Here is a 69,315-nt window from a genome sequence, read left to right on the forward strand (position 1 = left end):
TATTTTAGCCTCCAGTCCACTAATCATATAGTCAAGGAAAGGCAAGCCAGAGATAGAGAAGGCATTTCCATGGAGCTCCAACTTTGTGAATATTCCTTTTGATCATTACTAATAACTGAATTAATAGTTCCGGCCAAACAGGTAGTGATGGCGGCCAGTGATTCGGAGAATCGGTAGCAGTGGCGGCCTGTGGTTCGGAGAACCGGTAGCAATGGTGGTGCGAGGCACCACCTATCCGCCCGGTCGTCGTTACTTCCTGGTTTTAACCAGGAAGTAACCTGTTTTTTACCTTCTACGCATAGGCAGACGGTCTGCGTGCGCGCGGCACAGGCGCTTCCGAACCGGTTGGGAAAGTAAGTAGATTTCACCCCTGATCCATACTATAGGAAGAACGAAGCCAGGAGAATTTGCCTTTCCTCCTAATGGTGGCTGAAGGGTTGACGTTTGACTTCTTGCTACCACTAGAAGTGGAAACTTAACAATTTTACCCCCTTTAAATAGTTTAGTAGGGAAAAGGATGCGGCCATCTTTGCATTACAAAAAGTTCAGTTAAGGATTTGTCTTAGTCTGGTAAGAATTAGGAAATTCAAATTGCTCTTCTCCCAAAAAATTTAAAAACTGGGCTATGTATCTGGTTTGCATGTAGCGATCAGAGGTGATATTCAACCGGTTCATATTGGTTCTGGCGAACTGGTAGCGGAGATCGCAGGTGAGCTCATCCACCGCCCCCGCTCTATGCCGTCCTATTTAGGCACGTTTTCGAGGCCGGGCGCACACATGGAAGGCGCACAAGTGAGCAAAGCACATGCGCGGAAGGCTAGGCGCATGAGTGGAAGGCACGCATGCGCACGGCGAACCAATGGCAAGAATATTGAAACCCACTGCTGGTAGTGATTCCAACAGAGGAGAAGATTTGAAGCTCAGGGTTGAAATGAAGAGTCCATGGTCGTTTCTTGAGTTTGGTTGTTTTTTTGCAGATGTTTCCATCGAGGAGCTGCCAAGCAAGTCAACAGTAAACAGCCCAACCAGAGAACTTCCAAGACCACCCCAGGGCAACCCACTAGAATATCAACTGAGAGCAGACCCCCAGCTCCTTACTAGCACTGATTATCTTACCTAGTCTGGGTAATGAAACATCTGCCAGGAATCAGCCAAGCTCAGTGAGCTCCAAAGACTCCTCGTATAGTGATTTGTTTAACCAGCAGACCCAGTTGAAATCCTAGCCAGCATCTCTAGTAGCAGGGGGTGATGGGAACTGTAGTCCACTTGTAGGCTTCCCCTCCCAGTCATAGTCACTCCAGCTAGCAGGATAGGGAATTGCCAAGGAGTACAATACGCACCAGCATCTATTCCCTAGTTTATTTTGTTATCTAGGCATTCGATCTGGCTTCTTAAAGTTGCCCCATTGACCAATGGCAGCTCTCTTGTGCTTCCATGTCTTTTGCAAACCTAGGTGGAGGTTAGACCATAGGGCCTTTGCAAACAAAAGGCAGAGATATGGCCCTTCCCCCTCCAAGAGACTTTAAGGAGGACCCATATCTTCAAGGAGAATTAATACAAGGTAGTCCCTTCTCTCCCTGCCGTAGGGTTGATTGTTGGAGACCCATATCTCTGTGTCTGTTCTGCCCCAGCTAACTAGCTGCATAGGCCACTGACGGGCGACAACAGTGTCGGATTCACAACCACGACTCACAATCATAAGATCCCAGCTGGATGAGGCCAACGGGCATTCCAGCATTCGCCCCCCTCCCCCACCTACTGCCCCAATTGGATGCTTCTGAGAAACTCACAAGCCACATCTAACATCTTTCTAGACTTCCTCACCCCTCTCCCCTCACACCCCACTCCCCATCCCCTTTGACCTAGTATTCAAAAGATCAACCCTGAAAACCGGAGACTTCTCAGGAAATAACAACTGAATGAAAAATTGCTGGTGACCTTTTACCGCTGCACCATAAGAGAGTATTTTAACTTACTGCATCTGTGTGCGGTTTGCCAATTGCACAGTGGCAGATAGGACAGAGCTACAGAGGGTTAACATCATTACCCGGAGGATCAATGGTTGCCCCCTCCCCTCTTTGGAAGAGCTTTATAGCTCCCACTGCCTTAAGAAAGTTCAGAACATTCTTAAAGATCCATCTCATCCTGGACACCCTTTTTTTTTTTTTTTGAACTATTACCCACTGGCAGACGGTACAGGACACTAAAAACCAGGACACATAGGCTGAGAAACAGATTCTATTCTATTCTATTCTATTCTATTCTATTCTATTCTATTCTATTCTATTCTATTCTATTCTATTCTATTCTATTCTATTCTACTCTACTCTACTCTACTCTACTCTACTCTACTCTACTCTACTCTACTCTACTCTAGCAGTAACTATATTGAACTCTACTGTATAGTGCAATATTAATGCAGTATCAGGGATTTTCAATTCAATTGCATAGAATGTGAAGGATGTGTGTTTTTGTTTTATAGATTTCTTACATATGACGTACACTGAAGATGGCATTTAATTTCGTTGTACGAGGTGCAATGACAATAAAGTAAACTAAACTAAAACTCAATTTAGCTGTCCCAGCAGGGCAGAACAATATGAAGCCGTATTCATTCAAAAGGTCTAGGATTTTTTTTTTAATCTAATGCATTTAGAGTTTTCAAAGTGGAGTTTTTAACTTGAAAGGGGAGTTTAGACTTTTACAGGGGCCAACCAGATGGGCTTGGGAAGACCCCTGCCAAGCCAACCCCAGAGAGACCACTATGCCTTCTCAGGAGGTAAGTGTTGCCCAGGTAAGCATTGCCCGGAATGCTCTTGAAGGCATTCCGTGCTCCGTGCCAGTAAATGATGGGTTAAAAGCAGCTTCTCTCTCACACACACACATAGCTGGACAAGCCACAGGGTGGTAGCTACTGAACTGCTCTATTTGTATCAGGGGTGGAAACTCAGAGGACAGCATTACCTGAGGTTGCTCGCAGACCGTTGACTATTCACACTTCAGCCCGAGAGCAACCAGAATGAGCAAAGGTAGGGTAGAACTTTTTTTTTCCCCCCTCTTAAAAAAAAATGTGATTCTGTATTTTGGTTTTCCTTTGGCCTGGCCAGTCCCACCAACTCTGCCACAGAAGAAGGGCTGTTGTGGGAAAAAGAGGAAATTTTGCTGTTTTTTTTGCAGGATCCGTCTGTTCGTTCCTGCAGTTTTCCTTTTTTCCCCTCCCTTACGGGTATCTAAGGTAAAGCATTCCACGGTTCTCGGGCTGCAGCATAACATGCGTGCAGCTTTTTTGGGAGTGGGATTCGTTTCGCAAAGGGTCCTAGCTTTAACCTGCGGCCGTGCGTTGCCAGTTACAAAGCTCAGCGTTGTAGGGTAGAAAAGGCAAACCCTGGGGGGGTGGGAGGGCAGATCTTGCAAATATTGCCCCCTTTAACCTGGGGCTGTTCTAGAAAAATATTGCAAAACTGCTTCAAGTTTTGTAGCAATGGGCCAGAGCAGCAGGTAGGGGAAGGAGAAATGGAAGAGGAATATGATACGAGAGCAAAACTGAACGGGTATATATGATACGGACGGATTGTTCGATTTTGCTCAACTTCACGAGGGGTGATTTGACCAAAAGAAAAATGGGAAGGCAAGCAAGCAACACAACTCAAACAAAACCATATACTTCTTATATGTCATCATGCCAGATTGACCTGCATGGAATTAAAGTACTAGTTATATTCTCAGAAGGTATAGACCCGTGACGGCGAACCTATGGCACGCATGTCAGAGGTGGCACGCAGCGCCCTCTCTGATGGCACGCGAGCCGTCGCCCCAGTTCAGTTCTGCTGTGCATGCACACATGCCTCCTGCCGGCCAGCTGGTCTTCGGGTCTGCCGTGCATGCGCAGGGAGGGGGCGCATGTGGGGGGCATGCATGCATGCACGGTGGGCAGGGCGCATGCACAGGGGGCGCACGCGCATTGCATTTTGGGAGTTCGGGGGCACTTTGGGCACTCGGTCTGGAAAAGTTTATCCATCACTGGTGTAGACATTCTCTTGCCTAAAGGGATGTTAAAATCATTTTCATAGGAAACCTTCAAAACCGCCACAATGATTTCCTTCATTCTTTGGGTATTACGGGGCGCATGGTTTGCTTAACCTGGCTCTTGTAATAATGTATGGAAAATAATCGCTACGAGCTCCGCAGCACTTCTGTTCCTTATGCACATAGGAGGGAAAAAAAAAACCTATAAAACAGGAGCTTCCACTACGATGATTATTTCTCAAAAGGTACATTTCCTAGCGTTGGCCAACTTTGGAGGATGTGTTGCAGGGTGCCCGAGTTAAATAGGCGATATTTTGTTAAGTCTGGAAAAACTCCTCTTTAAAAACTTTTAAATGCATTCGTTTGCATCCATTACTTCTTTCTTTTTGGTCTAGCAGAGGCTTTTTTTGACGGGAAGGCAAGGGTAGGTAATTTTATCGATTTCCCCCATTCTCTTTCAAGCAGTTTCAGTCTTCCTAGCCTTCTGAATGTTTCTGCCAATTGCCATTACATCATAAGCATGTTAAATATGCATCTTGCCACCTTACATGCACTTTCATAGCTTGGACATGAATGGATGCCGATGTTCATGTCTATAATGTTCACGTCCACAGAAGTTTCTATTCTGGGCTTATAGACACTGGAATCTATAGCTATGGTTTTTAAATTTATTTTCCAAATGAAGGTCTTTTCAGATTTGGATGATGTTGCCAGCGATATAGCCCTATGACAGCAACACGCTCGGTCCAAATGATTGGCTTAAGCGTGTTATATGGCACGCATTAAACATTTAATTTTTTTAAAAGAAAAAAAAATATTGTATATTTGTTACTTTGTTTTTTTAATCTTATAAATCAACCCAGAGTTTATTTGGGTTCAGGCAGCATCTAAGTCAAATAAAACTTAAACTAGCTTCTTTACCCACTGGTAAAAAAATGTAACTTCTATTAACTACTGTCTGAAAACAACATTTCTTTGTGATTTTAACTCAGTTTTAAATGCATTTGATTGCATCCATTATTTCATTCCTGAGGAGTTTTTTTTTTTTTTTTTAATTTGATTTATATGCCGCCCTTCTCCGAAGACTCAGGGCGGCTTACAGTGCGTTAAGCAATAGCCTTCATACTTTTGTATATTTATACAAAGTCAGCTTATTGCCCCCACAAACTGGGTCCTCATTTAACCTACCTTAGAAAGGATGGAAGGCTGAGTCAACCTTGAGCCTTGGAGAGATTCGAACCAGCAGTAAATTGCAGGCAGCTGTGTTAATAACAGGGTGCTTTAAACCACTGTAGTACCAAGGCTCTTCCCGTTTTCTTGGCATTTTTTTCCCCCAGAAGTGGTTTTGCCCTTGCAGCCTTCTTCCCAGGGCAAAGAAAGAAGGTCGCCCAGGGTTAACAAGCTGACTTTGGGCCTAAGAAAGGACGAGGACTCATGGTTTCCCACCTTAAGTGCCTTAACCCCTACACCAAAAAAGAAATATTGAGGTGGTAGTGTTTTATAAGTACATTCAGTGATATAGGAGGACCATCAAATCACTGCAACCTTCTGGGCCAAATCTTTTGTTGTTTAGTTGCGAAATCATGTCCGACCCATCGCGACCCCATGGACAACGTTCCTCCAGGCCTTCCTGTCCTCTACCATCCTCTGGAGTCCATTTAAGCTCACGCCGACTGCTTCAGTGACTCCATCCAGCCACCTCCTTCTCTGCCGTCCCCTTCTTCTTTTGCCCTCCATCGTTCCCAGCATTAGGCTGCTCTTCCTTCTCATTAGTTGGTCAAAGTATTTGAGTTTCCTCTTCAGGATCTGGCCTTCTAAAGAGCAGTCAGGGTTGATCTCCTCTAGGACTGACCGGTTGGATCGCCTTGCAGTCCAAGGGACTCGCAGGAGTCTTCTCCAGCACCAGAGTTCAAAGGCCTCCATTCTTTGGTGCTCAGCCTTCCTTTGTTGCTGTTGTTAGTTGCGAAGGCATGTCCGACCCATCGCGACCCCATGGACAACGTTCCTCCAGGCCTTCCTGTCCTCTACCATCCTCTGGAGTCCATTTAAGCTCACGCCGACGGCTTCAGTCACTCCATCCAGCCACATCTACCTTGACCTTAAACTATCCTTAAACTATCCTTATGCATTCGGGTTAAAAGTCTCTTTTTCGCCCTGTCGCACTGATAACTTTCAGACAAATCACATGGGTGTAGTAACATATTTATGTGCGAGTCCTTGCGTGTGCGAAGGAGCGAGAAGAGATGGGATTTCATTCCAGCGCTTTCATAAAGATGCCTCGTAAGAGAAGTCGCTGGCGTTCTTTCTCTCAATTATTACTCGGTCTTTCTTTTCGTTCAAAATTTAGAACTTCCGTTTAGTTCACCGTTTCTCAAATTGTGTCCCGTTTTTTTAAAAAAAAGAGGTTCGGTGCTTATGTTGAGTTTCCAGCTTTTAGTCAGTTTTTTTTTTTTTTTGGTGGTATGTTTTTATTTTATTTTATAGTATATAAAAATTCCAACTTCAATTGAACAGTGTGTTGACTGGGTACAAATCATTTTAGGAAGTGATATTCAAAATGTTTACAGAAATATTCATCGCATTGATATCAATATATATATTAATACCAATAATAGTCATGCTATTTGTTTAACCAATTTAACACGTCTTCCTTGTATTGCGGACCCTTTCATATATTTCCCTGTTTCTAGCTCCTGTTTTTGTCAACTAGCCATTGATAAAATAAGTCCCAAGTCAAAAAATATTCCGTTTCTTTCTTTTCCTTAATTGTAGTTTTTTTTTTAACGTAACAGATTTTTTTTTTTAATATAACACGCAGGGATTCATTTTAAAAAGTAGTAATAGCAGGAAACAGGAATAGAAGGGATGCGGTGGCTTAGTGGCTAAGACGCTGAGCTTGTCGATCGAAAGGTCGGCAGTTCAGCGGTTCGAATCCCTAGCGCCGCGTAACGGGGTGAGCTCCCGTGACTTGTCCCAGCTTCTGCCAACCTAGCAGTTTGAAAGCACGTAAAAAAAATGCAAGTAGAAAAATAAGAACCACCTTTGGTGGGAAGGGAACAGCATTCCGTGTGCCTTTGGCATTGAGTCATGCCAGCCACATGACACAGAGACGTCTTCGGACAGCACTGGCTCTTCAGCTTTGAAACAGAGATGAGCACTGCCCCCCCTAGAGTCAGGAACGACTAGCACGTATGTGCGAGGGGAACCGTTACCTTTTTAATGCCAAGTAAGGTTTTATTTATGATTCTTTCCCTAGATCACTTTGGAAGAATGAGTGGGGTAACCCTCAATATTTCTTATTGGCTGTACATTTTAAACAATTGTATGCATGCGCCAAATCTCACTGCTCCCTTCTAGAAGGGCAGCTTCCTTCCCTGCAAACAATAGTATTTGGAAAAAAAGTGTTACTGTTGTGAGTCCTGTTGTTGTTTCCTGTTACACTGAATACCAGGAGACACCATGCCATTAATTTTATCCTCTTTGGGGATTCATCAGACGTGGGTAGCCAGATGTAATTCCATGGGGCTCAAGTGCTCTACTGAGAATAGAACATAGGATACACACTGTGTGTGTGTATCCTATATATAAAGAAGGTGACGGTCAGGGTTGAAATTCAAATTTTTTTTACTACCGGTTCTGTGGGTGTGGCTTGGTAGGCATGGAAGGGGAAGGATACTGCAAAATCTCCATTCCCATCCCACTCCAGGGGAAGGATATTGCAAAATCCCCATTCCTACCCCACTCCTGGAAGAAGGACATTGCAAAATCCCCATTCCCTCCCCACTCTGGAGCCAGCCAGAGGTGGTATTTGCCGGTTCTCCGAACTACTCAAAATTTCCGCTACCGGTTCTCCAGAACCTGTCAGAACCTGCTCGATTTCACCCCTGGTGAGGGTATGAACATCATGCAAGACCTTCTTCATGAGGCTATCACATAAAGGAACTTCTGTTTCTCTGTCCTGAGATCTGAAGGGAAGAAGGACTATATAGACCATTGTGCTAGATCAGGAGTGTCAAACGCAAGGCCCACGGGCCGGATGTGGACCACAGGGTGCTTAGATCTGGCCTACGGGATCACCCTGGAAACAGCAAAGGACTGGCCCGCGATGTCTCTGCCAGGGCTTGGAGGGGGAGCTTGGAGCCAGGGGTGGGCTTCCAAAATTTTAGCAAGAGGTTCTCTGCCTGGTTGCTGGGTGGGCGTGGCCATGGCGGGCATGGCCTAGTCAGCCTCCTGCACCACAGCAGGGGGATTGCCCTCCCCGGGCTCCGGAGGCTTTCCTCGAGCTTCCGGGAGGGCAAAAACAGCCTCCCTAGGCTCCAGAGGCCGCAAACAGGCCCATTTCTGGCCTTCCCAAACTTCCGGTAGGCCTGTTTTTCACCCTCCACAAGCCTTCACTGACCTTCATCCAAAATGGGCCGCGTGGGGACTCCTGGGAGGGGAGGGGTGGGCAGGGCCAGCCAGAAGTGGGATTTGGGGGTTCTCCAAACTGCGCAGAATCTTAGCTAGAGGTTCTCCTGTACTCCTAGCAGCCCACCCTCGATGTGGCCCTCACGCTACTGATCTGATAGTTGCCTCCCAACAACAACCGCCCTGTTCTTGAGATGTGCTAAAAATTCTTCGCGTCCTTCTACATCCGCTGCTCATTTTGTTCCAGTTTTATTAGCTTATTATTTTTTTTCCTTTTAATTATCCAACAGGAGCAGCGTCCATGCTGACCCTTCTATGGGCATTGGGGACAATGTCTTTGCATCCTGAAGCAAGAATGCTCAAAGAATGCGCAAGTCCTGAAGGTCAGAAATGCCCCAACCTATGCGCTTGTAGTTTTGACGACTGCAACGATGATCTGAGCGTCTACTGTAGCGCACGCAACCTCACCACCTTGCCGGAAGACGTGCCACGCAGTACGAGGATGTTGTGGCTGGATGGGAACAATTTCACAACCTTGCTAGCTCTTGCTTTTAGGAACCTCTCCAACCTGGAGTTTCTTAACCTTCAGGGCAATCAATTATCGGGGATTGAACAACACGCCTTTCATGGTTTGGAAGGACTCTACTCTTTGCTCCTGGAACGTAATCGGCTGAAGTCGCTGGCACCCAATATCTTCCTCCACCTTCAGAACCTGGCTTCCTTACGTCTCAACAACAACCAGTTCAACAAGATCGAAGAAGGGGTGTTTGCTGGGCTTTCCAACCTCTGGTACTTGAATCTAGGGTGGAATTCCCTGGTGGTCCTACCAGACAAAGTCTTTCATGACCTACCCAATTTAAGGGAGATGGTCCTGTCCGGAAACAAGCTGCACTACCTCCAACACCAGCTGTTCTACAGCCTCAGCGAGTTGCGAGAGCTGGATCTGAGTTGGAATTCTCTCAAGGGCATCAAAGGTAACATCTTCACGAAGCTTCAGAAGCTGCTGAAACTTTACCTGAACCAGAATCAAATCAACGCCATTGCTCCGCGGGCTTTTGCGGGCATGAAATCTCTGAGATGGTTGGATCTCTCCCACAACCGTCTCGCCACGCTTTTCGAAGACACGTTCCTGGGCCTTTCAAGCCTTCACGTCTTGCGTCTCTCCAGCAACTCCATCGCTAGTTTGAGCCCCAGGACTTTTAAAGACCTGCAGTTCCTGGAAGAATTGCAGCTGGGCAACAATAAGATCCGCACCTTGCTCGAAAAGAGCTTTGATAAATTGGGTCAGCTGGAAGTTCTTACTCTAAACGACAACCAGATTCAGGAGATCAGGCCCGGGGCGTTCCTCGGGCTTTCAAACGTGGCGGTGATGAACCTATCTGGGAATTGCCTTACCACCTTTCCCGATTTCACTTTCAGGGGTCTCAGCCAACTGCACAGCCTCCATCTGGAAAACTGCTGCCTCACAAGGATCAGGCCGCAGATGTTTTCTGACCTCTCCAGACTGCGAAGGCTCTTCCTGCGATTCAATGCCATCTCCGTCATCGAAGATCACAGCTTGAACGATTTGCACGAGCTCCTTGATCTGGATCTCAAGCACAACCGGCTGAGCAGCCTCTCCCCAAATCAGTTTGCAGGCCTCAGGAGCCTGGAGTATCTCCTCCTTTCTTTCAATCAGCTGGTAGAGATCTCTCCCGGAGCCTTCGCCCCGTTGTTGCGTCTCTCTTGGCTCGATCTCTCCAACAACGTCTTGGAGACGTTGGACAGTGGCGTCTTTGCATCTTTCTCAAAACTGACCTACCTGAACATCAGGAACAACTCTCTGAGAACCTTCTCGGTGGATTGGCTCGGCCCCTCGCCTACGTTGGTCCAGCTGTGGCTAGAAGGGAACAAATGGGCGTGCAATTGCTCGCTCAAGGAACTTCGAGACTTTGCTCTGCAGCAACCCGGCGTAGTTCTGCGGTACACGCAGTCCATCACAGAAGGAGAAGCCCCTGAATACACCTACAACAATATCACTTGCCTTAGCCCAGCAGAAGTGGTAGGACTTGATCTACGAGATATTCAAGGAGACCATTTTGTGGACTGTTAAAGTGTTTGGTCATCTTGCTTTCCAAGAAACTTTTTTCTCCAAGAAACATTTTCTCCTTTGTAGGGGAACAGTTCAAACTCAAATCTTCAATGTGTTTGGACTTAAGAAGCTATTGGGAATCAAGCACAACTTAAGTCATCACAACGCATTGTAAGCCGCCCTGAGTCTCCGGAGAAGGGCGGCATATAAATCAAATTAAAAAAAAAAAAAAAGGTCTATTACAAGTAGCAGGCCTCAAACACAGTATCGGACCAGACCTTTTTTTTAGTGCTTGCTTGGGAAGTCCAGCAGGCATTTCTAGAGTTGTAGATCAGACTGAGAAGTTACAATTCAGAAGGTGAAAAACTTTGTATATTGCTCCCCCAAAATCTGCATAGACTTCCTTCCTTCATTCAATCACCCAGTCGAGTTTGATTTAATGGAGAAATTACCCTAAGATTTAGGAAAATTAATTAAGGAAAATAGTGAATATCAAATAATGTCCTGAATCACAGAGCGGCATCAGTGTTAACTTCCTTAGATATATTTAAGCCTTTAGGACTCAAATATTCCAGTAAGCGGGTTAATCTTGCCTTTTCCTCCTTCTCCCCACTTTATAAAGTATGTATTTTTTTTTTCTACTGGCTCTGGAGTTGGGTGGGGAATATCGATGTTGCCCTGCTGTTTTCTCATAATGCCGACTTATCACTTGGAAACATTTTTTTTCTCAAATGTATTTGTTAATTGACCTGATTAAGTTTTATTATGCGAACACTGCCATCGAGTAGTTTCACTCTGTCATGTTCACATGATTTACAAGGAAATAATCTTTCCAAAGTGCTGTAGCTGTGCTTGACGGTAGCAATCCCTACATGCCTAGCCATAAAGACTGTGGATAGAAATACTTTGAACATGTAGAGGTATATATAGCAATAGCACTTAACACTTATATACCACTTCACTGTGCTTTCCAGCCCTCTCTAAGCAGTTTACAGAATCAACCTATTGCCCCCAACAATCTGGGTCCTCATTTTACCCACCTTAGAAGGATGGAAGGCTGAGTCAACCTCGAGCCTGGTGAGATTTGAACTGCCAAATTGCAGGCAGCCGGCAGTCAGCAGAAGTAGCCTGCAGTACTGCACTCTAACCACTGCACCACCATGGCTCATATCTGGTTAGGAAAAGCAGATGATCATATACTGTTAAATTCTGGATCCCAATTCTCCCTTCTAGTATGTTCTTGTCTTTCCTGAAATATCCTAACCTTAATTTACCAGCATTTCCATTTTTTCTAGAGTTTCTCTTGTGTCCTCGCCACTCACGGGTCATTTTTCCTTGCCCTCTTGGAGCCTCTGCCTCAGTTCTGTCATAAGAATTTCTAGCCATTGCTTTCATACAGATGGAAATTAGGAGGAAATAATAGGGATTTCCCCTTTCGCTATCATAGAAGCTAGAAAATGAAAACATTTCAGGATTCTTTTGTAAAAATGAAAGGTTATATGTTATGGGATAAGTAACAGCAGTATGTCTGCCTGGACACTTTTATTTCTGTTTTGTAAGAGACAAACAACAGTACAACATACTGTATTTTTCGGAGTATAAGATGCATCTTACTTTTTGGGGAGGAAAATAGGGGGGAGGGGAAGTCTTGCCTACCAGGTATTCATCTGGCTAGTCTCAGCACATTAGTTCATTCGCTGGTTTTGAGGTTGGGGCTGAAAAACGGCTTCTAAAGCACAGCTGATTGTCAGAGGGAACAGCAATTAGAAAAGCAGGCAAAGCACGGAAGATCGCTTCGCTAGCATTGGGGCTGAAAAACAGCTTAAAAAGCACAGCTGATCCTCGGAGATCATCCTCCAGTGATTAAAGCAGGCCAAGCATGGAAGGGGTAAGAGAAGGCAGCAGCTGTTCCGGGTAGCCATTTTGGGCACCGTGCGGGGTTACATTCGGAGTATAAGACGCACCTAAATTTTCAGCCTCTTTTAGGAGGGAAAAAAGTGTGTCTTATACTCCAAAAAAATACGGTAAACATGCAGAATGTGGAAGTGAGACGCTTAAAATAGAGACGAAAGGTTAAGTAATCTTTTCAAAGAATCCACAAACTGCGTTTCTCGATAATTCCTATACAGTGAAATCAGGCTGTTGTGGTTTTCTAAATGAGTACCTAAGGGAAGTCCTCCTGTCGTACAATCTGAACTTGGCACTGTGTGTATATATATATAAAACCTTAGCACACATACAGGTTGTTACTTGTATATGAAAAAATAAAGCGGAATACACATGCACAAGCTTTGATTGCAGTTGAAAACAATTTAATCGATAATTCAGTTATTAAAGAAAAAAAATCCTGAGTCATGATCAATTCTGCACAGCAAAAGAGAATGCCAGCTTTTGAGTTTCACTGATCATTCATTGGCATGCGCCAACTGAAAAGGGTTCAATGGATGGTAGCAGAGGATGAGATGCAGAATGCTAAGCACCCAGTTTTGTCGGTCTCTGTGTCTCTCTGTTTCTCTCTCTCAGAAACATGTATGCAAACAATGCTATTTTCTCATGTGTAAAACAGTACCACGTTGAACCAGGATTCTTCATGGGTGAAATTAAACAAATTTCAAGGGCTGACAAAATTAACTGCAGGATAGATCACTCCAAAGCACCCAGTGGGTCCCTCGTTTGCCAGGGGAAGAATGCACCAACACCCATTTCAGGGATCATGATTTGCTCCACTGAAGTCTGGTGCTGCAGAATGTTGCTCTCCAAAGATGTCTTCCCACTTCCTGGTCAGATTCATTCACTTCTGCTTGAGCAACAAGGAGACGTTGGCCATTAGGAGCACCACTCTTGGTTGCTGCCTCAGGAGCTACAGGTGGAGGCCTCAGCCAGAAGATGCTTGGCAATATCAGTCAATGCCGAGAAGGCTAAACTCTTGGGAAATTCCTGGAGAAAGTCTCTGCCTTCTTCCAAACTTTGGGTAAGCTGTGGATCCAGAGGGACGCAGCCTGTTGAAATGAAAAATACCAAAGTGAACAATGCTTTTCTTCCTTCAATCCTCCAAAGCTAAGTTTTTTTTATAAAGTTTTTAGTTTTTTACAAACACATCAAATCAATGTGTGAACAGTGTGGCACCTGGGTGTCCAACACTCTAATAGAAATAAAACTAGTAAAATTAATCACAATTATTAGATTCAATCAACTTATATATTTCTAATAATGATACATAATTGTGATAAGCTGCAATCTGCCATTATTCAATTATTCCGTGTTTCCCTTATTGTTACTTTTGTTTTATTATACAAGTGTATACACTAACATTCCTCCTCTTATTTCTATCACTTATTCTAACTTTTAATCGTATCACCTTTTACTAAAAAATTTTTTTCTTTCTATCCTAACTTCTAATCATGTCTCTTACCTAAAAAAAAATAAAGAAAGAAAAGGGAAAGCAATTCAAAACAACAGAGAAGAAAAATCATCTATCCATCATCCCTTGCCCGCTTCAATACTTTAGTTGCTATGCTTTTTTTTTTTTTTTTAACTTGCCTCCCAAATTCCTCTCCTGGATCTCTATCTCTATCAGAATCTGCTTCTTGGCTGTTCAATCTGGGTATTTCCAAAGGAAAGTTAATATTTCACTTTTTTCATTTCTAATGCCCTGGTTGTTGGTCTACATCTCCTGTTTTCTCGTTAACCTGGTTTAGATATTATGCTAAGCTAGGGCTGGCTTTAAGCATGGTGTCTAGAAGTCACAACTGGCAGGGTTTGCAAATTATGCTAAGCAATAAACCACAATGGTTACGTCCATCCAACTTGCTAAGATAAAACCAAACACACCACAATATTATATTGGCGTGCTGTGTGAACATAAAAATACACAAATGATCCCTTGAAATCTGTATTCCCCCAGCTGTAATTCTAGGGAGAAATTGCAAGGTAACCGATTGGCGGTCGGACAATATGATGTTGAAACTATGACTGTTCTCCACAGAGACAACCTTGGAGAGAGGAGTTTGCAGTTAACGTCTGCTAGTTACTAGTTAATATTCAGTGAGAAAATACTCACCTAGGAATGGGACACCTGCGTGTTTGGCCAGTTCTTCTCCACCTCCTTTGGAAAAAATATTTGTGCATTCCTGGAAATGTAGAAAACTGTTATAAAAGCAGGTGACAGCAAAGGCTCTATTTGTTAAGAAGGAAGATGGACGGAAATAAAGTTCACAGCTGCTGGAAAAACAGAATATCATTTTGCACACTTTCATAAAGTGATGGCCTTCTTTTCCTAAATGCAAGAAGAGGGCAGCTGCAAAGGACAGTTGGATCCATCCCGTATGCCACGAAAAGACCCAGCAGATACCTTCTCAGAGTTTTCCAGCAACTGCAACTGAGAAGTTATTCTGCACTAGTCCAGTTTAAGTTCAAGCCAAGGATACCCATCATTTACAGAATTCTTGCTGTCAAAATACAACTTGCAAGTCTTTAAAAGCGAGGATTTTTCAGCTCATGCTGCCTTTGGAGCCACTGGATGGCGGGGAATGGAAGGACACAGATCAACCCCCACATGGCATCAATGAAAAAGGATGCAAATAACCAGCTGTCTGCAAGGAATATAAATCCTTCCACTCTATCCAATCCTTCCCCACCATCCAGTCAGAGCTGAAGAAGCTTCTTGGATGAGAAGCGAAACCTCCTCAAAGAAAAACCAGAAAGTCCAGTTGCCTCCTGAAAAAACACCGTTGGGACAACCATGACCTTGGATGACTGAGAATCTCCATAGACATGTAGCTGTCACTAATTTCAGCAATTACCATATTTTTCGGAGTATAAGATGCACCTTAGTTTTTGGGGAGGAAAAAAAGAAAAAAGCTGATTGGCAGGTGGATCCTGGAATGCCCCCAATCGGCTGTTCCCAGAGGTGAATTTTAGCAACAGGTTCCTTGGTTGTGAGCTCTGTGCCTTGCTTTTTTTTCTGCCTCTGAAACTTCTGAAACTCTTTTTCAGAAAAAACTTTTTCCTGCCTCTGAAAGCCTCCGAAACAACTTCAGAAAAAAAGCCTCTGAAGCTCTGTTTGGGGGCTTTTTTTTTCTGAAGCTCTGTTTGGAGGCTTTTTTTCTAAAGCTTCTTTTCTGATGCTTTTTTCAGCCTCTGAAACCTCTGTTTGAGAAGCTGGGCGGGGCTACATTCGGAGTAAAAGACGCACCCAGATTTTCACCCTCTTTTTTGGGGGGGAAAGGTGCATCTTATACTCCGAAAAATATGGTAGATATACGGTCCAATCTAGGCTTGGCATTAGGGGTAGTCTTCACTTACTTTCCCTACTGGTTCGCAAATGTGAGTGCGCATCCACGCATGCGTGCATCCACGCATGTGCCTAGCCTTCCGCACATATACTTTGCTGGCGTGCACGTGCCTTCAACGCATGCACCCAGCCTCAAAAATGTGCCTAAATAGAATGGTATAGATCCAGGGCGGGTGGGCAGGCCCATTTGCAATTTCCACTACTGGTTTGGACGAACCGGTCCAAACGGTTCAATACCACCTCTGCTTGGCACTCAACTCTCACCGAGCAATGGGGACAAACAAATCCGCTCATGTTCTCCACAATCCCGAGGACGCGCAGACCGGTTTTCTTGCAGAATGTCAGTTCTCGCCTTACGTCTCCCACTGCCACTGCCTACAGGAAGGAAAAGGAAGTCAGTTAAAGGGGAAAAGCTCCGAAGCATGAACTGCTTTCGTTAGAAATGATCACTCGCCAGCCACCCTTGGCAGCTACCCTGGAACGTGTATCTTCGAAAGGATCATCTTGCAAGGGAAGTTATCCAGACAGTGAGCTTTGGAGCACAAAATGGCAGGGCAGAAAGATGAGATTCCGCCGTTCCAAAAGCACGGTATAGCATGGAGAGTTGGGGAGACGTGGCATTCACTAACGTGTTTGTCAAAATCACCCAGATAACGGCTGGCTTCCCACATTTCATGGAAGTCTAATTTGTTTGGGTTTGAATCAGGCCAACTGACTGAACTCGGCCAACCTGGGTTCATTGCATCATTCAGAGTTTAGCATGATGGGTTAGTTAGCAGGCAGTGCATCTGCCGATTTCAGAGACTCTCATCCCCTGCCTTGAAATCTGTATGCTGCTCCAGCAGCTCATCCTCTTTTAATGATCCCATAATCCCTTGCGGGGTGGAGTCTGGGCAACTGAATGACTGGCTGGATGCTCTTCCTCTCGCCAGTGCGGAGTTCTGTTCAGCAGATATATTCTCATCCTGCCCAGAGAGAGAAATATCTGCCTCAACCTAGGATCGAACTGACAGCCCCCCGATTGTGAGGCAAGAGCACCACCTCTAGGCTACCACACCACTTCGTATGCTTCTCCAGTAGATGCACTGGAAAAAAAACTGGAGGGGTATTGCCTTCAATTCTTAGTCTTGAGAAACAAAATGCAGGATGTCGACATCCGGGGAATCCACTTTTGGGTATACAGGTAAAATGTTCCATTTTCTCTGGATGCAGGATACTGGTGACATCCAAAGAACATCCAAAGCAGGGGTGAAATGCTCCTGGTTCGGACCGGATCGCCCGATCTGGCAGCGATGGTGGCGGGTGGTTCGGAGAACCGGTAGCAAAAATCTCTGTGCCCCTCTCACCATGCCCAGCTGAGCCGCACGATCATCAGAGGCTTTTTAAAAAATTTTTACTTTTAAAAGCATTTTTTCTACAACCTCTTCCGACGAAAAAATGCTTTTAAAAGTAAATTTTTTAAAAAAAGCCTCTGATGATCGTGCGGCTCAGCTGGGATCGTCAGAGGCTTTTCAAAGCATTTTTTCCTGCAACCTCTTGGCCGAAGAGGTGGTAAAAAAAATGCTTTGAAAAGTCTCTGACCATCCCAGCTGAGTTGCCTGATCGGCAGGGAGGCTTTTCAAAGCATTAGAAAAAATGCTTTGAAAACGTAAAAAAAAAAAAAAAAAAAAAAAGTTGGCCACGCCCACCGTCACATTACCCCACCCCCACCACCAAGCCACACCCACAGAACTGATAGTAACAAATTTTACATTTCACCCCTGATCCAAAGCCAGTGGCGGTGAGTGCCTGTTACCTGAGGTGTGGTCACCAAAACTGCCCCAAGAGGCTTAAAAGGCCGCAGGGATTCTACTGTGGAGATGTGCTCATCGGAAGTCCCAGGGGGCGTGTCCACAATCAAGAAGTCGAGTTCTCCCCAGGTAACGTCGGCGATGAATTGCCTTATTAAAGCTATAAAGACACAATATGCAAAACAGGATCACTGATAAAGAGCATGAGAGATGCCTTTCCATATTTCTTCACCCAAGTGATACAGGTGGACCTCAATTTGCAACAGGTTCATTTAATGACCAAAGTTACAATATCATTGAAAAAAGTGACTTATTCTTTTTCACACTTAGGACTGTTGCAGCATCACGTGACCAAAACTCAGGTGCTTGGCAACTGACTCATATTTATAACGGTTCCAGTGCCCCCGGGGTCATGTGATCTCCTCTTGTGACCTTCTGACAAGCAAAGTCCATGGGGAATCTTACTTACTTACTTAACAACCGTGTTACTAATTTAACAGCCGCGGGTATTCGCTGAACGACTGTTGTCAAGAAAGATCGTAAAACGGTGCAAAACTTACTTAACAAATGACTCATTTAGCATTAGAAAATTTGGGCTCAGTTGTGGTCACAGGTCAAGGACTACCTGTACTCGCTTTGGAAGGGTGGCAGCTGAAACATGCCGTACCGTTTTTCTTTGGTCCTCTCCACACCACGGCGTCATCTGGTTTCTCTAGGAGGAAGCCGATGGACATGACAGCAATGCTTTTGTCCTGGTCCACGAAGACTGGCACCCAGCCACTGTCGCACTGGTGAACATCTCGGTCCTGCAAGCTGAGCATGCGAGGGATGCTGGGGCCGCACAGGTCCACATCGAGGATCCCGACCTAGAAAAACAAACAGCCCTGTTCCGAAAGGAAGATCTCACAAGGCTTTTGCCTGGAATAATGGTGGCACAGTGGTTAGAGTGCAGTACTGCAGGCGACGTCTGCTGACTGTCGGCTGCCTGCAACTTGGCAGTTTGAATCTCACTAGGCTCAAGGTTGACTCAGCCTTCCGTCCTTCTGAGGTGGGTAAAATGAGGACCCAGATTGTTGGGGGCAAGAGGCTGACTCTGTAAAACTGCTTGGAGAGGGCTGTAAAAGCACTGTGAAGTGTTATATAAGTCTAAGTGCTTTTGCTATTGCTCCTTCCTTCCTTCCTTATTCCTTCCTTCCTTCCTTCCTTCCTTCCTTCCATCCATCCATCCATCCATCTATCCATGGTGCACAGTAGTCAGAATGCAGTACTGCAGGCTATCTCTGCCGACTGCCAGCAGTTCGATCCTGACTGGCTCAAGGTTGACTCAGCCTTCCATCCTTCCGAGGTGGGTAAAATGAGGACCCAGATGGTTGGGGGCAATAGGCTGACCCTGTAAAACTGCTTGGAGAGGGCTGTAAAAGCTCTGTGAAGCGGTATATAAGTCTAAGTGCTATTGCTAGTGATTCCAACCCACAGTGCAGATACTTAATGGTGTGCAAGGAGAGCACAGGTTTCAAAATAGGTGACTAATGAATGTCTCGAAATGTTGGCATTCTCACTTGAAATCTGGCAAGACTTTGGCCACGTCATTTAAATTAAGCCTGGCAATTCCACAGAGTTGAGATCATGCAAACTGTAGTTCCCTGCGAACACTACATGATCTCAACCTCCATTTATTTTCCTATGAAACGAGTAGAAAATAAGGAACAGCCTTTTAAAACTCCAGAAACCAAATCAATCAACCAAACCGACTAAATCTAGGCATCTAGAGTTGTCTTTGGTTGGAAAATGTGTGCTGGAGGAGGAAAGGCAGAAGACCAAACCATGAAATAACCATTCTGAGACAGCTTGAGTGGGAGCTATGAAACAGTTGGGTCAAAAGGTACACCCTGTCTATGCAAAGCTCAAAAGGTAGATCAAATAAGCTCTTGCGTTTCACAGATCTCCTGACACAATGTTTTTTTTCCTCCTCTATACAACATCTGGCAAACCTAAAGTCCTCCCAATATTAGACCAGTTGACATCAATCCCAACAATAGCAACAATAGCCAATAGCAAAAAAACCCTACATCCCGCTGCTCCCTGCTTTGACTTGCGTTGGGTGTGGATAATCTACCGTATTTTTCAGAGTATAAGATGCACCTTTCCCCTCCCCAAAAGGGGATGAAAATTTGGGTCTGTCTTATACACCGAATGTAGCCCCGCCCACCCACTGGCCCCCATCCTTCGGCCTCTGCCTCCCAGCAATCTACCTCCTTGCAGCAAGCAGCAAGAAGAAACAGTTCCTTTCTGCTTCAGCACAGCCTAATTAGCACAGGTTGATTGGATCGGCCTCCCGACTCTCAGCTGTTTTGCAGGGGCCTCTGCTGCTTGCTGCAAGGAGGTAAATTGCTAGGAGCAGATTTTTTTTGTCTTGTGCTAATCAAGCTATGCTGAAAACGAAAATGAAAGTAAAGCAGGCTGTTTGCTGTTATGAGGCAAAACTGCTGGGAGGCAGAGGCAGATTTCTTTTTCTTGTTTTCCTCACCAAAAAAGGTAGGTGCGTTTTATAGTCCAGTGCATCTTATACTCCGAAAAATACAGTATCTCTCAGAGGCTGTACTTCGTAGGATGTGTCAAATTTTTCAGCTTTCAATTTCCAACATTACGGGCGTTCAAAATTTGTGACATGCCTTGGGGATTGTAAAGATATTTTGGTTCACTTTAATATAATTTAGATGTGCTTGGTAAGTAGCTACGTACATATAGTAACTTTTGAACATTTTTGTTTGTTTCATTTCCTTAGTAGCTAAGGCCTGGAGTAGGCAGGGCAGAGATTTTCCTTTTACTGGGGATCTGGAGAGTTCAATTCGTTTTTCTACATGATGCCAGGCTTATTTTAAGACCTATCGCAGAGGCTTTGTATGTTTTCCACTTCAAAACAGCAGGAAACCATGCCACTTAATTTGGCCGACTGAATCAGCACAATCTCTATAGGGGAGGAAAAAAAAAACCCAGGACTCAAAGTGCAGTTTTAATGCCTCACGGTATCCACCATGCCTTAGAGGGAGGTGACTCTGCAAGAGCTAAATGACTCATGCCATCCGCTTCCTTAAGCCGCCTTCAGTCCGACAGGAAAGAAAGCTTCCTATGTTTGGATGTTGGAAACCTTCCGTTTCCCAATCCAACCAGCTGTGGTAGTCATAGCAGAATACAGGGAAATAAGTGGGCATCAAATCACAGCCTTGGTCTAATATGTAGAGCACAATCAAAGAGGTCTGTAGATCTCCAGGTTTCAGCCAGAAATAATTTGCAATACAGCCTACATCAGGGGGTCTCCAAACTTACTTCAACTCAGGGGTGGGCTTCAGATCCTTTAGCAACGGGTTTGCTGCCCCGTTGCTGGGTGGGCCTGGCCATGGCCTAGTCGGCCGCCTCCACCATGGGGGGGAGGCATTTTTCACCCTCCCCAGGCTCTGGAGGCTTTCTTCGAGCCCCCGGGAGGGCAAAAACTGCTTCCCACAGAGTCCAGAGGCCCTCCAGAAGCTGGAAACAAGCCTGTTCCTGTTTTTCGCCCTTCCTAGGCTCCGGAAGCCCTCCGGAGGCCGGAAACAGGCCCATTTCTGGACGTCCAAAACATCCGTTAGGATGGGCGTGGCCAGCCAGGGGTGGCATTTGGGGGTTCTCTGAACCCCCGTGATCCTTGGCTAGAGGATCGCCCGAACCCTGCCAAACCCACAGGAGCCCACCCCTGCTCCAATTCCCAGAATTCCTCAGCCAGCCATGCTGGGGAATTCTGGGAGTTGAAGTCCACAAGTCTTCAAAGCTGCCATGTTTGGAGAGCCCTGGCCTACATCATAGGGCTTGGGTGGGCAACCTGCAGTTCTCATTTCTCTTTTTCTCACCCTCCACCCCCCCCCCCCGGAAAGCTTCCTTCAAATCACTAGAAATTCAGAGCAAAACACTGCATGTCAGTGGAATTATGAGCCTGGTTGTAATAAAGACATAATTCTAAGTAGGAAACCTTAATGGCTGAACTCTTCAGGTTGCATGGCTAAATCTGGAAGCCCCAAGGTTTGTGTGTGGTGGTGATGGGTTAGGCTTAGAGTTGGAGGGGGAAGGGGAGGGGAGGGGAGGGGAGGGGAGGGGAGGAGCTGCTTTAACTTTGGCACTGAAAAGTCTTGAAATGGCACCTACCTTTTTCCCAGCGTGCTTGAAAGCCAAAGCCAGTTCAGTGGAGATGGTGCTCTTTCCAACACCCCCTTTCCCTGACAGCACCAGGATTATGTGCTGGACCCCAGCCAAGTTGCCTCGTTCTGCCAGGAACAAGAGAAAATAAGCAGAGACAATTGAAGCGACGTCTGACGGAAATAGAAAAAAAAAGGAAAAATAAGAGACGAGGAGCGATGCAGAATCAAAAGACAACCCGAGCCTTCCTTCCAATTCTGACAGTGACTGGAATGGCATTCTGCAAATTCTGATTAATTGTTTCAGTTGGTCAAATTATGCCCTGATTCGAGGTATCTGGGGCAAAATAAACGTAAGGGGCAAAATAAATGTAAGGTCTTCTCCTTAAACAGGCCAAATTAAAAAAAAAAGAAGAAGCAGAGCTGTGTTTAAGCAGACTCAAACAAGAATCTGGTGCACCCAGAAGGACTCCCAAAAGCAAATGTACTTATCATTACAAGAGCATAAGACTCTTGGCTACTAAAAGCTAATAAAGTTTCCACTGTGGAAAGGGCAGTAAAATGCTCTTTGTAATGGTAGTGTTTGGGGTCCCTAGGATATTTCAAAAGAGATGAAGCTTAAGAGCCATGCTGCAGACTCATGAGCCCTAAAACACAAACGTCCGCAATTCAGGAAGCAACTCTTTCCGTTTTCCCAAACATCCAGCAGGGCAATATCCAGGAGCTTGGATAGCTCTGCAGACTAAAAGCACTGTAATTTAACTCCAGCTGCCTGCAATTACTGCAAGTTCAAATCTCCCCAGGCTCAAGGTTGACTCAGCCTTCCATCCTTTCTAAGGTAGGTAAATTGAGGACCCAGTTTGTGGGGGCAATAAGCTGACTTTGTATAAAATATACAAAAGGATGAAGGCTATTGCTTAACGCACTGTAAGCCGCCCTGAGTCTCCGGAGAAGGGCGGCATATAAATCAAATAAAAAAATAAAATAAAAAATAAAAAAATTTACCAGCCCTGAATACAGTAGACATGGCCACTTTTATATTTCCCAAAGAAGCCAGAAACTGCAAACGCAACCAAGCTCTTCTGTAGGCTGTAGAAGTGACAGGAGGTCAAGAATGGAGTCACATCCCGCACTAACCTACTTGTGGTTAATTGTGGTTTGACTAAGCTGCAGCTGGCTGGATCATACACTGCGTTAAGTCAAAGCCAAAGAAAAGTTACAGTTTAACCTGAACGAATACAACTTAGTATATTAACAGCCTTCCTGAAATCCATCAAAACTTGCACCGTGGATTACAATTCCCATCATTCCTGCATGAAAAATAGAAGTTGTCATACATCAGCGGGCCACCGAATTGGAAAGCTGGTCTAATATGTTAGGGCCGTGATGATGAACCTATGGCACGCGTGGCAGAGGTGGCACACAGAGCCTCCTCTGTGGGCACGTGCGCCGTTGCCAACTGATCTTCCGGGCTCCGTCGTGCACCTGTGCGCCAGCCAGCTGTTCAGCTGCTCTCTTCCGGGTCCCAGCGCTCACGTGCGCTGGCCAGCTGGTCTTCACGCGAAGACCAGCTGGCTGGCGTGCACATGTATGCTGGAACGTGGTAGAGATCAGCTGGCTGGTGGGCATGCGTGCGACAGAACCCAGAACCCAGGCTCTGGCGTGCCCCCTGAAAAGGTTAACCATCACTGTGTTAGGGCATGCTGCAAGCAATCAAATACACCTTTTTTTCTGACCTTCTCTGTAAAGTCTAAGATGCAACTTCTCTAAGGAGATACCTATTGGTGTGATGCAAGTGTATGCATATGCTCTGAATCACCTTTTCCTTTTCAAGTCTGGATTGCTGCATACCCTAATGAATAGTTCTGCATATAAACTCACAAGCCTTATTGTTGGCCAACAACGGAAAGGTCAGCCAGAAATTAGGTTGACGTACAACCTTACCCTACATGGCAACCTCCAGGTTTGGGTGTGCAATTCCCAGAATTTCCCATCCACATGACTCTGCTGGCTAGGAAATTCTGAGAGGTACACATCTGGATTGTATCAAACTGGGAAAACAATCAAACCATCTACATTTTTAGATTAGGGAGACTGCATAACTAACAAAAACATTTAATTCTCTGATTTATCACCCGGACACTCTCTGTATGGCTACATTTTCACCGAAGCTTGTATGTTTTGACTATATCACCCAAGGTCAAATGAAAAGAAGTCCATTCCTTGGAATAAGATCAGAGAACAGAGCAACTGTTCTCTTAAAATGATGCCCACTCTATAGTTCCTGCTTCTATATATTTAATGTGTTATAAGCAAGATTAGAAATAATGATGATTATAATAATAATAATAATAATAATAATAATAATAATAATAATAATCAGATTAGCTAGGAAAAAAGCAAAAAGATAAACCTCACAATTCTAAGCACAAGTGGATAGCCAACAAGCTTAACCAGGTTATTGAATTAACCCATTTTCAGAGTCTGTATAATGGCCTGGATCATAAACTCAGCAGAAAAACTGGGTTTGTAGAATGTATGAAATTATACAAGACTAATCAAAGCTAAAACCATTTTTACAAAGCTGTTGAATGCTGCCTCAGAGCCTGATCTGGTGAAGCAAGAATAAACCCTGCTGATTGTTCAGATCCAAAGTCAACTATTTAGATTTTGTTCTAGACTTTAAAAATAAAAGACAAAGAAGACACAGAATATTACTTGGTATGGAATAGATTTTATGAGTGGTTAGAGATAAGAGGTAGAAATTAGATGAAGATTATTGCTATTTGTATGAATTAAATATAAAGATGGGTTTATAATTACAAATATGCCAATATAATTAACCAAATTATAAATAAGCTAATATAAAGAGAAACTTAGCTAAAACTATTGTTACATTATTACTATTGTTACCGGGATATGTGCTAATATTTCTTTTTGTTTTGTTTTTCTTTTGTGAATGATATACCGACAATACACTGTATTCAAAATGTTTATGAATAAAAACAAAAAAAAATATTTTGTTCACACCGAAATTGGTGGCCATTAAGTCACAAGCAACTTACTTCACTGATTTCAGTAGGAACCAAGTTCAGATAATTTGATTTTGATCCAGACCACCATTACTGATTTGAAATATACAGTCCTCAATTATGACAACAATTTCTGTTGCTAAGCAAGACCGTTGTTAAAGTGAATTTGCCCCGTTTTATGACCTTTCTCGCCACAATTGTTAAATCAATCACTTTTTCTTCTTCTTCTTGTGCCATGTCCGTCATCGGACGTTGGCGATCATGTTGGCGATCCTATTTTTGTCAACAGCCGTATGAAAAAGTGCTGCTGAGTTTTTGTCCTTAGGTTTTGAAGCCATAATCTTCTTTTTCTGCCTGGGCCTCCTTTGCCTTCAATTTTTCCCTTGGAGGATTAAGGATGCTGTATTTTTCTGGGTGTCGCATCACATGCCCAAAATACTCTAACTTTCGCTTTTTAATGGCTTTGATGATTTCCCTTTATTCTCCTAAATCAATCACTGCAGTTGTTAAATTAGTAATGCAGTTGTTAAGTAAATCTGACTTCATTAACTTTGCTTGTCAGAAGTTGTAAAAGGTGTTCCCATGACTCTGAGACATTGCAACCACCATAAATATGTCAGTCGCCGAAGCATATGATTTTTGACCACGGGGATGTTACAATGCTTGTAAAGGTGAAAAATGGTCTTAAGTCACTTTTTTCAGTGCCAACGTTAACTTCGAATGGTCACTAACCGAACTGTTGCAAGTCGAGGACTAACTGCACTGGAATGAATTTTCTGAATGACATTTCAGAGGAAAAGTCATCCCATATTGGAAGAATGAAAGTAACTGAATGATGTTTGCCTTCACTGGCATGTTTAAAATCAAGATTCATACATTTACAATTTAGAACCAGCATGCCCAACTCCTCTGCTATCCATATTCACAATTCTCTCTCATTTAATAGCCGCAACCGGTAAGAGTATTTGCAACACTTCCTATTATCTGGGGGAAGCCACGATCCAAGACAACATGTTGATTAGAATTCCATGGCTTCTCAGTCATTGGGCCTTATAATGAAGACTGTCCAAGATGTAAACACCTCTAGTGTGTGATCAGAGACTCAGAGAAGGAAAAGGTGAATAAGTATGTAGATGTTGAGTCACCCAGGAATTTCCTGCAATTTTAACACGGCTAGGCTGAAGAACATCATAATAAGTTACTCGGCTGCATTATAAGAGGAAGAAACCGTCTCCTTGGAGAGAGAATTTTGAACACCCCAAAATGTATTCGGAAAAATGAAAACAGGACTCCTGAAACCCTGGTGGGGGACAAAGATATTGAGTGGGACAGCAGGACGTTTGCTGAACGGAAATGGGACCTTCCATGACATTGGCGGAACTCATCACAAAAGCCACCGAAGGTAATGTTGGGGTAATTTGCCTCTCTTTTTCTACTACTAAATTCATTGGGGCAAAAGTTCAGCTTTCACATTCTGTGCGTCCCTGCCATTCTCTTTTAAAACGGATGTACTGTCATCCAAAGAGAATGCCTTGACTAGGACTTTGTTGTCAACAGGGAAACTAGAAGTCGGGAACGGGAAAAAAAACCAATATTCAACAGCAAAGGATAGGATATCTCTGATAGTACAAGACATCCTTAATTTACGACCATTGGTTTAGTGACAAGTTACAATGGTGCTGAAGAAAGTGACTTATGACGGATCCCTGGTCTTACAACCATTTTCATGTGATGATGACCTTCCCAACTGGCTTCTGATAAACCAAGTTAGTGGGAAAGTTGACAGGAGGTTGCAAGTCATGGTCACCTAACAACCATGGGAAAAGGATGTAAAATTGATGTAGTTACATGATGCCTCACTTAATGACAAATTTTTCAGTCCTTATTGTGGTCATAAGTTAAGGACTACTGTATTAATATATGAACAGTACATTGACCTATCGTATTTTGATCCTGGTATTCATTCAAAGACGCTATTCAGTAACTGGGCAACCTCTACCGAGTGGGGTGGTAAAATCACTGAAGGGAAGTGGAGAATTTTTTCCAGACTTTTTTATTATATATTTCTTGGTGGTATTAAGAGTTTGGGACCCATATCTCAACATCACCAGCTAGGAAAATGCTCCATTATCTCATTGCTGAAAATTGTTGCCAATTGCCACTAGCACAATCTGGAGATCCAGATGGACCACATCCAGACTGATGGGTAAATAAACAATGTAAACGATGTATATATTTAAGCAAAATATTAGATATGAAATGTTATAATGAATACTAATAGGGAATGTTTGTAACTCGGGGTTGAACTGTGGAGTTTAATGAACAATTAAAATAAAAACATGCATTTTAATTTCGTTTACATTATGCCTTCAATGAATTCTATTTCTCATGTAGCCCTGTAAGGAAAATCTCAAAACAGATAAGGAATTATTGCAGGAACAGCTGACTAGCTTAAGGCTATAACTGAAATTGAGAAATAAATGCATGACATCTGTGCTTTAAACGCTTATGCCATCTGGTCTCTCTCCGGATTCTCCCGTGCTTCCACTCCAATTAATCACATGGGTTTCAATTTAATTAAATATACTCACTCGTTGGCATAATGGATTTAAGTGAGGACAGTATCTGGAATTCGGTAAGACCTGATTTAATTTCTCACTTGGCCATTAGACTTATAGCAGCAATGCCTGGCGGTTCCAATCCATCAGGTACCTGATCAGAGAAACCTGGCTCACCGAATTTTATTGTTTGGTCACTTATTGTCTACTGAAAATAACTCTGCTAAAAAAAAAACAAGTCACGGCTATTTTTCTGGTTTCAAAGTAAGAATGGTAGAGGTTTGCCTCCTAGAGGCTTCATTCTCACCTTTAATTCTCCTACTGGTGACATCACCTTGTCAATGAATAATTTCCTGTATTCTCCTCTAGAAAACTGGGGGTAGTATTAACAGTTTGCAGTCTCTCAGAAGTTAAGCATCCCCTGCATTAAGGCAAAACTTTAGGAAACAGAAACATCAGTCATTCCTGCGGATTTTTCTCCTGAGCAAGAATTGACTGTCTTCCAATGGTTTTCACAGGACGCAACTGCAAAATATTTTGATCTGTTCTTCTTATAAAAAAGGCTTTTATTTTTACAGTATATCCCCATTGTGGATATGACCAAGGCATATTAATTATTAATTAACCCCATCGCTAGAGTAAATATTGATTTGTCCAGATTTATATCCCAGGAATCTCATGTGTTTGGTTTAAGCAGGTGCTATAGATATTACAAATGGGTTCAGAACAGGTTCCAGCCATTTTAAAAATATAATTTGAGCTTCCCACTTCAATTTCATTTTTTGCCAGTCATCTTTGTGCAACTGGATTGCCATGTGGTTGGTTGTGATTTCACACTGAGACTCATACAAAGACAATTTGATATTGTGATAGAGCACAATGGGAAGGAAGGGCAGACCAGTTGATTACAGCGATTGTGTTAAGTGTACCACACCAACCCAAAAAATGAAGGAAAAAGGTCTAAATCTGGAATAAAGGCAAAAAGGCTGAATGAAGTTCATGTATGTAACATGTAACCTCCACTCAATGAAACGCAAGGGTTGTGTTGAAGTAATGTGCTACATCCAAAAACTTACTACTGATATTTTTAAGGTACCAATATTTTTTTAAAAAAATTATTCATAAATTTTTCTTTAACCTATGTAAGTATTTAATAAACAGTGTATAGCCTGGGTCGTTTTACATATATATAATGATAGTAGTAATAATATTCTTTACTTGTTTCCCCGAAAATAAGACATGTCTGGATAATAAGCCCAATCGGGCTTTTCAGTGCCTGCGCTAAGCCATCCCGCAAAATAAGCCCCCCCCCACCAACTACTTACACGCATGCGCAGCTGCTCCCATTTCCTCTGGTTGCTTGCCGCGCAACCAAAATGAGTTGAGGCGGCGAGGCTGGAGGGGGGGGAAGGACATGCCCTTCCCTCCCTGTTCTTTGCGCCGGCCGAGCGGCCCAACACGTTCCACCCCACCCCAAAGGCAACAGCAGCCTGGCTGCTTCCCTTCACCGCCCTCTCTTTATCAAGAGGGGTGGCAGTTGGGGCGGGGGAGAAGTTTAATCCACATTTTTTTTGCCCTTGGGCAAGTCCACCAAGTATGGTAGCACGAACCCAGTATCTGGTTGCATTCCCAACATTTGGCAGGCATGTTTTTAAGCATCTTTGCTAGCCTTGCCGGTGGCAAATGCCACCTATAAAACATTTTATACAGGTTTTCCTTGTACGGAGTTGCCATTATCAATTTATAGTTTCTATCCCAAAGTTTTTGCCATTTATCTAGTTCTATAGTATATCCAAAAAATTTTGCCCATGCTATCATTGTTTTTTTGTTAACCTTCCATTTTAAGGCTTAATAAATAGCTATATATTTTCTTTATTAACTTTTGATCCGTACCTAATAGTATCTGATCAAGCATTCTTGGCTCTTTATAGAAACCATATATCATTGAAAAAGATGATTTTCATATCTCGATTGTATTTGCAAGTGTTTAGTTTTAAGTTTCCCTTTCTCATTTAAAATATCATTATACATTACATTTTTTCCCAAATTTACAACATTTGGATGTATCAGTGCTTTAATTGTTGAAAGCCAGACTAGTATTTTCATGTAATTTTTTGCTTTAACTTTTTCCCATATTATTTATTTATTTTATTTATTATATTAGAAGTAGAGCATTCTTTACATAATGTCTTTGCAAGTATCTATATATTTTATTTTTATACCACAAAAAGGCATGCTATCCCAATTGAAGGTCATGTCCCTCCAATAGTAACAGTCTTCTATTTCTAAGATTCATCCATGCTTTCACCCAAGCTAGTGCCAAGGCCTGATAATAGAGCTCCCAATCCAGCAGACCGAAACCCCCATTGTTTTTAGATTCTTGCAACATTTCCAGTCTTATTCTCGCTCTTTTTCCTTGTCAAACATATTTCAGAATTATTGCATTTAGTTCATAAAAGTATTTTTTCTCTAGCTTTATAGGAATCGTTTGAAACAAGAACAATAGCTTCGGCAGTACATTCATTATTATAGTTCCTATTCTTCCTACCATTGACAACTGCAGATTTTTCCAGTTCTTCAAGTCTACTTTTATTTTTTGTATTAACCTTGTAGAGTTATCTTGATTGTTGCACATCATTATAACCGTGTAACATTCACAAATTTAGTGAGTCCTGTAGATATTTATAAACCTCGGCAGGTAGTCCATCTGGTCCTGGTGGTTTATTATTTCCATTTGGTTTTTTAATTTTCCCTTTTGCGGTTCTTGTTATAGCTAAACCAGATATATGCTTTGACAGTGTCCCATAGATTTTTTGCCCCTTCCAATGGACTTTTATTGGGTTGTGGTCGGCCCATATATTAGTTTCAATCTCTATCTCCTGCTCATTTGTTCTCAATTCTGGCGACATCCATATCATATCAATTCTAGACCATGATTTGTGACTATTTGAGTAGAATGTATACTGTTTTTTTCCTGGATTTGTTTCTCTCCATATATCCTGTATACAGGTTTCCTCAGCCATTTTAAAGAAAGCCCTTGGAAGAGTCTTCCTTACTTTTCCCGATTTTCTACTTCTATAGTCCAGTTTTGAATTTACAATTTTTGGACATTCCAATAATTTACTGTGCTGTTTTTTAATATGGGTTTCTTGTAAGCAAATTATATCTAATTTTAACTTTTATAGTCATGTATAGATTTTTTTCCTTTTCTTGGGCGAGTTCAATCCATTTATGTTGATTGAGAATATCTCCTCTTTCATCTTATTCTCCTAGTTGTCCTTATTTGTCTCTGATCTTTCACTCTTGCTCCTTCTCTTCTGCCTTCTCCGTTTCACTTTCTTCTTGCTGTATACTCCTCTCCTCTCTTATTGGTTCCTCTTGCCTCTCGCATTCCATTCCTCCTTGTGCTCTTTGTCCATCAATTGTACTAAAGTAGTTGTCATAATCTGTATCTTTTTCCATCCCAATTAACTATTTCCTCTGGTTGGTCTCTCTGGTACCAACCATCTAAAGTTTACATCTCTTTTGATCAGTTTCGCTGTCAAAAATTGGTATTGCTTCTCTTATCCTTCTAGGGATCTGTTTCAGGACCACAACTTCTTTCCCTCTATATTGCAATGGTTCATCTCTTGTCTTTTTAAGTATTTCATCTCTTGTTGTTTTTTTAAGAAATCTCACTTGTATCTTTCTTGATAGTTTATATCTCCTTGCGTTGCTCATATTTAATCTAAATATTTCATCTGTCTCAGCATCCATTTCTTATTTTCCAATTTTTAAAGTGCTTGCCAACAACTCTATTATCACTTCTGGCAGCTTTTCCTCTTTGTCCTCTTCTATGTTCTGGAATCTTAGAAAGTAGGCTGTCTTTTCCATCTCCAATATCATGACTCTGTCTTCCAGGTCTTTATTTGCTTGTGTTAATTTTTCATTTATCTAATCTACTTTTTTCTCAACTTCTTCTGATTTCTCCTCTATTTTCTGGATCCTGAATACTGTAAAAGGTGAAAGAAGAGTGAAACAACATTTGCAGATCTTGATATTGAGGCATTGGGGAATATGATGGGCCTTTTGGATTACAAATACTTTTTTGGATTATAAATATTGACAGATGATAAGGATATAATTGCTGATCTCAAACTTTTTCCTTCTACCCTCCCGATTGATTTTAAGGATTATAAAACATTATCGGCCTTGAAGAAACATGTTGTGACTGAGTGAACTAGACTTTTGTGCTTTTTCTTTGGTGCCTAGGCTCCCTGGATTACTGGGGCATCGTGGTTAGGGTGGGTTTGGGTTGGCTATTTGGGATTATTGTCTTTTTTATATCTAAGAGATTTGATATTAGAGGTTAAGGTGAATGAGTACATTTATACGATAAGAATAGAGAGAGAAGAGAGCTTAACTAGAACTGGCAAGAAAGCATCTTCCACACCACCAATATTGGCTGCTTCAAGCCCATCAAGGCAAAGACCAATAGACGCTATGTTGCAACAATAAAAAATGAATACATTTCCAAAAGACATGCAAATAGTGCTCCAGTCCATCCAGGAAGCCATGGTAAAGAATCATAACGAGATGAAAACCATTTTGGGAGAAATGAACAGATCCACAATATGGATGAGAGACTAGGGAACTTTCAGCAGATGATAACTAGGTACCAATATTTTTTTTATTGTACTAATATTAACCTTGGCAACTTTGTGTTTTTAAACTTTCAAGTTTTTTAAAACTCTTCTTTTAAATGTTTTTGACTTTGGCAACTTTAAAATATATGGGCTTTAACACCTTCACATCTTAAAGAGTTGCCAAGATTGAAAAACACTGCACTATTCAGTACAGGTAGTCCTTGACTTACAACAGTACATTTAGTGACCGTTCAGTTACCACAGCACTGAAAAAAGTGACTTATGACCGTTTTTCACACGACCGATGCAGTGTCCCCATGGTCATATGATCAAAATTCAGACGCTCAGCAACTGGCGTGTATTTATGAGTTGCAATGTCCCCAGGGGTCACGTGATCCCCTTTTGCGACCGTCTGGCAAGCAAAAGTCAATGGGAAAGACAGATTCACTTAACAACGGTGTTACTAACTTAACAGCAGTGATCCACTTAACAACGGCGGCAGGGAAAGCTCACTTAACAAGACATTTGGGGGCTCAATTGTGGTCGTAAGTCAAGGACCACCGGCATTCATCTACTTCTCTTGCAATCTCTGCTCTAAAGCCAGGGGTGAAATCCAGCAGGTTCTGACAGGTTCTGGAGAACCGGTAGTGGGAATTTTGAGTAGTTAGGAGAACCAGCAAATACCACCTCTGGCTGGCTCGAGTGGGGTGGGAATGGAGATTTTGCAGTATCCTTCCCCCAGGAGTGGGGAGGGAATGGGGATTTTGCAATATCCTTCCCCCAGGAGTGGGGAGGGAATGGGGATTTTGCAATATCCTTCCCCCAGGAGTGAGGGAGGGAATGGGGATTTTGCAATATCCTTCCCCCAGGAGTAGGGAGGGAATGGGGATTTTGCAGTATCCTTGCCCCAGGAGTGAGGGAGGGAATGGGGATTTTGCAGTATCCTTGCCCCAGGAGTGAGGGAGGGAATGGAGATTTTGCAGTATCCTTCCCCCAGGAGTAGGGAGGGAATGGGGATTTTATTTATTTATTTGTTTGTTTGTTTGTTTCTTTCAATTTCTATACCGCCCTTCTCACTCAGGGCAGTGAACAGCCAAAGTAAAAAACAGGACATACAAAATTTAAAAACAGTTTAAAATAATTAAATATTTTGGCCGTAAATTAAAACAACCCAATTTAAAATCAATTTAAAATTTAAAATTTTGCAGTATCCTTCCCCTGCCACGCCCACTAAGCCACACCACGCCCACAGAACCGGTAATAAAAAAAATTGGATTTCAACACTGTCTAAAACCTTTAACACAACATTTTAAAAAATCATTAAACTCCAAATAATCATAAACCACATTAAACGCCATAACCATTATGAGAGAAAAAACAAATAAAGCAAAGGTGACACATCTATAAAAAATGGAGAAAAGGACGCGCCCCCGCCTGGTTCACCAACCCCTGCCGACCACAGTCCGGGTTCTCAGCCCACGCTGAACCCAACCGCCCCCAACTGAGGCCTGACCCGCGTGTTTGCCTTCACGTGAGGCCGAGTCACGCAGCTTGTCGTGTGAATAGGGGTAAACCGCCCTTCCCGACTGAGGGGAGACCCCTGTTCCACCCACCGCCCGGATCCATGGGGCCGGGCCTAGTCTGAGGGTTAGGCCGGCATTCATCGGGGCAAATGTTTCTCTCCGATGAGGCAGAACTTCACCTGTTGAACTTCCCCCAACTTGGCGCCTTCCCTCACGCACTCACCCTCCTCCTCCTCCATGTTGCTTTCCTTCGCCTTCCCTCACGCTGCCCTCGGGGATGGAGTGACACCACCATTGTCCAATCAGGTCTCTCTCCTGAATGACCGCCTCCTTTTTTTTACACCAATAGGAAGGCAAGCGCGAACGGCTTCGCCCGCCTTCTGATTCCATTCGCGGACGAGTGCCTGCCTCAAAAGGCGATTGGAGGAAAGGCGACGCTAGGGGCGGGACCGAGTCTCCCTTTCTCAGCCAGTCAGCTTTTATTCCCCCGAAGAAGCCGCTTTCCTCCTCTTCTTTTTGACAAGGCAACTCCGGCAAGCCGAGAGAGGGAGGGAGGGTGGGGGTGTGTGTAGTGGGGTTGTGACGTCACTGAAACCGTCGCCCACGCGCCGCTTGGGAAAGCCAATAAGAGCCCGAGGTGCGGGGCGTCTCGCGCGCGCCTTCCTCTCGCGGCCGGGTTAGGAGGGGAGGAGCGACACTGAAAGCAACGAACGCCGCCCCCCCCCCACCTCACTCACCCCCTCAAAGGAAGCGGGACGTGCCCAATGGGAGGAGAGCGAGAGGGCGGCTCCGCCCCTTCCCCGCGCGAGAAGGGGAGGGGCGGATGCTGCGCGATGACGCAGGTAGGAGGGAGGTGGATGCGGAGGGAGGGGAAAGAAGGCCGCGTAGCGCGGATTTGGGGGTGAAAGGAAAGGCGGGAGGGGTCCCCCGGGAGGGAAATCGGGCCCGGATTGGGAACGCCGGTGGGAAAGCGCTGTCCTCAGGAGACGCGGGGGAGGCGCGCGCGCGCCTCTGAGGTAAACGGAGCCTGCGGCCTACCCGATATTCCCCGACGGCGGGCGGTTAAACAGTAAAAGCTCTTTTTTTTTTTTCAAGAAGCGCCTTTCGCAAAGCTTGCTGGGAAATTTTCGCACGGGATGTTGGGTAAATGCGGCTTTTCGAGGCCGATACTTCAGGTTTCCCTGAGGGGTGGGGGTGGGGGAATCTTCGGACCCCGTAAAGAGGGAAGGAAGGGCGGCCTTCACGGGAGGCCCCGCGGCTGTCTCGCCTCTTCCCCATAATTTAAACCCAGTTTCCGGAGGGAGGGAGGGAGGGAGGACGTCCATCCTGAACCCGCCTAATCCTTTGTGACCTGAATTAGCCTTTCTTTCTTTCTTTCTTTCTTTCTTTCTTTCTTTCTTTCTTTCTTTCTTTCTTTCTTTCTTTCTTTCTTTCTTTCTTTCTTTCTCTCTCTCTCTCTCTCTCTCTCTCTCTCTCTCTCCCTCCCTCCCTCCCTCCCTCCCTCCCTCCCTCTCTCTCTCTCTCTCTCTCTCCCTCTTTCTTTCTTTCTTTCTTTCTTTCTTTCTTTCTTATGTTAACTCCCCCCCTCCTTCTTTCTCCTTGGGTTACTACTATTCCTCATTCTTTGGGACAATTAACTCAATTTTATTAATTGGACGCTGCTCTTCCACCCCTCACTTCTCAGATTGTATATATTGTATGCAATATATATATATTGTATACAATATATTATATATATTGCATACAATATCTTTGTGTGTGTGTGTGTATGTATATATAGTTTACAATATTATATATATATATTGTATACAATATATTATATACAATATCTATCTATCTATCTATCTATCTATCTATCTATCTATCTATCTATCTATCTATCTATCTATCTATCCCGTGTTTCCCTGAAAATAAGACCCTGTCTTATATTTATTTGAACCTTGGAATAAGCGCTTGGCCTTATTGCCATGCGCTCAAAAGCCCGATTGGGCTTATTATCAGGGGATGTCTTATTTTGGGGGAAACTGTGTGTGTGTGTGTGTATATATTGTATACAGTATATATATTGTATACAATGTATTGTATATATTGAATATATTGTACCGGTATATATAGTTCTATAACACAAAAGGAAGCAGCTGCCCCTCCCCCCCCTTGGAAAAGTGAGTTGAAATGCTAACCTTAACGTTATTAAAGGTTTTAATTTAATACTCCTCCAAGTACGTGATGGTCTTTTTATTAGCCTGCTTCAACAGAGCATGTGGATTTTAACAATAATAATAATAAAGCTGGGCAGGGAAGCCTGAAGTCCCCTTGGAAATGATTTTTTCATGGATAGTTTAGTATTGACTTGGCAAGGGATGAGGGGAGGAAAAAAGCTGTTAAGATTCTGAATCTCAGTATTGCTTTCCAATATTTTTTGGGGGAAAAATGTGGGATGGAGTTGGTATGAAATAGTTTGGGCTGATCATTATCTTTGGTAATTGATTGTTTTCTTGGGAAATAGAATAACAGAGTTGGAAGAGACCTTGGAGGTCTTCTCCTCCAACCCCCTGCTCAAGGAGGAAACCTTATACCATTTCTGACAAGTGGCTGTCTAATCTCTTTGAGAATTGCCAGGGTTAGAGATAAGTGCTTGATTCTGGTTTTCACATTTTCACTGTTAAAGCTACTTCATATTCTGCTTTCAGTTGACAAGAAACTTCTCTACTTCTGGGTTTGAAACAAGTTGAGAAAATATTGCCTATCAAGTGAGGACTAAAATAAACAAAAAACCTGTATTTTGTAAACATAAGTTTTGTTTGCAGTTGGTGGGTGACTGTTTTCTACAGCAAATATATTCAAGCCTGGCTGATATCCATTATTTTGCATTTGTTTGCATATGAGAGTCATTGTTGATGGTGGTTTCAGAAATAAAAATCCTGTTATCAAAAAAAATAATACGCTGGACATCTGTTCAGCTCCAAAACACAGAAGCTCTGAAAGACTCCCTCACCCAGTTTATCACCCAGTATTGTTATGGGAAAAAATTGGAGGAAGGAGTGGTATGTACTCCTTAAGCTTCTAAAGGAAGGGTGAGATATTTTTTTAAAAAAGATACTAACCAAAGGCATATTTTTTCTGTTTTGAAATAAGAGGGAAACTGTCCATATCCTTAATAGTTTGTGTTTGTTTGTTCTGTGATGCTAAACCTTGTGTAGAAGAGACCTCTTCCTTTCTTGACTAAGCTTGATGACTATCCGTTGGCATTCTGAAGGCATGCTGGTTAGGTTATAAATCTGGATAGCCTGAAATACTGATTTTAGAATTATCAAAATCATTCTCATATCTTTTTCTTTCCCCATTCATATTCAAGCTTTTTCCTTTTGGTAATATGTTTTCTTACAGTGAAAGGCAGTTTTGGGACTAGCTGATTCAAATATTAGACAATTGATGCCTTTGGATACTTTGGATACTTTAGGATACTTAGATTGCCATTTGTTGTTTGTGTTTAGCGCATTTTCTGCTTGGGCACCTTCTTATCCCACCCTAGTTTTCAAAACAACTGCCTTCAGATACACTGGAATGTTTGCAGTAATCTTCTCCTAAGGCAGCTCAGTTGTTGAGCTGTCAAGCAGAATGTATTGGCTCACTCATTTGAGTCAGTTTAATCATAAGGTTTGCTGTTGATTATATGATGCTTGTCTTAGGCGGATCTAGGAACATTAAATATTGAGTACTTATTAGCTCAAGTAACATTTACGTCTCTCTCTGATAATCATTGTGAATTGGCTGGAAGTGAGGAGTCCTGGAAAACAAACATTAGTAAGTTATGGGAGCATTTTTTTACACATCCAGGAATGGTTAGGGTGACCCATATTACTGCTACTATGGACTGAGAATAGAAAAAAGATGCTTTGAAACTTTTGAGTTGGATTGAGCTTGAAATAGATGGAGGGGGGGGGAAATATTGTAATAAACTGGAGATAAATACATATCAGGAGGTACATGTCATTTTCCTGCTTACTGAATCAGTGATTGATCCAATATCCTTAACAAATACTTCAATCCAACTTATTTAAGAACAGCTGTCTCATTTCCTGCCTTTGTCTGTATATTTGATGGCTTCTCTTCTACTGAAGAAGAATTTTGATAGAAGAAAAAAAATCTGAGGGTTGGTTTAAAACAATATGGGTTATTTCAAGCCAGTTTGGAAACAGTCAGTATTCTAGACTCTATTTTTTCTGTTCCCGTTGGTTTTGATCTCATTCATCTTGGCCAAAGATTATTTACTGTCATATTTCCGATGCTTTTTTGTGATGGAGTACATGTTTCTCCTTTAAGTCTAGTGTGATAAAATTGGCCCTAGCTGATAAGTGGAGTTTCAATTGTTTTTCCTGTGTATATAGCTTACTGTATCTTCTCTCTCTCTTGGCACAGAATATACCTTAATATGTAATGTTTGTCTGAAGGGAAAAAAATGTTGCACATTGAGACGATTCATTTGAAGAGGGCATTGTGAGTAAGATCTTGCTTTGTCTTCCAGATTACCTCTCTAAAGAGGCCATGGCGCGACGCATGCGCAATAGTAGAGCTTGGCGGTATGTTCTGAGTGGAGTGCGCCGAGAATCAGATTCACGGACTTTTACAACGGCTTCTGGAACCCATGGCTGGTCATCTGACACTGATGGGCAGGTGAAGTATGCTTTGTTTTCTGCAAGACTGCCTGTAAGATACAATTCCACTGGACACTTGACACTTTTGTCAGATTCTTGTAAATTCTGACAGATTGTACATTCATACAATGAACTGAATCCAGAGACCATATGTAGTGCATGTCAGCGCATATGTAGTGCTTGCCAGGAATACATTAACTTCAACACACTGGTTTTTGGATTCAGTGCTGCAACTGTGTGAGCCCAGGAAAATATGCAACTTGCTTTAAGTCACATTTTGCCCTTGAATATGGATCTCTGCATAGCCTTAGTTGATAACTAGGTTGGAATTGAATCAAACCTAGAAATGTTTAATGTTTTATGCCAGGTAAAGTAAATAAGTAACTACTTCTTACCTGAGATACTAAATTGCTGGTTTCAGTACTTTTTACTTTTTTTAAAAAACGATGGAAGTGGCTAACTAGAACAAGAAAGTCCTATGGTTTGTTAACAATGCCATCCAATTCTGGATTTATGGCTTCTTCCTTTTTAATAAACAATGAGGGTTTTTTTTAAAATGGAAAAAGCTGTAAATTTAGACAAAGCATGGAAGGAAACAAGTTGCTCTTGCTGATAGAATAAGCGATAGGGCATAAAGTCAACTTTTTTTTTTAGAACTATGCCTTAATGTAAATAGTACAAAGACAGCTTGAATAAAATATTTGCCTGGTGCTCTAACGGTATGTATGTTCTAGTCCTGGATAAAATAATGGTATAAACAGTACCTGGTGCTATGATTGTTTTATGTGCTTGATTATCTCCAAGGGTTGAGTATTTAACACTTCTTTAATCCAATCTGCCTAGAATCAAATACCTTGTAATTAACTCCCTGATTAATATTGGAGTTCATTAAAGCCAGTTACCTTGAATTTGGCAGGATTTAATTTGATGCTGGTGAGCCTCAGAAAGACCATCTAAAAATTAAAGACATGGACTTTAGGACATAAACATAGAATTATGTGACATCCAGAACACGTAAATCTTACACTTTCCCCAGGGACCCCTGTTGTTGCTAAATGTTTTCTTAGAATAAGAGGAAAAGGTGTAACCATTCTTTTTTCTTTCTCCAGCAGCACAGTGACTCTGATTCAGAATCAGAATTTCCTTCTCAGTTGCCTTCCATCCCCACAGCCATACCTGTGACCGGAGAATCTTACTGCAACTGTGAGAACCAGAACGAAACTCCATATTGCTCTAACTTCCACATGGCTCATCGTATGAAAGATTGCCAGTGTGGAGAGGAAGATGATTGTGAGAAAGCTTCTGAATTCTTTCTTTTGTTGTCTCGTTGATCCTTTCAGCCTCTACTGAGCTATAGGTTTATGAGTATATATTTGGAAAGTGACACAAATGCACAGGGGAACATTTTGGGGGAATAGAAACCTTGTCCAGTTTTTGCTATAATATGTGCTGCGGTATCCAGGGATGTATTTATAATTTTAGCAACTAAATAACTACTTTTCAAACTTAGCCACTTTCAGAGGTATAAGAGAATTCTGGGGGTTGAAGTCCACACATCTTTAAACTGGCCTTGACACTACATTCGAAAAAAATTGAACTAGACTTAATTTGACAGACATAATTTGGGGTGAAATGGTTGGAGGTGTTCCCCATTCACACTACTTTTCTCTCTGTGTCTTTCTCTCCAAAGATTTTGACTGGGTATGGGATGAATTGAACAAATCGGCAAATACTCTCTTGACTTGTGACAATCGCAAGGTAAATTTCCACATGGATTACAGTTGTGGTACTGCTGCCATCAGGGGGAACAAGGAACTAGCAGAAGGTCAGCACTTTTGGGAAATCAAGATGACTTCACCCGTCTATGGCACTGACATGGTATGTTGGATAAAACCTGACAATGGGTACTGTAATCAGTTTTTTTAAAAAATTAATAAAATTCATCAATAATTACATTTCATTGGTTTCTGTCACGGGCAGCATTTACATTAAATACATTGTGGGTAGTTGTAGTAGCACTAATTGTTGTCTTTAATTTTTTTTTTTTAAGATCTATTTTGCTCCACCAGCTCCAAACAGTTTGTATCCAATCTTTCTTTTTTTTTTTTTAAGAAAAAAATGCAGTCAGATATCACAGAGGATAATCAAGTATCAACAAAGCCACTCTCTTGCTGGCATAAGCGCCAAATGCTCCCAATACAGGAGAGTGATACGTGGTTGAGAAGTGGACCTTTTTGTGAGGAAACCACTTATATACACATGGGCTGAGTACAGAGTATACAGGCTATTGTCCTTGTGAACAGTCTCACCTACAGTCTTCACAGTTTTCCCATGTAGTGTCTTTGCTGCCTGGATGTGGCCGTGTTGTTGGAGGAAAATAACTGAATGGTCCATGGAGCCTTTTCAGTATATGGAAGATTTTGAGGTTTAAATTCTGGTGTTTCTAGCTAAAGAAACAGATGATAAATAAGTCATAGAACAGAATAGTACTGGATTCAATGGCTATATAAATCTGCTTTGTACAAGGCATAGATTGTGATTTTTAAACCTCCAGAGATTGGGCTCGTACAGCATGGTATGCCAAAAATCAGAAAGAATACATGACCATGCCCAACTTAACAATGGCAGTTTGTCAGTTCCAGCTGCAGTCATTAGGTGAATCACCATGGGTTATTAATTATGTCACGCAACTTTGACTTGTGACTTCCTGCTGGCTTTCCCATTGACATTGCTGGTTGGAAATCAGCTGTGAAAGATACAAATAGAGATCACAGGATCTTGGGCTCCTGTGACTGTTGTGAATATGTGCCAAGTGCCAAACATCCAAATTACGGTCATGTGACCATAAGGCTATGCCACGGTTCTAATTCAGTGCTGTCTTAACTTTGAGCAGTCACTAAATGAATGGTTGTTACATAAGGAGTAATATTTGATCACTCTTGCGTTTTTTCCTTCCATCCATCCCATGCCCTCTAGATGGTGGGTATTGGAACATCAGATGTGAACCTGGATAAATTCCGTCACACATTCTGTAGCCTGTTGGGAAAAGATGAAGACAGCTGGGGTCTTTCCTACACAGGTAATAACAGCAAAGGTTTCATTTATTTATAAATCTGGATTTGTAATTTACAGGTGAATTTTTGCAGCTGATGCCTGAATACAAGAACTGTTTTTCCTAAAGTTTTGTGTGGATGTAACTGTCCCTTTGTAATAGTTGATTTGCAAATATTGTTCAGTTAGCGTTAGCATTTTCTGGCATCCACAGAGAAAATGTGTTCCTCTTTATTAGAGAATGATTTCTAAAAAGTGATGGCAAATCATATACACAATCTCAAAATTGATTTGGGATTTGAAACACTATAATTTCACAAATATTTGAGGAAGCATTCTAGGCCTTAGGACTAGAAGAGAAAAAAATCCAAATTATTTGAAGAACTAGACACTTATTTTTAGGAAACATATTTTTAAATATCTAAAATGCCGTCAGGTAGAAATCATGCCAGGCTTGTTCTTTGTGGGTCTAGGAAATAGATCAATGGCTGAACATTTTGGGCGGGACGGGGACAACTATTTTGGTGAAACATTAATAAAAACTGTTGAAAGGAAATGGATTGTTTTAGAAGACCATGGACTTTGCTGGAGGAGTTTAGGTAAGCAGATAACTATCTGATGAGAATCTTGTTTTGCCTCTTGCATTACAAACTATCTTAAACAGAGTTAGATGAACTTTAAAGGGTCCTTTTTATCTTTGCAGAAATTAGAAGCCTACAATGTTATAATTGCAAATGTCCCTTTCTCTGTAGGACTCCTCCAGCACAAGGGGGAACGGAGCAATTTTTCGACAAGGTTTGGGCAGGGCTCCATTATTGGGGTGCATCTGGACACATGGCATGGAACCTTAACCTTTTTCAAAAACAGGAAATGTATAGGTAAGGTGGAAGAGGCCAGATGTACTTTTAAACTAGGGAAATATGGGAAATATGGATAAAATTTATGGGAGGATCTCTAAAAGGCAACAGATTGTTTTCCATTCCAAAATCAGACTTTATTTTAATAGGGGAGAGGGGCTATCTTGCGGTACAGCTACCTGGAAAGGACCACCTAAGTATTTTACCTGTTGAAAACTAACCTGCATAGCATAATGTAAACTAGAAAAGAATAATTGTATTAACAAACCAATTTAACAGATTGGCTATGGGAAGGTATCTGCTGGAGATAAAGGCCTCTTAAATAGCAAATGCATATTTTACATATGTGTAAAACGACAATTTATAAGTCGGCTGCTTGGTAATTGGATTTGTCCATGGTACTCGTATAGCTTCCTAGGAAGACTATAAAAACCGCCCGGTCAATTTTCACTATTGGGTCCATAGAAAAGGACAACAGAACCATGCAGCTGTAATGAATTTGCGGCCTAAAGTGGAAGGTCTCATTGTAGAAATGCTAAAGGAATAAAGGAAGTGCAGCTTTATCCCCAGACAGTCTCTCTCTCTCTCTCCCCCTCCCCCCCAATTCCATGTCTGCCTGTTAACCTTGGACTTCTTTGCTGATCTTTTGACTCAGGTGTGGCTGCCACCAAACTCCAGAACAAGAGAGTGTACCCGATGGTGTGTTCAACTGCAGCCAAAAGTAGCATGAAAATCATCCGCTCCTGCGCTACCCCCACCTCTCTGCAATACCTCTGCTGCTACCGTCTCCGCCAGCTGCTTCCTGACTACGTGGACACACTAGAGGTGCTTCCCCTCCCTCCGGGACTCAAGCAGATTTTGCACAACAGATTGGGCTGGGTGTTGAGCATGAACTGTGGCTCGCTCCAGTCCTCCTCTTCCTCCTCCTCCTCCTCTTCTACCTCCTCAGGAAGCGATTCAGACAGCTCTTGTGGCTCGGATGCCGAGGCACGCCATCGGAAGAGATGCAGGTGGAGGACTTAATTTATTTCTCTCCCCCTCCCCCCCCTTCGAAAGACAGTGTTGTCATGAAGGATAAGCTGTTCCCTCAGTGTTACCGAGTGACATTTTACCTTCCTGATTGTATCCTGTTTGAACACTAAAGCCCGTTTTCAATGTACCATTAAAGAGACAAAGCAGTTTCCACAGCTTCGTTGTACCACGTGGCCCGGCAGGTCATCAACTCTGGTTTGCCACGTTTCCTGGAACAGGTTGTTCGAAAGTCAGGCTTTTGGCAGCCCAGTGTATCAATAAGTAATCCTTTCCTGCAGCCAAGGGAATGCTTAGGGAAACCTCAGAAGCTACCACATGTGCTATGTGAATTGCAGTAGAGGGCTCCAGTCTTTTGGAGCAGAGGAGCAAGCAGTCTTTCCAGAGCCAAATGGCTCTCCTCGATTCTCAGTGCTTTGGTATTCAGAAGAGAACGTTAACCGTTGACAGCGTAAGTGGTATCATGTGAGCCCTGCAACTCTTCAACCTTCTTTGCATGTCTTATTGCTTCTCCTGTATTGAACTATTACCCAAATGAATTAAAATATATACAGACTTTGATCAGTGATGATAGGCTAGTCCATCAACCTTACTGTCCTCTCATCTCGAGAGAATTCTAACCAGGTTCCCTAATTCTTAAATGATCTGATTCAAACGTAATATCAGGCTAGTAGTTGGAATTATGTGGATGAACTTCAGCTCTGGATGCTCCTGCTTTCTTCTGGATCTTGAGTCCTGCATTTCCTCTTTCACAGCCAGCTGTAATTTACTTATTTAGAGGTATTCACATCCCATGTATATTTCCTGCGGAGGTAAGTTTAAATATGCCAATTCTTTCTTTGATTTGTTTCATTAAAAACTAACTGCAAGGATACGTACTGGTGGGGCATTTTGCAGTTTAAAAGCCAGTATTGGTATGGTCTTTCCCTAATGATTACTTATGGTTATGTGGGTAGCCAGAAAAGGCGCTCTTGATATTTTTAATGTATGGATAAGCACAAGGGCAATTACATTCCCTTCGGTTTCTCCTATGCTCAATGCAAATGACAAAGTGTGGTTCATTGTGAAAGGAGGTGTATGAAGGGAACAAAGCTGCATCATTTTGTAATAAATCATGGATAAGTATTAATTTCTGAATTTAACCACTGTGATTTGGCAGTATAATAGATTCCCTTCCAACTCCCTTGTGTCGTCTGATTAAATGAAAGCGAACACCGAGCTTTCGTTTCACGGAATTGATTACTTAACTGGGATTAAGATTGCACTAAAATAAGGGATTCAGTGTTGTTGTTTTTGTATTATGTTTCCTGCAGTTAAAATACCCATTCACACTTTTATACTCAAGCTAGGTTCTTCTCAAGCATAGAGCCACCAAGCCACATTATGGTTTAATGCATGAACCCCCAAAAATATGCCAAGGGTATCTTTACACATTCAAACAAACAGCATAATGATATGTAATAATAGCATAAAATAAATTATTTGGCAGAAGAATGGAGATTAAAAAAATACACTGTCAAGATAGGCTCATTGATAACATTTGTGCACAAGGACATTTATTGATTTTGCCAAACGCCGTTTCCGCAATAAATCCTGTAGCTTTGGCAGTAAGCTATAAGGCTAAGGAGCTATGACCCAGTGGTCAGAACAGCACAACAAGGTGCTTCAACAACTTAAATCTAGGACAAGCTCTGGATTAGTAGATACCATGAAAAGGTAGACCCGGCGAGAGAGGTCTGGCCCGATCCGTCTCTCCGTTTTACTGTCCTCAGTTCTGACCTGGAGGTTGCTTAGGAGAAGTCGTCTTTCTGCCTCTGTTTTGCATTCCTGGTAGGCCTGAAAGAAAGCAAGGATACCCAGTTGCCATGTATTTCTGGTAATCTGGTCTCTATGCTTATGTGAGGTTATTTCACTGTCAATCCCCGTTTCTCCCTAGCGCTGTTTTAAAACTTAAATTGTCTAGAAAAGAGCTCTTGATAGCAAAAGTGATGAGGTATAAGCAAGGCTGGTTTGCCACGAGAACGGATCTGGAGCATCGCTATTACAAGGCTTTGGGTTAAGAAAAACTCAGCATTGGGCAAAGTCCAGTGAAATTAATGAGTTCATTTATGGCTTTTATCATTAAAGATCTGATCTACAATTTGTTTTGTTAAGGAGTATCCTTATGTAAACAAAACAAGCCCTGCGGCCATCAAGAAGCAAAAAAACTGGCTGTATTGCAGGGAAACAAAAGTATTTAGAGGAGGGGAAAAAAAACCTAGCCCAGAAATGCTTCCTCGCCCAGGAGAACTCAATAGGCTTGGAATAATGAGAAACTGACCCTCGGAGAGAATGGAATTAAGTTTACTAGGAGTGGCTTTAACCAGCCTTCATAGTAATTCTTGACACTGCAACATCTGAGTAAACATCCCACTAGTATTATTTTCCCCTTCTCTGAAGTCTGTCTCTTTTACTTGCGGCCTACTTAACCCTACTCTGAGACAACAGAGATGTAGTGCCTGATTTTAGCCCCTATTCTTGAGAATTGCCTCCCTTGATTTCTCTTCCCTTCTCTACAGCCAAGACCAGGGGTCGGCAATCTGCGGCTCTGGAGCCACATGCAGCTCTTTCATCCCTCTGCTGCGGCTCCCTGTCGCCAGTCGGCACCACAATTTTGCAAGGAGCTTCTGGTTAGGAGGGAGAAAAGCACGATGCTCCAGGAGGAGACTCTGGCAAGGGACAGGTTTTTAGTTCGGCTCCACAATTGATAGGGCTTTTGGTTAGGACAAGTAAAGGGAAAAGGACACCACACTAGGAGGAGACTCTATGGTGGGGGAACTGGACTTCCGGTCAGCTCCAGAACTTTTTGGCTCTTTGAGTGTTTAAGGTTGCTGACCGCTGGCCAAGACAAAGCAACTGGGGGAATGAACTGACCCGTAGCAGGAGACTTGGCGAAGGGTAGGCTTGGGCAATAGCTGTTGCCATGGCTGGACTGACTCGGTTGAGCTGCTGGATCTGTTTCAGCCAGGTCTCTTGGAGCCCTTTCCCGTCCTTGCCAATATGCACACCACTAGCCCACTTGCCTTTGGCACAAAAGGAGAAAGGCTGCTTTTCCTGATGTTTCCTGTCAAAGAAGCCATTAGGTACGGGTTATACATAGGCTACCATTTTGGCTTAACATGTCGGAACTGACCACATAATAACCTGTTCCGAAGGGGTTGTCTTGAGTCAGACAGTTTCCATGCTGGTCAGTGTTGTGACCCAGGCCCAAGTAAGTAGGAAAATCAGTCAGTGAAAAAAACAAACTTTATTCGAACAACTGAGAATTACTTCATTCCCAGCATCGTTCAACTAAATTAAAGCAAATTCCTCCCAACACAAATTCCTCAGTCCTATCGCAAACCTTGGTCCAATTAGGCAAACTGCCAAAGGCCTTTCTTGGCAAACATTTAGAAGTCCCAGATACAAAAATAAATACAAGAGGTAGACTAAGAAGAAGACGAAGCTATCAACGTTGTTTTCCGGCAAAGCCCAAACGCCATTGCTGGTCTGTTTTAAGCCTTATGGGACGACCCAATCATCTCTTGGCCCTACTCCCGAGTTGTCCTCTTTGCTTGAGCTGCTCTTGCCTTCTGGCAGCGCTTCTCATGCATGCATTAGGAACAGGCTCCTCCTGTTCCTCTGCCTCACTCCTATCAGTCTCTGGAGGCTCTGGAGTCCGCACCTCATTCCCCGATGGCCCTGGCCCCATCTCTGCCTCTGATGCAGAGCCCTCATCTGGGCCTTTCCCAGCCTCCAGGACTGGCCCACATTCTTCCTCAGCCTCATCGTTGTCCGACTCCACTGCCAGCTCTGCAGGCTGCTGGCGAACCACAACAGTCAGAATGTCCCATTCCTAAGATTGGGCTGGGACCATTTGGAGCTCAGAACGTTCCCTGCTAAAACATTATTAAACACGAAGTAGGTATTATCAATGGACCCTGTAACACTAACCACTTGCAAGCAAGGCAGAACAAAACTTTGTGGCTTGTTCTAAACCAAGCAGTAGCTGTATCCGTATAACACTGAACGCTGAATATTTTTTTTAAAAGAAACAATCTCATGGTATCTCTTCAGTCCTGCAAAGATAAATTTCTCACACAAAAACCTTAATTTACAGGTTAGGTTTCTTTATGAAAGGGTTGTAGGATAGTATCTTTTGGTTCCTATTTCACAGCTCCAAAGCATTGCCAAGGCAACCTGACAACTGACACTCACTTATAAGGACGCTGTGCTATAGCTCTGGTCACCGCGGAAACATGCTGGGCCAATTCTTGCCACGTTTCCAGGAACAGGACGTTTATGTTACCCTGGAGTTGCAACACCACCAAAGCCTGCAAGGAGAAAGTAGAGACTCAAAATGAGAAGAAAAACACATCTGACCTTTCTTGCATATCCATGGTGGGGTTCCAGGCTTCAACACTCTTCCCGTCCATCTCGGCTAATGTTCAGGCAATGACGAACTGGTCATTCCTGTTTTAGTGTTTTTGCTACATCATCCTTGATGTGGTGTAAGGGTGTAAATTAAATCGGGCAAGGGATTCAAAGGAGAACCCAGATGCCCCTGGGAGAACGCAGCCCTTTGTTCTGGTTGATAAACTCATTGCTTTGTTTACCTCTTCAATTTCATGCCGTGTCATGGACTGTTCTGGACCAAACTGCGATGTTTCATTCTCCAGTCCAGCGACTGGTTCTTCTTGCGGAAGCTGATGATACCTAGGCAATTCAGAGAAGAACCCCAATTGGGGAATTAATATTTTGGTATAATGTACCAGTTCTTTTATCTTAAGCACAAAGCCAGCTGGCTAGCTTCAGCCCAGTCTCTCTTTTTTTCCCCCCTCCTTGGAAGAAAGCAGCATGAAACCACTTCCAAAATTCTTACTGAGAAATCTGCAGGGACTTGTTCAATCACCAGGAGTCGAGACTGTTTCAAAGACACACAAATTATTTTTGTCAACCTACTGTGGTTTGGAAACTTGCACGCAGGGAAAGTGTATGTTAATTTAAGCCACCGAGGCATTTTGAGGCAGTCAATAGCAAAGAATGAACTTGTCTTGCTGCCTTTTGTTGTTAGAAGTGTTGCTGCTTCTTCCTAAGAATCTTAAAATGAGCTTGAAAATGCTAAACAGGATTAGATTGGTTAATACTTGGAAGGGATGCAGGAAATCCCAACACTATAAACAAGACTGGAAAGCTGAATTAACATCCGGCAGAAGGTAATGGAGAACCAGGGGACGTGGTGCACTTTGAGTCTTCCTGTCAGCATTGGAGTTTGTTCTGTATTTAGTACCAGCTTATCCTTTGACCAGAAAGCTGGCTATACGGCTGAAATCCCAGAATCCTAAGCCCAGTTAGACTTACTTACTACATCCCTGCCTCAAACGGCCTCAAGTGAACAAGTACAAGCAAGACTGTTTACACGTTAATACCCTTTGAATCAACTTTTCCCCAGTTAAGTGGGGTAAAACAGCACGTTTATACTATCTGTTTCCAGTCTTTATTGGTAATCTGCACTATCATAAAAAAACCCAAGATTGTCATGAAACAAAATATAAGGGTCAAAGATGAACACCTACAATTCTGTATGTCAAGGACACTGTGAGACTTCCGGTTGGCTCCGCGCGCCTCATAGACGCTTCTCTGAGCGCCCGATCCCTGGCACCGTAAAAGCCGCCAGAACAGCAGAAAAACAGCTGTCTGATGGCTTGGAAACCTTCTCCCTGGGCAAAGGGGAGAGAGGAGGGCCGACAGGCGGAGGTAGAACCCCCCAAGTGCCCTAGGAGAAATTCGGGGGTGCGAAGGGCGAGAGCTCCCTAGAAGCCTGTCAATCTGCTCCGGACCTGGGATGCCTCTGCTAACTAGCGGAGCAAGAAGCCGCGACCAATTCTGCCAATAACAAATGAGGGGATTTCCAACATCCTAAATTGCTGCAGGCAGAACAAGCCAGGAGAAGTCAGACTGCAAGTATTCAAACTTAACTCCAATGTTTATTGCCTCCTCACACAGCCCTTCCAATCCCGTGTACCATTGATAGGTGTCTAGTCCAATGACAACCACACTGTAAGATATTGCAGAAGGCTCTTCCAGATTGTGAAAGGGACACAGATGAATAAGATCTGGTACACTCTGCTGGCCATCAGGACTTGCGTTCTAGAATTAGAACAAGGTTTTAGAATCAAAAACTCATCTACCACTTTTTACATATGAATTTGTAAAAACTATTTTGGATTCCACTGGTGAAGGAACTCCAACCTCAAATGTGCTTGCATTAATTTTCTTAATAATATTAAACTCCCAGGTAACTGCACTGGAGTTATTTTACCAATGGTTATCAATATCACAAACCTTCCCTGATGTGCTTTTTGAGGTTGGAATATTGTGATGGATTCTTAGCATAAATACTGTGTCAGTTGCTCGTTATTTGAACCTCCTCCTTTTGTGTTAATACCCATCACTTGGCTATCTTTCTTTCTTCAGTAGTTGAATATATTTGTGTTCTATTTCCAGGTGCCGGATTTTGAACGTTCTTACTTTTAAAACAATTCCTGGGGTTCTAATCTTTCCTGAATTAAAACCAGACTGCAGTTCGAATACCTAGTGCTGCGTAACGGGGTGAGCTCCCATTACTTGTCCCAGCTTCTGCCAACCTAGCAGTTCGAAAGCAGGTAAAAAATGCAAGTAGAAAAATAGGGACCACCTTTGGTGGGAAGGTAACAGTGTTCCGTGCGCCTTTGGCGTTGAGTCATGCCGGCCATATGACCACGGAGACTTCTTCGGACAGCACTGGCTCTTCGTCTTAGAAATGGAGATGAGCACCGCCCCCTAGAGTTGGGAATGACTAGCACATATGTGCAAGGGGACCTTTACACACACGAGTGGCCAAATTGCAACTATAGTATGCCAGTACCTATTATACCTCCCTTAAAAATTTGAACAATAAACTGAAACAGAGCAGAGATACCATTTTACTCTCCTGGCTGAGTCTCCGCAGTGTAGGATTTTTGTAATGTAAGAAATATAATCTATTCTATCATACTTTTTTCCCCATCATATACCTTGGCTCACCATTTCCCTCCCCACTGCCCCGCTCACCTTTTTTGCTTAATGATTCCAGTACTGTCCTCTTGGATTCTGCCTGCTGCCAATCTAGCTTTCTATTGCATTTCCTCTCAATTATTAAGCTTCATCTCCCTAGGTGTCTGGAAATAAGATAAAGCTCTGAAACACACCATCTTCTCCTCTCCTCTCCTCCTCCTCATATAAGGCGTAACAAGCAGAGAATCAAGGCACACTCGGACAATGGGGTCCAGTAAAAAAAAAATGGAGCAAAATTAAGCAACGGGGAAGGAAAGCCAACCCTTGCCATTCAAACATTCGTATTCACAACTTAAGGTACTGTACAGCACCTGCATTGATGACGAAAGTTGTCTGAGGAAGTATGAAGGCTGCATCACTAGCAGGACCTCCCTTTCCACTGCAGTCTCTTCTTGACAACCGTCCTGTGGAAATGAAGTTAATCTTTTGCCAGAAGAGAAAAAAGAACGGTTTCGCTAGGTCAAACTAAAAACATCCACTCCCAATGGTGATTTGCAGACGCAGAGAAGAGATCCTTAAGATGCTCTTAGCTTACTTTCCTCTTTCACCTCATGCTTGCATTCTCTTGCTTTTCTTCATGAATTTCAAATAATTTTGTTTTAAAATTCAGTCACAGACCAGCTCACACCCCACTTTTTAGTGTAAGAGTATAAAGATATCATCCATTTATAGCAACTGTCGTTGCTATAAAAACACAATGATAAAAAACAAAGTTAAGGTGAAACGTTTGACTGCCCTCACCCCCGTCAAATCAGTGACCTTTAGTAGCTAACGCTAGGGTTTAAATATATGGGTTTTGAATATTAGGAAGTTTGGCAAGTCAGGCTGATTTATTAGCTGAGCAGCCACAGAACTATTAAAATCAGTGAATTTCATAGCTGACACATATCCATTAGGGAACAAATAATGGTTTAAATGGGACAAGCCCAACAAAGATTCGACTCTGGGACTCTTGTTATATTTATTATCTTCCTTGATCGCTTTGCGTCTGTTTTTTCTATTAACCTCTGAGCAGGAATTTAGCTACTATGGCAAAACAGGTTAATGGATCAGTAATCCATAGGAGCAGAGCAGCATTTCACACACACGGCTGTCCTCAACTTCCAATGGAGAAATCCGTTCTAATCCAAATATGTTGCTGAATTTCCCTTCAAAGAGCCTCAACAATAATGTGTTTTATCGGAGTTGGGCCAACTCTTTTCAATGTGTTGCAGAGGCAAGCCTAAATGAATGTAAACCTTCAAGGTGAGAACCTTCAAAGCAGATGAGCACAGAATAAGTAAGACACACAGAGACACACACAGTTTTGTTTCTTTGGCTATCAGTGGAGTTTTGATTGAGATACTTACTGAACCAGACATACTGCTGAAGACTTTTCTCTTCCAGGTTATGCTGTGTGGAATGACCTGATGCTCAATCTGATATTTACAGTCCAAAGTATCCAAAACTTCCAGCAAGATATCAGAGCCAGAGTGCTCTAGAAGACCTGAAGAGAAAGCATAACAAATTGGATCATTGGGTGGCATCTCAACTCTACAGCGCGGTACTATGTGAAAACACTTCCCCTTGAATTCCCTCCTGATAAAACATGGGAATGCAGCATGTAGAAATGGCTTGGTGTAATTTAAGGCAGGGATGTCAAACTTGCAGGCCGGATACGTCATGCACTGGCCATGCCCACCCGTTTTAGCGAAGGGGGAAAAAGTCGTGATACATCATGTGACAACAATGTGACGCCATGAGTTTGACACCCCTGGTTTAAGGTATCAGGCCAGAGGTTAGGAGACTGATTCCTAATTCTACGTTAGGCACAAAGCCAGGGGAGTGACTTTGGCTCAGTGACTCTCATCACCCTAGGAAGAAGACTGTTCTCAAAAATCTTGCCAAGAAAAGTGCCATTGGTATAATGGTTAAAGGCACTGGGCTAGAAACGGGACCATTTTTAAGTTCTAGTCCTGAAACCAGCTGGGTTTTTTTCTGAAATCTTTCCAAGAAAACTGCAGGGACTGATATAAAGGCACCAAAAACACCAAACCAAAAGTGGAAAGGAATAAACTGCACAATGTAAACATACTACCTGAATCCACACAGACAATCATTTGCTTCATGCACTGATCAGGCCGAAGGAATTTCAAGGCAGCTGCTTCTTCTTTCCGTCTCTCTTTCTCAGCTGCAATTTGCTGTTTTATCTTCATTTTCTCTTCTTTTTTGTCCATGCTCTTCTTTTTTTCTTCCGTTTTTATCTGGGCCGTCTTGTTTTTTTCCAGGGACTGCTTTTTCTTTTTTTTCTCAGGCCTTGAATTACAGGATACGGTTTGTGTCAATGGTATAAGCAAAGGAACTGCTTTTGCCATGCCCGGCTCTAATTCTTGTTTGTCTGAGCAGCCCTGAGCTCCAACATCTGAATAAATTGCAAAAGCAGTCGAGGATTCTGGCTTAACATCACCGTCTTCTTCAGAATCAGAAATTTCCCACGTGATCGCTCTTTTTCCATCAAGAGCAACAGTCTTCTTTTTCCCCTCCATGATTTAAGTTTACCCTCTTTCCAGTCTACATTATCAAGTCGAATGTTAAATCAGCAGCAATCATCCAAGCTATGTTTGTAAAAATATCAAAAGCTGAACATCGTTTCAGGAAATTTGCAAGAAAGCTTATATATGTATTACCGGTAAAAAAACCTACATTCTCGTCAATATTAAACAGGGCCAACGGTCATTGCTGAAACATTCAAGTATCCCGATTAAAGGTTGGCTACAAGTCAACAAACTCAATTTGATCAGAAAGCCAAGCTCACCTGATCTCCTTTCATTAATAGAAATAGCTTTTTTTTTTTCAAACTAAGTCATACTAAAAGAGCCATCTCTCCCTATTTGGACCCTGTGGATATGAATACGGTCAATAGAAGCCAATTTATTTATAGAACCTCTGCCCCTAAAATCTCTACACTTTTTGTTGTGGCTTATGCAGCCGAGCAAAGCTTTTCCACATCACTAGGCATTTCTACCAATGCAGCAACAGCTGATCAAGTGTTTTATCTGGGTCGCTTAAGTAGGGCTATGATAAGAGAACATTGTGGGACATCTCTTGGAAGGGAAAGGGAGAATAAAAGGCAGCCGCATGTCCAGAGTCTCCCACAGCCATATCAGCTACAGCAATTCCAAGCCTGGAAACGAAATAAGAGAATGCATTTCATTAACAAAGAAGGGATATATACATTACACATCATTCCATCCATCCATCCATCCCTCCCTCCCAGAGGTCTTCAAACTTGGCAGCTTTAACACTTGTGGACTTCAACTCCCAGAATTCTCCAGCCAGTTATACTGGCTGGAGAATTCTGGGAGTTGAAGTCCACAAGTCTTAAAGCTGCCAAGTTTGAAGACCTCTGATCCATCCTGATCCCTATTGAGAAAAGGCTCTTCCAGCAACCTTTTTTACTACTTGGATCGCGACAAAACGCCCATTTCGCCGAAGAGGAAAAACAGCAACCAAACACGGGAAGAAGGAAAGCGAAGAGTAGCAAAGCAGCTTGGAGGAGCAATCGGGATCATCCCGGAAAAAAAATAAATAAGTGAAAAAAAATCATTTTAGGAAAGGAGCGGAAGTGTTGCCTTCCGGATCGTTTATAGCGACGGCCCGCCCTTTCCCAAGCGTCTAAGGCCGGAAGCAAAGGAGCGAGTGTGCGTGGGCGCCCGGATGATTTATAAGGACGGACCAACCTCGGCTAAATGTGAGACTTTAAAAAAAAAAAGATACCGGGGCGGAAGTGTTCCTCGCCGAGCTCCCTATGAGGTTGCACCGTCCCCACTGGAGCGTGGGCGAAGGTTTGGGATTCAAGCAAAGCCCCGAAGAGGGGCGGAAGTGAGGCTCGGGGGAGGATTTAGGGAGGGGGACCGCCCTTGCTCGGAGCGGTGCCTTTGAGTGGCCGGGGAATCAGGAGCAAGAGAAGGGAGCGCAGGGCTGCTTGAAGGAGCGAGGTATCTGCTGAGCTGGTCTCCCCAACAACAACTCCGCGAGGTAGGCCGACTGACCGACTCAGAGCCGGTCAAGGTTTTCCTGGTAAATTTGTCCATTTATAGCAGTGTTTCTCAACCTTGGAAGCTTGAAGATGGGTGGACTTCAACTCCCAGAATCCCCCAGCCAGCGCTGCTGGCTGGGGGATTCTGGGAGTTGAAGTCCACCCATCTTCAAGCTACCAAGGTTGAGAAACACTGATTTATATATAGTCTCTCCTGCTCGAGCAGGTGGTTGGGCTACAAGAACTTTTTTTTTAAAAAATTATTAGTTAAAACTACAAACAAACATAAATACAGCGATACAACATACAAAATAAACAAACATCAATCAAGTTTTATGACTTGCTCTTAAAGTTGTCACATCGGTAGACTATATTTCCGTATTTATCTATATATCTGTATATTTGCATATTTACATGTGAAGCATTAATATAGGTTCCATCTTTAAAATTGTTAACACTCCTTCATTGGCACTCAAAGTTTTGTCTCAAAATTGACCTTATTCTTTAGTGTCCCTATGAATGTATTTCTAACATTTTCTCCAACCAGTTATACCATTTTTGCCATGCTAAGTAGTACTCTGTGTCATCTTTCTCTTGTAGCTCTTTTGTAAGTTTATCCATTTCTGCGCATTCTGTGATTTTAGTGATTATCGGCCGCTGCCTTAAGAAAGTTCAAAACATTCTTAAAGATACATCTCATCCTGGGCACCTGGGCACCTTTTTTATTTTTGAACTATTGCCCTCTGGCAGACGGTACAGGACACTAAAAACAAGGACAAATAGGCTGAAAAACAGCTTCTATCCCAGAGCAGTAACCATTTTGAATTCCACTATATAGTGCAATATTAATGCAATATCAGGGGTTTTCAATTCAATTGTATAGAATGTGAAGGATATGTGTTTGTGTTTTATTTTTATAGTTATAATGTACTCTGAAGATGGCATTTAATTTCGTGGTACGAGGTGCAGTGGCAATAAAGTAAACTAACTAACTAACTAACTATAAAGGAAGGATAACATCAATAGCCATAACAATGATGATATAATATACACTGACATCCCCTAATCTCTGCTGAAGATGTTACCTATCCTGGTAACGAAATGCTTGGAAACCCACAAGCTACAAGTCAGAGAGTGAACCTGACAAGTAATATAATTTCAATAATAATATAATTCCCCAGGTGACAGAAGGGGTGCTGCACCCCTTGGTTGCATTATGGGATTATGCAACCCTTGGTTAATTTTGGTTCAAAGCATTGTTGAAATCCTGAAAAGGAGAGAGTTGATATTTATCAAGTCAGCTACAGATTTTGTGTCTTTGTGTGTGTGGCTTTTTACCTTTCCCAAGGGGGAATTCCCAGGAGTCTTCTGCCTCCTCTTTTATCCTCCTGACTTCTTTGTAAGGTAGGCTTGATTGGATGACAGTTCCCCCCAATCAGCTTTGCGGCAGGTGGTAGATTCGTTCTTTATTTATTTTATTTATTTATTTATTATATTTCTATACCGCCTTTCTCCCGTAGGACTCAAGGCGGTGTACAGTCAAGAAAAATATAGACACACAAACATCATAAAACAGGGCCTTGATAGTACAGGGGTTTAGTGCACCCTGTAATTAACACAGCTGCCTGCAATTTCTGCTGGTTCGAATCTCTCCAAGGCTCAAGGTTGACTCAGCCTTCCATCCTTTCTAAGGTAGGTGAAATGAGGACCCAGTTTGTGGGGGCAATAAGCTGACTTTGTATAAAACATACAAAAGAATGAAGGCTATTGCTTAACGCATTGTAAGCCGCCCTGAGTCTCCGGAGAAGGGCGGCATATAAATCAAATTAAAAAAATAAAAATAAAAAATTGCTAATTAAAATTATTACTTAGTTTGGTCAATTAAATAAAACCCAGAATTAGATCACATTTAAAAAATCATTCACATGTTCATATGTTTAGCCCCGCCTGTTGGAACATCAGGGTCTTGAGGGCACGGCGGAAAGCACGTGTTCAAAGTTCTTAGCCTTTGAACAGCTAACTCTTCTGGATTATCTTTCCATAGGCAGCGATGGGTCGTTATATGGGATATCGCCCGATTGCAGCCAAGGCCAAGAAAATCCGCGAATACTGGGCTTTAAAAAACCGACCTCGTGACTCCCAACGTTATGCGGTGGATTACGAGAAGATGACCCGAGCTTTCACAGGCAAACGCCTCCCAGTGCTGGCCTGGGAGGATGTGAGGAATGAGAACAGGCTTTTTATGCTCCTTTCCCGGTTGCGCCTCTTTGGCATTGGCAGGATGGTCACCCGTAAATCCTGGCTATGGGAATACGATGAGCCTTGCTATTGGGTCATTACTAAAATAAAAGTCGATTATACGGCCGAGGTAAGCGTTTTCATTGGTTGGAGAAAGGAGTAAATTCAGGCATCCTAGAACAGGCAGTCCTCGATTTACGACAATTCGTGTAGTGACTGTGTTCGAAGTTACTTATGACTGTTTTTCACAGGATTGTTGTGGCATCCCCATGATCACGTGATCAAAATTCAGATGTTTGGCAACCGGCTCATATATATGACGGTCCTGGGGGTCATGTGATCACCTGTTGTGACTTTCTGACAAGCGAAATCAACGGGGAAGCCAGATTCACTCAACAGTCATGTTACTAACTTAACAAATGTGGCAAAAAAAAAAGGTTGCAAAATGGGCCAAACTCACTTAACAAGTGTCTCGCTTAGCAACAGAAATGTTGTTATAGAAATGTTGGGCTCAATTATGGACGTACGTCGAGAACTGCCTGTATACAGGTTATTTGTTCATTCATTTTATTTATAAAATTTATTAGCGGCCCATCCAGGGGTGAAATGTTACCGGTTCGGACCGGTTCAAGTGAACCGGTAGCTGTTCTGTCCCAGCTATGGACCCCAAAGAACGCAGCACACACAAACTCTATACAAAGCTTATTTTACTCAAATAACTCAATCTTTATCAACCAAAGGCTGTTAATAAACTGTCTTAACAGCCTACCAGAATTCTAAGATAAGGTAATCACAGTCTTACTAGAGTTGGCAGAAAGCCCAGAAGCAATTTTGCAGAGAATCCGGATGCGAAGTTGTTCCCTACAGTTTGCTGCAAGCGGCGTTCCTCCTTAAATAGGCTAAGAGAGTGGCCAATTAGCCCCAAGCCTTACTCTCGAGGAAACTTCCTCCTGAGGAGCCACTCCTGCCTTTTGGCAGCTCTGCACGCCCGTGCATTGAGAAGAGGCTCCTTCTCTTCGTCCTCTTCATTTAAAAGGAGCTTCTGGAGGTTCTGAAGGCCCTGGCTGAATCCCTGCCTCTGGCACCACATCTTCTCCAGCCTCCTCACTGTCTGACTCGAGTGCCAGCTGCGCAGGCTGCTGGTGCAGCACCACATCAGCCTCTTCCCTTCATCTTGAATGGACTATAATCATTTGATGTTCTTTTTTTTATAGAAAATGGAATATGGAAAGGCTTGGGGATATCTGACATTTAGAGGTAAGGGAAGATTTGCTTTTATGGGTGAAGATTTCATGATGAAGCCTGTAGCAAGGACGAGTTCTCATGCGATAGAGCAGTGAGGGCTCGGGGGAGTCAAAAATTAGGAAATGACTAACTTGATCCTGCTGATGTGTCAGACATGTCCCCAACTAGCTTTCATCAGCTAGCCATACCCTTACTTGGATTCAAACTTGGGCTTCCTGCATGTTAGGCAGTTGAATTAACCTTCTTGAGCTGATATTTCTTTATCAGCAAAATATAAATTTGGTATAAAATGGTTTGTCGTGAACGCAACTGCTTGAGGGCTCCTGGATTGGAGCTGAAAGGCAAAAGGGAGCAGAATGTCCCCTCCCACATGTTGGGGTAAACACTTAATATATGTATGTATGTATGTATGTATGTATGTATGTATGTATGTATGTATATGTATATACAGAGGTGGAATTCAGCCGGTTCGGACTGGTTCGGGCGAATCGGTAGCACCGATGATCAGTTGGCCCCGCCCCCGCTCTATCCTGTCCTTTATTTCCTGCTTTGTAGCTCATCCCAATCGCGCAGCACAGCTGATTCCCCCCCCCCCCTCGCTGTTCTACTTACTGTTGCTGACTTGGAAGGTAAGCAGCTGAGCTTCTAAATGCTCTACTTTCAGCACAAGTGCAAGCGCCTTAGGCGTGTGCGAAGCGTGTGCTCACCGAACCGGTTGTTAAACCGGCAGCATTCCACCACTGTATATATGTGTGGTTGTGCGTGTATATATAATGCACAGTCCAATCGTGTGGTGCTATGTATTACATAAACACAAAAATAATTACAAAAACGAAATAAGTAAAACAAAACAGCATGCAGTCTAGGCCAGGGGTCAGCAACCTGCGGCTCTGGAGCTGCATGTGGCTCTTTCACCCTTCTGCTGCAACTCCTTGTCACTCAAAATATGCCTTACAACTGCCAATGTGCAAAACCCGCCGGCACACGATTTATTGAGCTTTTCGATCCCCAGTAGGCCAACCATGGATAAATCCAAGAAAAGCAAAGTTTCAGAAGAAAACAGAACGTTTAATTCGACTACATAGGCTAGTTTTGTGGCCGCTCAAGAAATAGTCCGGCATGGGGAGGGTTTTTGTGGCTCCCGGTGTTTTCTTTTCTGTGGGAAAAGGGTCCAAAAGGCTCTTTGAGTGTTTAAGGTGGCAGACGTCTGGGCTAGGCTTTCAAATCTTTCTTTTCACTTTGTGTCCCATCCTGGCAAGATTTGCCTGCCTAAAAGGATCTCTCTACATCTTCTCAATTGCTTCTTAGGCAAGCCCGAAACCGAAGAGAAAGAAATAGACAAAGTAATGTACCACGACTGGCGCATGGTACCAAAACACGAGGAGGAAGCCTTTAAGAAATTTACCCCTCCTGAGGAAGAGGAGAAAGTCCGGTATGTCCTCTACCCACCACTGCTGCGGGCCATGATCCTTGCGCAGAGACAGAAGGAAGGCAAACTGACTGACGAAGAACCGATGCTTGATTTGGAGCCGACGGTTCACCTCCAAAATTGGTCCCCCAGAAAACAAGCCGAAGGGACTCCAGTCTGAAGGCTTTAGGACTTTAGGATACGGCTCTTGGTTTGTAACGTTCTCAGGTGTGATCACACAGCCCAGTTTTCCTATTCTGCCTTGCACTGAGATGTTTCCGTGAAATACGATCCTGTCGCTGAGGCTGGGTGGGGGGAAACTCCCCCCCACCAGCAATAAGTAAAATTATAAGACAATTTTGCTCTCCGAATCTTCCATTGACATTTCCCCCATTATCCTGTCTTGTTGTTTTTAGATTTGTTTTTATTTCCCATTGCCGTGTTTCTTCTTGTTGCTTCCCTATCAAGTCCAAGGAAAGGGCATCAATCTATTTGCTATTTAATAAGGAGGCAATATAAATTAAAGAGACTCCTAATTAAATTAAAAGGGACGTGGTGGCTCAGTGGCTAAGCCGTTGAGCTTGTCGATCGAAAGGTCGGCAGTTCAGCGGTTCGAATCCCGAGTGCTGCGTAACGGGGTGAGCTCCCGTTACTTGTCCCAGCTTCTGCCAGCCTAGCAGTTCAAAAGCACATAAAAAATGCAAGTAGAAAAAATAGGGACCATCTTTCATGGGAAGGTAACAGCGTTCCATGCGCCTTTGGCGTTGAGTCATGCCGGCCACATGACCACGGAGATGTCTTCGGACAGCTTCGGCTTTGAAACGGAGATGAGCACCGCCCCCTAGAGTCGGGAACGACTAGCACATATGTGCGAGGGGAACCTTTACCTTTACCTTTTAATTAAAATAATTGATTGGAAAAGAGATTGATCTGTGTCCTAGCACTGCACCAGCTTCCTCCCCTAAATCCAGTCACAATCTTAAAATGTGATGTTGTGTAACTATATGCCAATTAAAAAAAATATAGGCTCAGTCTGTTCTTTCAGAAGTGGCATTGTTCTTTCCTGTCTTTTCAAATGTATTGGTGGAATGAAGCAGGCTTGTTTTGGGGAAAATAGGTGAAAGGAGTATTAGGAGGAAGGAGTATTAGATATGTTCGCCGCCTTGAGTTATTTGTAAGAATAAAAAAGATAAAGGTAAAGGTTCCCCTCGTACATATGCCCTAGTCGTTCCCGACTCTAGGGGACGGTGCTCATCTAAGTTTCAAAGCCGAAGAGCCAGCGCTGTCCGAAGACGTCTCCGTGGTCATATGGCCGGCATGACTCAACGCCAAAGGCGCGCGTAACGCTGTTCCCTTCCCATCAAAGGTGGTCCCTATTTTTCTATTTGCATTTTTTATGTGCTTTCAAACTGCTAGGTTGGCAGAAGCTGGGACAAGTAACGGGAGCTCACCCCTTTACGCAGCACTAGGGATTCAAACAACTGAACTGCCGACCTTTCGATCGACAAGCTCAGCGTCTTAGCCACTGAACCACTGCGTCCTTATAAAGATAATAAAAGCAGGATAGAAATAAATAAAATAAAAAAATGTTAAAATCATGGATACAATGAATGTGTGCCAGAGCTGTCCAGTGAAACAGATGGACTTTATGAACTGGCTTGGTGGAGAAATGGTGTCACTCCTGTATGGAAGCATTTCCTTGAGCAACACTGCATTGCCGCGTCACTTAAGTTTTTACATGTGTGCTTCATGTATGTTTTAGTGTCTCTAAACGCCTACACTCTTTATCCCAGAGCATGTAACAATAACATCACCACCTTAGAAAGTACTTGGATATATAACCCTGTTGGAATCTTGCTAGCTCTTACCGTGACACCCGCTGGAAATGTTCATGAAACTTCTTTTGCAAAAGTAATAATTGGCCATCTTCAGTTGTCATTGATTGACTCCTCATCTGCATAATACCCTGTTTTCCCCAAAATAAGACATCCCCTGATAATAAGCCCAATCGGACTTTCGAGTGCATGGCAATAAGGCCAAGCGCTTATTTCAGGGTTCAAAAAAATATAAGACAGGGTCTTATTTTCGGGGAAACACGGTAATAGGTAATAGGTAAAAAGCCAATAATGTCTTGTGCTTTTGATTGGTTTTTTAAAAATGATAATCTTGATACATCCATTCAGTCTTATCTGACTCTTTTTTTTAAATATACAATTAATTTACCGTTACTGAATTTGCAGAAGAGTTGCTGAAAGATTTCTCTGGGAGAAAACAAAACACTGAACCTTCAAAAAGCTTTGGAGAGCTTTTTCATCTTAGAAATCGGGACAGAAAAATCTCTCTCTTTTTTTGTGGCTAACTAATAAAAGATTTTGAAGTGCCGTTAATCCTTGATTTACAACTACAGTTGAGCCCCAAAATTTCTGTTGCTAAGCAAAGTAGTTGTTAAGTGAGTTTTGCTTCATTTTACAACCGTTTTGCCACAGTTGTTAAATGAATCACTGCAGTTGATAGGTTAGTAACACGATTGTTAAGTGAACCTGGCTTTTCCCCATTGACTTTGCTTGTCAGAAGGTCTCAAAAGGGGATCACGTGACCCCGGGACACTGCGACTCATAAATATGAGCCAGTTGCCAAGCGTCCGAATTTTGATCATGTCAACTTGTAAAGCATCCCTGGCCTGCTCTCTAGTTGCCATAGGCAAGGGGGATGGGAAACCGGCAAAGCAGTATGGCAGCCAAAGACAGGAGCACATTCCAGACATATCTTTCTCAAGGCTGTCTCCCAGGGTTACCCACAGCGGCCGGAGGGGAGTGATCTCTACAACCTGCGAAATCGCTCCGTTAGCAAATGTGATTGATGACACACCTTGGGGGAAGGGGGGAAACAGGGTCATGATTGGGGCTGTAAATTATGTGGGGTCAGGGCTGGTTTCATTCGGGAATGTGCCGACATGAAGCTCCTAATAAATAACTGGATTTCTTTTGAAGCTTGGCTCGAGGTTCATGATTTAATTAGGGCATCCATCGGAACCCTGACCAAAGAGATGCTGCAGTGGTCATAAGTGTGAAAACATTCATATCTTTTTCCAGTGCTGCTGTAACTTTAAACAATGACTAAATGAACTGTTGTAAATCAAGGATTATCTCTCTATATATTTTATTTCTCTAAGCCGCCCAGAGTCAGTGAGCTTGAATGGATGGCCATACACCTCTTCTTTAATATATAAATAAACTTCCTTCGTGAACTTCCCAGGATATAGACCAGTCTTCTAGATTCTGTGGCCTGGAGATATTTTATTTTAGTTGTTACTAGCTCCCGCGATTACGTCCAAGGATGATGGGTGCTGGGATCTAAGCCTTGGAGAGCCTCCAGTTCCTTAGTCCCCCACAATATCCTCATCTGGATTAAGCAAGGAGTGGTTTAATAAGATTGATGCTTAAAGCAGGAGGAGGAGGTGTGAAAATAACACTGTATTTTTTAATCTGCATATCGGTGTTTAAACACAATGCTCCTTTTTCCATTTAGTTAGCGCAACGCACTCATTCTATCAAAGCCTCTTTAGCATTCTGTCAGCCATCTCCCCTGTTAGGAGGTTTAATTTTCTCCAATGAGAAAGTAATTTGATAAGAAAACTCGGCAGACTGACAATTAAAAAAACATTTTTGTATTAATTTGAAAGCTGCGAATGTGGGATTTTAAGCCGGTGTGATTGACTTTTCTAATCACTCTGCTTTGTTGCATCCTATTAGAACCGAGGAACGTTGCCGCAATCATTTACACAATGATTTTTAAAAAAGGGAGGAATTACAGTTGCCTCTATTCACCTCGTTGCAAAACTACCTTGTTTTAATGTGGGTTGGGAAGCTCCAGCTACCCCAATTTAAAAGTTGATGTCTTGTGTGTACCGAGAAAATTGGGTTAACTGAGTACAACACAGTCCTGAAAACTTGGAGGATTAAATCTCTGGTCCCAATGACCAACCCAGATTGGATCCTGAATACAACAGAGTTTAAAATTAGGAAATCTTTGACTAAACAAGGTTTTGATCCAACTGAGCTCTTTAGCTTTGGAGAAGTTATAATCAGGCAGCCCTCGATTTACCGTTGATTTACCAATTTACCGTGATGAGCCGTGGTGGCGCAGTGGTTAGAGTGCAGTACTGCAGGCTACTTCTGCTGACTGCCGGATGCCTACAATTTGGCAGTTCAAATCCCACCAGGCTCAAGGTTGACTCAGCCTTCCATCCTTCCGAGGTGAGTAAAATGAGGATCCAGGTTGTTGGGGGCAAGAGGCTGACTTTGTAAACCGCTTAGAGAGGGCTGTAAAACACTGTGAAGTGGTATATAAATCTAAGTGCTATTCCTTCCTTCCTTCCTTCCTTCCTTCCTTCCTTCCTTCCTTCCTTCCTTCCTTCCTTCCTTCCTTCCTTCCTTCCTTCCTTCCTTCCTTCCTTCCTTCCTTCCTTCCTTCCTTCCTTGGTGGCATAGTGGTTAGAATGCAATATTGCAGGCTAAATCTGCCGGCAGCCAGCAATTCGATTTTCACCAGCTCAAGGTTGACTCAGCCTTCCATCCTTCCGAGATCGGTAAAACGAAGATCCAGATTGTTGGGGGAAAATAGGCTGACTCTAAATCGCTTAAAGAGGGCTGTAAAGCACCGTAAAGCGGTATATAAGTCTTAAGTGCTATTGTAATTGCTCTTAATTACTGTCAGCATCCCCTCGGTCACTTGATTAAAATCCTTGGAAACTGGCATGTACTTATGACTGTTGCAGTTTCCAGGGTCACGTCGTCATCATTCGTGACCTTCCCAGCTGGCTTCCGACAAGCAAAATCAATGGGGGGGGAGCCAGATTTGCTTAACGACTGTATGATTCACTTAACAACTGCAGTGGTTCATTTAACTATAGCAAAGCAAACCGTGACATTGGACGCGACTCGCTTAGCAATCGCCGTGTTTAAGCAAGGAAAATTCCGGTCTCAATTGTGATCGTAAGTCGAGGACTCCCTGGACAGGCATAAAGAGGAATACTCTGTTTCTTCTATGGATTTTTTTCTTCTTCTTAAAGCCTCTTTGCTGGTATTGTAACCGAACACATTTCTAACTGGCCATTCCTTTGATTTTTGGCAAACCTCCTTTAAATTCCCTTCCCCTTCCTTTGGCTGTTTATCAAAAGAGAACAAAATACTTTAATTCCTTTGTGAAGCCTGTCTGGAGGGTTAATGAATTAATGTCGTGTCAAGTGCTCTGAAAATTACAACTCCTTACAGGCTCTTTAGCGGTGGCAGAGTGCTGCCGTGAATAAGCAAGAAGGCTGCAGTTTGCCTAGTTTTAATGCAAAGCTTTTCAAACTCTCGACCCCTTCCCCTTCTTTCAATTCGCCTGGTTTGCAGAGGATGGCAAAAGCTGTCAAGAGAAAATTATATATATATATATATATATATATCTGTCAAGAGAAAATTATATATATATATATATGTGTGTGTGTGTGTGTGTGTGTGTGTGTGTGTTTTTCTTCTAGCCAGGTTTTCCCTACGTAACCAAGGTTTTTTGTAGCTCCAGCTCAGTAGAATCACATCTACTCGGTTCTGGGCTCTACTCAGATGTGATGTGATTCTACTGAGCTGGAGCTACAAAAAACCTTGGTTACATAGGGAAAACCTGGCTAGAAGAAAAACACACATAAACCCTACGAAGAAGTAAGAAAATTGATATATATAATATATATATATATATATATTCCCCAGAGAAGAGATTTTGTTTTAGATGGAAATAATAGTAACCAGGGTGGATTTGATTTAAATCAAGTCGATTTAAATCACTAGTAAAAAGGTAAAAGGTTCCCCTTGCACATATGTGCTAGTCGTTCCTGACTCTAGGGGGTGGTGCTCATCTCCGTTTCAAAGCCAAAGAGCCAGCACTGTCCGAAGACGTCTCCGTGGTCATGTGGCCGGCATGACTCAACGCCAAAGGCGCACGGAATGCTGTTACCTTCCCACCAAAGGTGGTCCCTATTTTTCTACTTGCATTTTTTACCTGCTTTCGAACTGCTAGGTTGGCAGAAGCTGGGACAAGTCACGGGAGCTCACCCCGTTATGCGGCCGGCACTAGGGATTCGAACCGCTGAACTAAAACCCATGAAACACAAGAGAAAAGAGAAGCAAAACGAGGTTATAACGACAGTGCCTGGCTAGACGGCTCAGTGGTTAAGACACTGAGCTTGTCGATCAGAAAGGTCGGCAGTTTGGCGGTTCGAATCCCTAGAATCTCCCGTGTGAGCAGGGGGTTGGACTAGATGACCTCCAAGGTCCCTTCCTACTCAGTTACTGTTATACTGTTATATATCAGCTTTAAAAATGCACCTTGCTTTGTCTGATAACCAGATTAAAAAGTCTACTGAAAACCAGACTTGGAGAATTAATCCTGGGCACCAAAAAATAAAAAAAAAATAAAAATTACTTCACACATGTGTTGGCGATTAGCATTACTGACGAGCACCTGCCATGGTAATCTAGAAGCTTCTGCAGACAGTTCCTCTTGTGAGGAATTTAATGGTCAAACCAAGCCTGAGAAATCCTTTTGAGAAAACCCTTTAAAGCAACTTCCACCCCTCCAAGGAAAACCAACAACCTGGTAAGTCGTTTTATGGATTGTTTTTTGTAGTGTTCAACTTGGAGTGATTAAAACAAACGAACATAATTTGCATGAGGGAAAGAAATACTGTAAGGTCCTTCTTGGCTTTCTCTAGCCTGCCATGTTTTTTTTTAATTTTAGGACATAGAAATGTGTTGGAAAGGTTTGCTGGTCAAGAAGTTTAAAAATCCTCCTTTAAAGTGGGCATTTCCCCCCCCCTCAATTCAGTAAACTGTATCTTTTTCTTTTTTCCTGTGTTTATCGGTAAATACACAAAGGGGCTGTTTCATTGTTGTGAAATGACATTTCCCTGGACTTGTAAAGTGTTTGTTTGTACTTCAAAGTCTCTGGAGAACGTGCCTGACACTTTTACACGTATGTAGTTGCTTCCTTCAGTTGTGTAGTTTAGGAACCAGTCCGTGTTTAGTCATTTAAGTCAGGGGTCTCCAACCTTGGCCACTTTAAGACTTGTGGACTTCAACTCCCAGAATTCTAAGAAGTTGAAGTCCACAAGTCTGAAAGTCAGCAAGGTTCGTTACCCCTGCTCTAAACTAAGAGGCTGGCTGGGGAATTCTGGGAGTTGAAGTCCCCAGGACTGAACGTGGCCAAGATTCGTTATCCCTGCTCTAATCTTAAAGTCTGGCTGGGGAATTCTGGGAGTTGAAGTCTATAGGTCTGAAAGTTGCCAAGGTTGGACACTCCTGCTCTAATCTTAGAGGCTGGCTGGGGAATTCTGGGAGTTGAAGTCTATAGGTCTGAAAGTGGACACTCCTGCTCTAATCTTAGAGGCTGGCTGGGGAATTCTGGGAGTTGAAGTCTATAGGTCTGAAAGTGGACACTCCTGCTCTAATCTTAGAGGCTGGCTGGGGAATTCTGGGAGTTGAAGTCTATAGGACTGAACGTGGCCAAGGTTGGACACTCCTACTCTAAACTAAGAGTCTGGTTGGGGAATTCTGGAGTTGAAGTCTATAGGTCTGAAAGTGGACACTCCTGCTCTAATCTTAGAGGCTGGCTGGGGAATTCTGGGAGTTGAAGTCTATAGGACTGAACGTGGCCAAGGCTGGACACTCCTACTCTAAACTAAGAGTCTGGTTGGGGAATTCTGGAGTTGAAGTCTATAGGTCTGAAAGTGGACACTCCTGCTCTAATCTTAGAGGCTGGCTGGGGAATTCTGGAGTTGAAGTCTATAGGTCTGAAAGTGGACACTCCTGCTCTAATCTTAGAGGCTGGCTGGGGAATTCTGGGAGTTGAAGTCTATAGGACTGAACGTGCCAAGGTTGGACACTCCTGCTCTAAACTAAGAGGCTGGCTGGGGAATTCTGGGAGTTGAAGTCTATAGGACTGAACATGGCCAAGGTTGGACGCTCCTGCTCTAAACTAAGAGTCTGGCTGAGGAATTCTGGGAGTTGAAGTCCACGGTCTGAAAGCCGCCAAGATTGGAAACCCCTGTTCTTAAGTTGATCCTTAGAGGGAACAAATACAAACTGCAATGAAATTTTACAGTATTTCCTCATCTGGTAGGCCTGCTCTGATTCATTTTGCTAGTCAGCCTGCCCCACAAGTGGGCATTTCTGCCAGGCCCTAAACCAAGAACAACATGAGTTGTCTATTGTTTTCACACACGTAGACAAAATCTTGCCAGACGGAGCACTCTAGCATCTACAATACACAGGTGTGTGCTTTGTGGGTTCTCTGAACTGCACAGAATCTTAGCTAGAGGTTCTCCCGAACCCCTGCGAACCCCCAGCAGCCCAACCCCTGAAACTAGGGATGCCCCATTAATAAATATATTATCTCTATGAACTTGAAGATATTAAATTCTCTCTCATCTCTCCCACCCCCACCTTTCCCATTAAGCCCGTTCGGGCTCCGGTGACCTCAAGGTGACAAGACTTGAGAAAACAAATTACACAGTCCGATTAGATCACCAAAAAAACGAGGGAGCTGCAATTCCTTAGCAGGTTCGACATTATTTCTCATGGATTAAACACAGATAAAAGGCTATTTGTCACCCCTATTAACTAATTGCTAGTTTATGTGCTGCCAAAGTGAACACAATTAATTGTTAATTAACTGTTCGGTGCAAAGAGTCTGGGTCACACCTAACCTCTATTAATATCTGGCCATTAAAGCAATTTCAGCCTTCTGCTTTCTCCTCACTGCTTCCTTTTTTTTTTAAAGGCAAGAGGATGCCTTAATAAATTCCTTTGTCCTTGAGATGCTGTGGGATGCTGTGTTTTTTTTTTTTTACTCTTGATTGATTGATTGATATACAGGTAGCCCTTGACTTATGACCACAGTGGAGCCCAAACATTTCTGTTGCTAAGCTAGACAGTTATTAAGTAAGTTCTGCCCCATTTTATGACCTTTCTTACCATCGTTGCTAAGTGAATCCCTGCAGTTGTTAAGTTAAGTAACATGGTGGTTAAGCGAGTTGGGGTTCCCCACGGATTTTGCTTGTCAGAAGGTGATCACGCAACCTTGGGACACTGCAGCCTTCAAAATTTGAGTCATTGCCAAGCATCTGAATTTTTGGATCACATGACCATGGGATGCTGCAATGGTCGTAAGTGTGAAAAATAGCCATAAATCACTTTTTCACTGCCGTTGTAGCAATAGCACTTAGACTTATATACCGCTTCACAGTGCTTTTACAGCCCTCTCTAAGTGGTTTACAGAATCAGCCTCTTGCCCCCAACAATCTGGGTCCTCATTTTACCAACCTCGGAAGGATGGAAGTCCTTGAACCGATCAGGATCGAACTGCTGGCAGTTGGCAGAATTAGCCTGCAATACTGCATTCTAACCACTGCACCACCATGACTCACCACCATGAGATGGTACACAGATGATAGATATAGACAGACAGACTGATAGATGAGAGAAAGAGACAGAGAGAGAGATGATAGACAAATGATAGATAGATAGATGGGTGGGTGGATGGATGGATGTAGAAAGAATGATAGCAATAGCAATAGCACTTAGATTTATATACCGCTTTATAGTTCTTTACAGCCCCCTCCAAGCGGTTTACAGAGTCAGACTCTTTCCCCCAACAATATGGGTCCTCATTTAACGACCTCGGAAGGATGGAAGACTGAGTGAACTTTGAGTCGGTCAGGATTGAACTGCTGGCAGCCGGCAGTCAGCAGAAGTAGCCTGCAGTACTGCATTCTAACCACTGCGCCACCACGGTAACCTTTGAACAATCACTAAATGAACGGTTGTAAGTCAAGGACTATCTGTATCTACTGGTCTAGAAATTATGTATGGTCACTATGATGACGTAAGCTGGTCTCTATTTCCTGTGGTTAAAGCAACTTTGCCCCTTTGTCTTTGACCCATCAGCTCATCGATCTAGTTCTAACACAATGCGACTATCCCATCCATGTCTGTTGGTCACTGACTACCTGAATGGGTAGTGTTGGCCAGAGGTGGGTTTCAGCAGGTTCTGACCAGTTCTGGAGAACCGGTAGCGGAAATTTTGAGTAGTTCGGAGAACCGGTAGTAAAAATTCTGACTGGCCCCGCCTCTCCATCTCTGCCTCCCAAGTCCCAGCTGATTGGGAGGAAATG

General features: G+C 43.0%; 5 protein-coding genes across 16 annotated transcripts; 3 read left to right on the plus strand and 2 right to left on the minus strand.

Annotated features, from left to right (window-relative positions):
- Nucleotides 1-2,937: 2,937 nt before the first annotated feature.
- On the plus strand, nt 2,938-12,792 carry IGFALS (insulin like growth factor binding protein acid labile subunit). Its single transcript, XM_034430256.3, has 2 exons — nt 2,938-3,029; nt 8,724-12,792. The coding sequence occupies exons 1-2, from the start codon at nt 3,020-3,022 to the stop codon at nt 10,523-10,525; spliced, it is 1,812 nt and encodes a 603-aa protein (XP_034286147.2). The 5' UTR covers nt 2,938-3,019; the 3' UTR covers nt 10,526-12,792.
- Nucleotides 12,793-12,794: 2 nt separating this feature from the next.
- NUBP2 (NUBP iron-sulfur cluster assembly factor 2, cytosolic) lies at nt 12,795-34,098 on the minus strand. 2 transcript variants are annotated; one of them, XM_034430254.3, is made up of 7 exons: nt 33,715-34,098; nt 21,764-21,882; nt 18,255-18,453; nt 17,593-17,747; nt 16,062-16,172; nt 14,565-14,634; nt 12,795-13,503 (listed from the first exon to the last, which is right to left on the minus strand). In XM_034430254.3, the coding sequence occupies exons 1-7, from the start codon at nt 33,728-33,730 to the stop codon at nt 13,358-13,360; spliced, it is 816 nt and encodes a 271-aa protein (XP_034286145.1). In that variant the 5' UTR covers nt 33,731-34,098; the 3' UTR covers nt 12,795-13,357. The 2 variants fall into 2 exon arrangements, with proteins under 2 accessions (XP_034286145.1, XP_034286146.1); XM_034430255.3 differs by having other exon boundaries at nt 33,671-33,762.
- SPSB3 (splA/ryanodine receptor domain and SOCS box containing 3) lies at nt 33,931-44,299 on the plus strand. 8 transcript variants are annotated; one of them, XM_087878398.1, is made up of 7 exons: nt 33,931-34,333; nt 38,017-38,165; nt 39,259-39,436; nt 39,837-40,024; nt 41,123-41,225; nt 41,950-42,075; nt 42,710-44,299. In XM_087878398.1, exons 1-7 carry the CDS (start codon nt 34,315-34,317, stop codon nt 43,075-43,077), a joined length of 1,131 nt encoding a protein of 376 aa, XP_087734524.1. In that variant the 5' UTR covers nt 33,931-34,314; the 3' UTR covers nt 43,078-44,299. The 8 variants fall into 8 exon arrangements, with proteins under 8 accessions (XP_087734524.1, XP_034286141.1, XP_087734529.1 ...); XM_034430250.3 differs by having other exon boundaries at nt 34,137-34,333; nt 39,256-39,436; XM_087878403.1 differs by having other exon boundaries at nt 34,324-34,560.
- A 311-nt stretch (nt 44,300-44,610) lies between these two features.
- Nucleotides 44,611-53,878, minus strand: EME2 (essential meiotic structure-specific endonuclease subunit 2). Of its 2 annotated transcripts, XM_034430246.3 has the most exons (9): nt 53,626-53,878; nt 52,274-53,359; nt 51,546-51,682; nt 50,508-50,600; nt 49,127-49,251; nt 47,718-47,817; nt 47,320-47,435; nt 45,997-46,186; nt 44,611-44,919 (listed from the first exon to the last, which is right to left on the minus strand). In XM_034430246.3, exons 2-9 carry the CDS (start codon nt 52,719-52,721, stop codon nt 44,749-44,751), a joined length of 1,380 nt encoding a protein of 459 aa, XP_034286137.1. In that variant the 5' UTR covers nt 52,722-53,359; nt 53,626-53,878; the 3' UTR covers nt 44,611-44,748. The 2 variants fall into 2 exon arrangements, with proteins under 2 accessions (XP_034286137.1, XP_034286138.1); XM_034430247.3 differs by lacking the exon at nt 50,508-50,600 and having other exon boundaries at nt 53,626-53,818.
- Nucleotides 53,879-53,926: 48 nt separating this feature from the next.
- Nucleotides 53,927-59,462, plus strand: MRPS34 (mitochondrial ribosomal protein S34). 3 transcript variants are annotated; one of them, XM_034430243.3, is made up of 4 exons: nt 53,927-54,213; nt 56,259-56,582; nt 57,667-57,709; nt 59,006-59,462. In XM_034430243.3, the coding sequence occupies exons 2-4, from the start codon at nt 56,265-56,267 to the stop codon at nt 59,284-59,286; spliced, it is 642 nt and encodes a 213-aa protein (XP_034286134.1). In that variant the 5' UTR covers nt 53,927-54,213; nt 56,259-56,264; the 3' UTR covers nt 59,287-59,462. The 3 variants fall into 3 exon arrangements, with proteins under 3 accessions (XP_034286134.1, XP_034286136.1, XP_087734531.1); XM_034430245.3 differs by having other exon boundaries at nt 54,105-54,173; XM_087878405.1 differs by lacking the exon at nt 53,927-54,213 and adding an exon at nt 55,774-55,906.
- Nucleotides 59,463-69,315: the final 9,853 nt, after the last annotated feature.

Source organism: Pantherophis guttatus, chromosome 14 (genome assembly GCF_059756535.1).
Source record: "Pantherophis guttatus breed Tessera chromosome 14, ASM5975653v1, whole genome shotgun sequence".
Lineage (NCBI taxonomy): Eukaryota > Metazoa > Chordata > Lepidosauria > Squamata > Colubridae > Pantherophis > Pantherophis guttatus.

What these genes read in the sequence shown, in the direction of transcription:
- NUBP2 (XM_034430254.3), bottom strand. An exon ending in TCAAGCACGCTGGGAAAAAG is followed by an intron (nt 18,454 to 21,763) that starts GTAGGTGCCATT and finishes TTGTTTTTCTAG; the next exon opens with GTCGGGATCCTCGATGTGGA. An exon ending in TTTTGGTGACCACACCTCAG is followed by an intron (nt 16,173 to 17,592) that starts GTAACAGGCACT and finishes TCCTTCCTGTAG; the next exon opens with GCAGTGGCAGTGGGAGACGT.
- SPSB3 (XM_034430250.3), top strand. An exon ending in GTGTGGAGAGGAAGATGATT is followed by an intron (nt 39,437 to 39,836) that starts GTGAGAAAGCTT and finishes TTCTCTCCAAAG; the next exon opens with ATTTTGACTGGGTATGGGAT. An exon ending in CTGGGGTCTTTCCTACACAG is followed by an intron (nt 41,226 to 41,949) that starts GTAATAACAGCA and finishes CTTTCTCTGTAG; the next exon opens with GACTCCTCCAGCACAAGGGG.
- EME2 (XM_034430246.3), bottom strand. Translation starts at nt 52,721, where the DNA reads ATGGAGGGGAAAAAGAAGACTGTTGCTCTTGATGGAAAAAGAGCGATC. An exon ending in TCAGCAGTATGTCTGGTTCA is followed by an intron (nt 50,601 to 51,545) that starts GTAAGTATCTCA and finishes TCATTTCCACAG; the next exon opens with GACGGTTGTCAAGAAGAGAC. An exon ending in AACTTTCGTCATCAATGCAG is followed by an intron (nt 49,252 to 50,507) that starts GTGCTGTACAGT and finishes TTCTAATTCTAG; the next exon opens with AACGCAAGTCCTGATGGCCA.
- MRPS34 (XM_034430243.3), top strand. Translation starts at nt 56,265, where the DNA reads ATGGGTCGTTATATGGGATATCGCCCGATTGCAGCCAAGGCCAAGAAA. An exon ending in AAGTCGATTATACGGCCGAG is followed by an intron (nt 56,583 to 57,666) that starts GTAAGCGTTTTC and finishes TTTTTTTTATAG; the next exon opens with AAAATGGAATATGGAAAGGC. An exon ending in GGGATATCTGACATTTAGAG is followed by an intron (nt 57,710 to 59,005) that starts GTAAGGGAAGAT and finishes ATTGCTTCTTAG; the next exon opens with GCAAGCCCGAAACCGAAGAG.